We start from the raw sequence: 72,089 nt of genomic DNA, 5'->3' as shown, positions 1-72,089 counted from the left end.
ATGTGTATGCATGTAGCCTATTAATCTATGTTTTAGCCTATATTAATGCATATACAAAAATTCTGCGCACTGTGGGCGCACATTAACAACACATTGTGGTCACCTCTAGACATCCTTTTGCCACACCTGGGCTACCCCAGTTAACAATTCTTAAACTGCCACTGGTGTACACATGTGGTTGAGTGTGTGTGTGTGTGTGTGTGTGATGGGGGGGGGGTATAATGGCACCTGTGTTTGTAGACAAGAGTATGTGGTGTGTAAGTGTGAGTTTGTAGTCTAGGGTTTGTGTATGTGTGTGGGGGGCAATATTGTGTGTATGTGAAGTTTCTTGTGTGTGTGTGTGTGTGTGTGTGTGTGTGTGCGCGCGCGCATGTGTGTAGGGGGGTATTTAAAGTCAATGAAAAAAAGATTTACAATTTTTCTCGCATTGTAGATGAGGCTCGATGTGAGGACAAGTAACAGAGGAAGCTGTGGGTAGCAGGCTCTTGAAGATGCACTTAAAAATGCAACAAAAATGGCAAATCACTGAAATCAGTGTTTTGGAAATTTGGCATACCACCAAAAACTCTTCGTCGGCACCGTGACCAGCTGGCGAAGAGGCCAGACTATATTCATCTGGGGAAAATGGTTGTCTTCTCTGCAACCTTTGAAAATTATCTGGTGTGCCACCTCCAAAATAAGGAGAGAGCTCCCTTTTTTGCTAATATTGCTAAAAAAAATGATCCTGTTTTAATGTTATATACTTCTGTCACTAAGACGTGTGACAATTTTTTTAGTTTTTTTTTTTTTTACACGGTGACAGTGGTCGTGTGGCTCAGGTCCTGGGCTGTTCCGGTGGCATCTGGACACTGCTTGGCATCTCATCTCATCTCATCATCAGCCGCTTCTCCAGGGTCGGGTCGCAGTGGCAGCAAGCTAAATAGGGTACTCCAGACATCCCTCTCCCCAGCAACACTCTCCAGCACCTCCTGGGAGATCCCAAGATGTTCCCAGGCCAGCTTCGACATGTACTCCTTCCAGCAAGTTCTGGGTCTACCCCGCAGTCTCCTCCCAGTTGGACGTGCCTGGAAAACCTCCAAAGGAAGGTGCCCGGGAGGCATCCTAATCAGATGCCTGAACCACCTCAACTGGCTCCTTTTGGCGTGAAGTAGCAGCGGCTCTACTTTGAGGTCCCTCCAGATGTCTGAGCTCCTCACCCTAAGGCTGAGCCCAGACACCCTACGGAGGAAACTCATTTCAGCCACTTGTATCTGCAATCTCACCCTTTCGGTCACTACCCAAAGCGTCATGTTCTGATGAAGCAAAAAAAAAAAAGAACACCACAAGTTTCTGGCATCTATTCTTAACCCATTGGTAGGCAGTAATGAACATCACATTCAGAACACTACGGATTTTGTGGATAAGGTGAGGGACATCATTATGGAGGGGAATGAAACGATGGTCTCTCTTCACATGCGTCCCTGTTGATGAAGCAGTGGAGTTAGTCCATACGAAATTACAAAACGACCCCACCCTTAGGAATAGGACCACCCTTAACATTGACCGAGTGTGTCTGCTCCTGAAGCTGTGTCTTCAGTCCACGTACTTCCCAAGCATTGCACGAAATTGACGGTGGTTTAAGCCTTTTGCAGTAATTTTGTTCATGATCTGGACGACTAGGTTCATCACTTCTATACAATCAGGGGGGGAAGGTTTGGGCGCACAGAGTTTCTTGGTGCAAGATGGAGTGAAACGTTAGAAGCTTTCGATCTAACGACTTTTGTAGTAAAGTCACAAACCCCTTCTGCTTCCCTCTCATAATAGGTGCCCCATCTGTAGCCACTGACACCATGTGACTTCTGTTTATTTTTTTTAATATCTTTTAACAGTTCAAGACAGCCTCACAAATGTCTTCCCCCCGTGTTTGGCCTTCATCGGTATCAGATCAATGATTTCTTGCTGCGGTCCATCAGAGTTCACATACCTACATAGCAATGCAGTCTTCTCAATGTCATTCACGTCGCGTGTCTTGTCGCAGGCAATAGAATAAGCAGGAGCTGAGTTAATGTCATTAGTTTGCTGACAGGTGATGTCAGCAGAGCCATTCTTATGGCTCTGTCTTTGACTGTCTTTGCAGAGAGAGGCATATCTCTAATTTTCTGAATGTAACGGGGGCAGTCCTATGCTGTTCTATGCTGGTCAGCCTGCTGCACGCCCGTCACTCTCATCATTAGCTCTGCGTTGTGTTCTATTTTGGGTGGGGCCCCAGGTGTTGTGGGGGGCCCTCAGTCTCTCATCATCATCATCATCATCATCATCATGATCAAAGAAGGAGGGGGGACACACAGGACTCTATTTGGCCCACCTTGCCATTTATTTTGGTTTCAAACCCTTCGACAAACGTCCAGTCCTCCAGCTGGAGCGGTGTTTCTTACGGACGTGGGGGTCGAAGCTCAACCACTGCCCGGACTTCACTCGTGTGCGTTAGAAGTAGAAACCGTCCACGGGACTCCGATGTAAGAAAGGATAAACAAGTATTTTATCCCACAGCTTGCAGTATCTTCTTACAGGGATACTCAAGGTTACGTTCTCCTCAACCAGCAAAACTGTGCTACGGTAAGAAACACGTGTGGCTCGGCTCGATCGCTGCTTGAGACTTCTCCCACAAAACAAAAATGGCCTCTCCCGCGTTCCCTCTTCTGTATACCCACAAGACCTCTTTCTTAAAGCGACAGTACAAGTATATGGCGGTCGTTATAAAACATACATAAAGTAAATAATGACATAAAATAAAATTTAGTAAACACAAATACCAGCACACAGACAGGATTTGGTGATATTTCATACTCAAACAAAATAAAATAAAAACATTAATTTTAACCTGGTTACATTAACGATCTCGGATTTGTTTTTGAAGTCTGAAAAGAGCTGCTCTGATATTTTAATAAAGGATGTTTTCATGTATTCACCTTCTGTGAACGGCTTTCCATGTTTTACGGTCTCCTGAGCTGCGACGCAACTAGCAACAGTAGTGGACTTTGGAGATGTTATCCATTTCTTGAAAACACCTTTGCTCTGCTCTGCTTTCCGCAGCAGTTCAGAAACCACTTTCTTTCTGTGGTCCCCAGCGTGCTTCTGGAAATGTCTTTCAACATTACATTTTTTGTTGTTCGCTAACTTTTCGCCACAGATCAAGCATTCCGGCAAACCAGCAGTAGAGGCGGCGGGGAAGGCAAACGTATCTTTCCACGCACTATTAAATCCTCGGTTTTCTTTCGATATCTTTCTCTTTTTGGAGTTTGAATCCATAGCTAGGTGAATACATAGGCTACTCAAGCCACCTCTCATCACTTCGGCTAAAAGGCGCCAGGATGTAGATGTAACAAATAGCCCATTTAAATATTTTCTTTATTCAATCTGCATTTTTTACTAATGGCTAGTGTTAGGATAACTTAATTACCTTAAGATCAACAACATTGATGGAAAGAAAAAAAAATAGGCCTATATTTTTTGACAACGTTAGGGAGCCACAAGGGAGGCGTGTAAGAGCCGCATGCGGCTCGCGAGCTGCAGGTTGCCGACCCCCAGCTTAGACTGATGAAGTCACTTAGATGAGTGATGAAACGTTTCTCCCACTAAACATTGTGTCGAAACGAACTGGTTCAACTTTCTGGGATAGAAAAGCCTACATTTTACTTATATATTACTCAGTAATTACCACTAATCACAGTTAAATTACATCTATTTTACTCATATATTCCTTGCTAATTCCGTGTAATGAATGGCCAGTAATTTGAGTCATTACTGACCATCTCATAATATATATACAGTACAGTCTGTCAACAGGTTTCTGGTGAACAGGTCAGAATTGTTACAACACATTTAAAGCACTGCATTAAGTGACTTCATCAGTCTGATTTACTACTAGTTTTGTTTCTTCTTTTCAACAAAAATCACAGATGGCTGCTAACCAGGCATGTTTATTTCATTTTATAGCTGACATTCCGAATATTGCTTCCAGCATTTCACATCTGTAATCCTCCAGTTAAAAATCAACCCTGTTCTTATTTTTCTAGTGACATTTCACACTCTGAGAATATAACTCAGGAGGGCTGCTCACATGAGAAACATGAGACAGAGATTTTGGATTATAACTGTTGGCAGGTTCACAACAGTTCAGATGGCTTTGCCTCGTAAACAAATACATGGCTGAATTAAACTAATCCCCAAGTACAGCTGAGACCCCCAACACAATTGTGGTTGCAATTCATTGTGCAACCTTTAAGAAATCTGATCATTTAATGAAAAGGTTTTTATTGAGGTTTAACAGTGTTCATACATGAAGGTAGAAATTGTCCGCCATAATCCACCATTATTATGGTTTTAGACTTGATTTTACCAATTTAAAAGCAGAAAATGTAAAAGGCCTGTGTCGTTATTTTTTATGGTTTTTATGGTTGTGGGCAGCTCAGCGGGGTTTACCTGACTGTGGTTTGACCACCGTGCAGTATTTTTCTATAGCTGTGATCTGTTTTGGCTGCACAAGCTACACAAATACAACAATACTGACTTCCTCTTTCTGTCTTGTCTGTCTGTCTCCTGATAAAGGCCATGTGGGAGGAAACCAGATAGGAGAGCTGTAACTGCAGTATAACAAACACTCTCTATTGACACCACAGGGAACACTGACAGGTGCGAGCTGTGCACTGGATGTGATATTCACCTCCCGGGTAAAAAGACACAAATACAAACACACTGGGACAGACCCAAGCATGTGTGTTCTCACACACATACACAAACCCAGAAACCCAGCCCAGAAACCAAGCAAACTCACAGCTACACACTGTGAAAACACACACACACACACACACACACACACACACACACTGCATCGCAAGCATGGGCTTGGATCAAAAGATCTCTATTTACTGATGTTTTTCTTTCTCTATTGTTACTGAGGTTTAAAGGCGAACAGAGGAAGAGGAAGAGTAGAGCAAACTGTAGGAGAGAGAATAAGGAGGGAGGGAGGAGAGGAAGACAAGGGAGGCAGTGAAACACACACACACACACACACACAGATTTTCTTATATATCATGTCTGTAGAGAATTCACTTTTGAATTCCCTGCCATGTGTTTGTCTTGTGCTTGTGTGTTTTTGGAATTGTGACAATGTACTATTATTATTATTATTCTATTTATCATCACAATATTTTGTCACTTTAGCTTCTGATAGCACTTTGTGAACAGCACGAGAAACAACAAAAGACTGGAGCTTGAGATTGGAGACTTCCGCTTCAGGTGTGGGAAGATGGTGGCGTGAATTCACGTTTGCGGCGGCCTCACCCAGTACCGTCGATGCAGTATCTTTGTCCACGTCTGCGTCTAAATTTTTGTCTTCGTTTGTTGGCTGGGAGAGCTGGCGCTGGATCGGCTACAAGAGCTTGGTCTGCTGCGCTGTGGGCCCAGTGACCGCGGTCTTGCCCGGCGCTGCACCCAAGGAGGCAACATCAAGGGCAGTCTGACTGGATGTGGAAGCAGGGCAGGCTAAACTAACTGCTAGCCCATGCAGACCGGCAGTTCCAATAACACCGAGGGTGGCCTCACCTAGCGTTGACTGTGGTGTTTTTGATGTCATGTGGAGTGCGGGGAGGTGTGTCAGGGGTGTCTGGCTGGGAGAGCTGGCGCTGGATCGGCTGGGAGACCACGGCCCTGTCTGAAGCTGCACCCGAGGAGGAAACGCAGAGGGTGGTCTGACAGGACGTGTAATCGGAGCAGGCTAGGCTAACTGCTAGCCCATGCAGACCAGCGGTTCCGACAGTCATCCTGGCTGGCGTTTGTTCCCTTGTACAATTATTTTTTATTTTTTTGGTTTAGTTTGGATATATGTGTTAGCTTGAATATGTGTGTTCTTGTAGTTCCTGAATGTGTTTTTGTCTGTATGTTGCACTGCTGTGGGCGAGGGGAAGCAGCATTTCGTTTCATTTCACGTGTGCAAGTACATGAGGTGAAATGACAAAGTGTTCCTGATTCCTGACTCTGGAGGTGAGAGATTGGAGGGAAGGAGATGACGTTACATACTGCTTCATCGCTATAAAACCAGATTCAACAGCCAGAGAGTTACAACTACAGTGACGGTGAACCTACACGTCAGCAAACTCTTATGTTGAAACAGGAGCGTCAAAGAAACTCAACAATCAATATGCAAATTCTGTCTCTCCTCCCCTTTCTGTTTATCTCACACACACACACACAGTCGCTTACGATATTTCCGTCTGGATAAGAGCTATCTAAATAATCTAATTTGGATATCTGTATCTGCATCAGTTGTTGTGTGGCTCAGGGTAACCATTAAATGGAAGAGGACGTGGGGGACATTTACTCTTCGTCATTGACAGTGTTTCTCAGAAGTGTTTTTGAGCAGATGTTTCCTCGGAATAGTCAACCCCAGCTGAACTCCCCACCGTCTATCTAAAATACCTTTTTCAATCACTCTAGCCCTTCTCTTTTCTCCTATCTCCCTTCTTTCTATCCCTCCATCATCCATCTTTCCAGATTTTATCAATTTACCCGTCCTTGTCTAACCTTTCAGACACACTAATGGCCTCCCAGACACTAATGACATCTATCAAGCAATGGCCATTGTTCGGTGTGTGTGTGTGTGTGTGTGTGTGTGTAGCTGTGAGTTTGCTTGGTTTCTGGGCAACAGGGAATAGGCTAACGTTGACACTGAGCAGCTTATTTTAAAATCGCCACAGCAGCATTCGTGTCTGTTCTGTCGACAGTAACATTAGGTACCGGGCAGAATGCATTTACATGGCACTTAAGTAATCGGGGTATTTTTCCCACTGCGAGGTTGTCCATGTGCATTAACTTTCCTGGTACAAACTGAACAGTCGAGCTTGTAAATAAGACAATTTCCAGAGCTAAACATGGAAGTCCATGAATCTGCCAACCTGAAGCGCTGCGCAGTCTGTTCATAAACTCGGACAAGACAGTGAGTGGGATACTCTTAAAGTGACATCAGCTCTATACAGGGAACTGTATTGTAACGATCACACATAAATAGACTCGCTAGCCCTTGGCTCACGGGTCTGACCCTTTAGTCGACTGGTTAACATAGTTGCCCATGGTGTGGGAGACCCGGATTCGGCGGTTCCCAGCTGCCCCCCGAATTCGCTACATTGGTGTCAGAAGTGGGATGGTGAGACTGTGAGGCCATCGGAAGCGCGTGTGCCCGGAGAAGGAGGGGGGTAGTGTAATGATCACGGATGAATAGAGTTGCTAGCCCTTGGCTAACGGTTCGGACTGTTTAGTCCAGTGGTCACCAACCCTGCTCCTGGAGCGCTACCATCCTGCCGGTTTTCAAGGTCTTGGTAAGTAGAATCAGGTATGTTAAATTAGGGTTGGAGGGAAAACCAGCAGGACGGTAGCTCTCCAGGATCAGCGTTGATGACCACTGCTTTAGTCGACTGGTTAACGTAGTCGCCCGTGGTGTGGGAGACCCGAGTTTGCGTCCCAGCTGCAGCGGTTCCTGGCTGCCCCCCGAATTCGCTGCAGTATTGACTTAAAGCCACCTCAAAACATGACAGTGCAGATCTGAAAATAAGCACATATGGTAACGGGTGGAAGAGAAATCTGGTTATTGACCAACTGCGGGTAACATCAGGTTTTCAGAGTCTCAGTACGGCATAACACCTCTGTAATCCCAACAGGAGATAACCTGGTTACTGAAGTGCCGTGTACAATAGTCGGTGCTTGTGCTATTTGTTTTCTGTTGTCAGCCGTTAAGTCAACTCCACACTTCACGCATTAGCTTTTAATCCTTGAGATCCAGTTTATTCCTACTATGTGAAATACATATCAGGTTACTGACGCTGTAAAAAAAAAAAGGAAAAAAAAGGGTTCCCATGCTGTTTAGAAAAAAAAGGGCTATGATTTGGTGTCTGAATATCAGCTTTCAGGACATTTCTTGATGAAATTACACATCTGATCAAATTAATAAGGCTGATTAGTCACTGAATAATCGTGGTCTACACCACCTCAAAGAGGAGGAGTTGGTCATTTGCGGAGGTCCACACTATGGAAAAGACACCAATGGCCTTCATAGAATCTGGAAAAGTATCAGGAAAGTCGGAGTGTGTTGCAACTATTAAGGCTTCACCAGAAGCACTTAAAAAAAGAAGCTGGACGGCGGTAAAGTTCAATGTTATAAATCATATCCCTGCCATTCAGCGCGAGGGTGCAAGAAGAATTGACTGAAAATTACTTTGCACTTGTTCTTACGTATTGATATATAATAATAATAATAATTACATTTATATAGCACTTTTCTAGACACCCAAAGCACTTCACATTGAAGGGGGGTAACTGATTTCAACCAACATTGCAGTCCTTTACTATGCAGTATGAATATGATGCATATGACAGACAATTAAAATCAACATTCAGCATTCATTTCACATTAAAAAGTATCCTAAACAGATTGAATTATAATAAAAAAAATACATTGTACACCAGGGGTCCCCAATTACTTTTCATAGCGGGCCACTTTTAGGGCCACTTTTAAAACCACGGGCCACTCAACCTCCAGCAGCATGTTGTTCGTTAGTTTGTTTTGGTGTCGATACGTTGCAGGTATTATAATTTAAACAGAGATTTTTCATCTATTTTTCGATATATTACCAGTCTTACTTTTACTAAGAAATTAACTTTTTTTTTTTGGTAGGGAAATAAAAAAAAAACTTCCTTCTGGCATTTCTCCAAAAATTCTCGCGGACCATAAATCAACCTCTCACGGGCCGGACGTGGCCCGCGACCGCCTATTGGGGACCCCTGTTGTACACTATGCGATAACAACTATAAAATGTTAAAAGGAGGTCCCAGCAACTATGTCAGTCTGTTTGCATTGTCAGATTCTCTAAAAATACATCGTCACTACCTGTAATATGAGGAAGATCTCAGATATCATTGTGCTAATCATCTGACAAACTTGACTCTAAAAATAACATCTTTCATATGATTGAAAATAAAATCGATAATGTAAACATATTTGACATACCAAACAATATGCAATATGAATATTTAACTTCTATTGCTAGATAAATGTAAAATCAATTTAGAAAAACGGTGATAAAGATCATAGACTACTGGATTACATATGATGCTCTTTGCATTTGTTGTATCTGATCATGTTTCTGGCTGTTGACAGCCAGCAAATGGCAACATCTTCTTCTTCAATTTGATTCTTCAGTTTGGGGCGCTTTTGGCTTTTGAAATTTTGAAAAAATAACAATTTCTTTAAAATCTGTTTTTTTCTTTCTCAAAAAAGCTCTATCAAGTGGTTTGGAAGAAATATCTTAGCATAGCTTTGATCGTCCTACAAAATAAGTTTGATATTATGATGCTTTTTACAAAGCTGTAATAGCAAAACGTGATGGTAACGACAATTTTCACTTTTTGGAGAAAAAATTGGCCAAGTCTTAGACTTGCTAACCTAACTTGTTAGCTAGCATACAATGTACAATGTACAATGAATATACGTGAATAAAGTGAAATCTCTTTATTTCTGAACTAAAATACTCAGTAACTTGTTTGGTAATGACGCCTAATAAACATACTCTCAGATCAGGACATATAAACCTTCACATTACTTACATTTGTGGACATGAAAAAGGCACGTTTCTGCCATGACTGCTCATGCGCCTCTGGCACTTCTCATTTCCATGGCAAACACATTGTCGTTGTTTGAAAAAAACGTTATTGCTCTCTACAGTGTTCGGTGTGATGGTAAATACAGATGTGTGAGGGACGGCGATATTTAAAGCGACTTATTGTAAGTCGCTTTGGATAAAATTGCGCATATATAAACCATATGAACTTGAAATATGTCTTTTTGAATTATTATGAGAAAATGCAAAGTAAAGCTTTAATGAATTTAACCATTTTTATTACTTTATTATAGAGGGGAAGTTAAAATGTCTGGGTTGGGGATAAGCCCAAAACAGTGAAATTCTGGCACGTTTGAATTCTTAACATACTGAAGAAGTATTAAAATGTCATCATTGAGACACAAATCTTTTTTTTTCCATAGTTAACACAACCTAACTCTAACAAATACAAGCATTGTTTTTTTTCCTGCAAAAAATTTTTTTGTTTTGTTTTTTCTTGAAAATCTACCCTGGGGACAGAAAAACTCCCTTAATTGATGAATCACGTGTTATCATTACGAGTATCATGAATCTAGACTTCGTTTTGAAAATGTGTTGATGCATTTCGTACCAAGACGTGCTGCTTCAAGACACTTCAGTAGGAGAAAGCGTGCTTTAAATAATGTATACAGTGACATATTCACCCAACAGTTTCTATTCCGAAGACACATCAGGTAAGCTTGTTTTGGTTCGTTGGGTTGGATTGCATTCTTACTGCAAACTGCTCCCGAGTTTTGTCCTGCACCTGAGTGCGATTGCTGTGTTCACATATGCCCAACCAAACCATTCTTTGGGGGGAAACACTGCCAGTTTCGTAACAACTGCTCCAAACAACCCAGGCGTTGGTTTCCATCCAAACTTAGTTCGATTAAATGCTTGTCATGAATAGTGCAGTGCATAACAGTGGTGTTGATTGTATCCAACATAACATGACTGGTCCCCCCGGGGGGGGGGGGGCAAAATGTATGATGGAGTTTTTGATGTTTCAAGTAATTTTCGTGTTCACGTAAATTTATAATGAATTTAGCACTGAAAATCATGTTTCTAGACCCAGAATGCGAATTATACAATGACAATCGGGGGGTTCAACTTTTTCTCCAGGGTGTAAAAAGAACCCAGTACAGCACAGACGCATGCTTCACTGAAGTCTTACAATCCTTACAGTAGCTTGTTGTTTAAGATAATGTCTGTAGATGATGATAAATCAAATCCATTACACCATTTCATGGGGCATGTACCACACAACAACCTTTGTACTCTGGGGTCACAAACAACGTATTCTAGAGCAAAACTGCCAGTAAGTCAGACCCACCCACCCACCCACCCACCCACACACACACACACACACACACACACACACACACACACACACACACACACACACACAACAGCAGACCATCATTTCCACTCAAACACAGACCCACACAATGCTGTACCAGAACTTTCTTTACTATCAGTAGCCAACACTTCATTAAATAAACTCCTAGCACATTAGTTGAAAAACAGTAGGATATGATTGTTGTGCATCCCACCAGTTTCTGAAATTGCTATTTGCCTAAATATCTGGTGTGATGGCATACATCTTTAAGTGCATTCTCCTTTGTAACTCACCTCTTTGCTACCAGGTCCTGCCTGCTCACTGTCCTCTTGACCTCCTCCTGCCTACTGACTGTCAACCCTCTGCTTCCTTAATACAACAGCACATAAATGTAAAACTCACTATCACCCACACTGTCCTGCTCAGTATTAAGCCTGCATGACAACCACTGAAAATACAGGCCTTTAAGTCTTAATTCTTACAAGTTTCAACTTACCCTTTTTATAAGTACAAAAAAGTGCCGGATATCTCTTCTTCTTGCCCATGTTGACTCTGTGAATGAAATATAATCCGAGTTCAAAAAAGTAGTGATGCATTTGAACTAATACAATTAATCAGCCTTCAGTTCACATGGATTTTAATATTGTTCAATTACCCAACCGGGTAAAACTCCTGCATTCCTGAGAAGGCGTACCTATTATAAAAGCTAATATCAAACAGGCAAAAGAGTAACTAAACCATCACAGCCACACAAAAGACTGTTAAAAAATTAATAAACTATATATTGAAGTCAAAACGTATCTACAACTAATCCTCCATTGTCTCACTGCTCATGATTGAGCACCAGTGTTAACTAACATTAGATAATGTAACCGGTTATTTTCTTGCCCGGTGCGGGATTCATACGGGGTGTACTGCACCACAAGGCGACATCGCTAACCGCTCGGCTAAAGGGTCAGACCCGTTAGCTAGGGGCTAACGTGTCTTATTAGTAGTTTACAATAACATATGGCATTTTATATTGTTAACGAAACGCCAAGCCATAGACACAGCAAGCTTGCTATTTGGCCAACACTGGAAATGAAAAGGTGCGCTATCAGTAGATAAGGCAAACGTTAGCTTTAGCTAGCTAATGTAAATTAGTTAGACTGTAACTTTAGGTTAAAAACTACCGAACGTCAGCGTCCATCGGTGGACAGCCTAATTCAGAAACTCCGAAGATAAGAAAGTGAAGTGTATTGAACTAGCTAGATGATTAGCCACTTACATTCGTCTGCAGCGTCTCCACTGGCTTTGTAGATCAATGACTGTTATTGCTGATGTTTATTGAGCCACTGCAGACACCGTACTGAGGAACACCCAGTTATACAGGTTACCGGGTGAGGGCCCGCGAAGCCACTGCACTTCCACGTTCGAACGTTAGAGCGGGGGGAGCTAGAGGGGGATAGAAGCCGGCAAGTTTGAACACGGTTTAAATGCCTAACTATGTCGCTACGTTGGCTGCTGCGGACAAGAACCGATATTTGCGAAAAATTCGCAGTATCGGTGGCCAGTGTCCTTTCAATCGAACAGGGGAATGGGTTAGTAACCCCACTCATGCATTACACCCTGAAATGATAAAAGGCAAAAATTAAATCACACATCATGACCTAGAGCAGCCATGGGGAAAAGACATAGGAACTAGGCTACATTTTCAACAAATGTTTGCATTTTATTCAATTATTACTTTTTACTGGATTACACATGACTGCATACAATGATGCATGATATACTACTCAATAAGGATGACAACAATAATGTTATAACAATGTTTGCATTTTAACTGGGTAAGGGAGACCGGGGTAGTTACCCCTTGTTTCTAGGAAAGATAAAGAAAATTGAGCATGTGACCAAATATTCAGGGGGGAGGGACCATTTTATGATTTTTAAAAATACATATGGGTTTGAAGAATGTGATCCCATTCAGACAGGTTTAGCTAACTGTGGAATTCCATATAGCCACCGGCTCAACAACCTGCGCCACGCCAAACTGTTCCAGGGAGGGAGAGAGAGGGGACAGAGCGGGTCTTAGAAAATATGAGTGGAGGAGGGAAGGCAAGGGGAGGGGAAGAGGGAGATGAATCAACCTACCCCGTAACTGAGTTTCACATCTAGCTGCTACAGTGTAGCTGAAGGGAGTCTGGCGAGGGAGACTACAGTGTAGCTAACATTATGCGGGTTGTAGCCTAGCTAACTCGGCTACATCTCGTTCAATGTAGCTAGCCTATTACACTGACTAAATTCGTTTTCCCATCTGGGCCCACTGATCTATTGGCATTCTAACTTGACATTTTGGTGATTATAAAATGTAGAATAGACGCAACCTATTATTAGCTAGTTAAACTAGCTAACGTTACCAGTGATGAAGTGCAGACCGCAGACGTAAACATGTTTGCTGTCAGGATCCCAAAGTTGTCCATCCTTGTCTTTCCTTCTGATCGCCTGGAGCCATTTCAATCGTTTTTCTCCCTCCTTCTGCCTTTTAGGCAATACAAAAAAAAACGAATATTTGGGTTGTTTTTCTTGTTAACAGTACAGCAGCAACGTTTGAGCATCGTAGCTACGGCTAGGCTGCGTATCTAATACAGTGCGGCTTGGCGGCTTGGGTTTTCTATCCCCCTCTCCTGGCGTCCTGTTGTCAAGGTATCCGGAAGTGTTCCGGTGGTCTATAGTGCTGGATGCCAGCTACACGTATGTCGTCATATTGCATCCTCGTCGTGTTGGTTAATAAACCAGGTTATGAGTACTAACCCTGCGTCATTCATAAGAACACGAAACAGGCTTTATGCAACACACGCGACAATGGAGACGTAGCGGTTGACGTCACAAACCTTATCGCGGCCATACTGGCAGGAAAAAGTTCCGTGGAGCGCCAAGTCTGTCTGCTGTAGCTCAATCAGCCGATTTGTAGCAACACGGTATCATAAACATGGCAGACAGTTGCTGTGCCCCGTGGTGTAAAAATAAACGTACTAAAGGCAACGGGAAGTCGTTTTACCGCCTTCCTAGGCATGTTACGGGTGGTATTATAGCACCACCCAGTGGATGTTAATTGTAGTCAGTGTTACGTAAGGCACGTCAGTTCATCTCTGTATTGTTGATACTTACAGTTCGACACTAAAGCCCCTTAACTGTTAACTTGGAGTATGCCTCGTTTTTACACACCACTAGCTCAAACATGGTGTCAGAAGTGGACCTTTGATTCGGCGATTTGGTGGCTGAAGGGACATTGAGCCGTCTGTTTCATTCTGTTCCGTTCTTTACTTAACCCTACAGAATGGACGGTTAAAGCTTTACTTGCTTACTTATCAGTTTATTAACAGGAATCCTTAGGTCATACAGTTCAGTTATTTTCATCTCTAGCCAGCGTCACTCGCGGTCTGTGTCACACTCTCATTGCTCCCCGGAACCACAAACTAGGAATAACAATCCTATTTGTTACGTCTTTTCTTTTTTTTCTTTGAAGTAAAGTCCTTTAGTCAACACATCATTTACTCTAAGTGGTCCATACTATCAATAAACAAAAGAATTGTGTTATCAACACATCAATGAATAAATCAATCAACATATCACTCGTAAATAACTAAATTTATACTCTCTATTCTTATAATAATTATTAACAACAGTATCTCTTCAAATATCCATAACCAAACATTTTAAACTATATGAACGTTCCACTTCCACATCTCTTTCCTTCTTTTCTTTTCCCTTATTTTTTCCTTTCAGTCAAACCTTACACTATTCTCGGTCTTTGCAAGAGTCCCAAACCCATATTCTTATCACTGAGTAAAGTCTTTCAGGTAGCGAGGTCTGATAATCTGACGACCCAACCTTGTAGTGATAATGTGTTGGTCCCCTGCTTGACCCTGATCTACCCCTTCCACTCTTGGTGTGTGTCTCTCAGTCCCTATCTGTGTAGACATGGCAGATGTGCAGTGGTTGCATCTGAGATGATGACGATTCCTTCTCAGAACACCTCCTGACTCCAGCTCCACCTCATACAATCTGTGGCCGACTGCTTTTATCACCTTTGCCACTCTCCAGACCTTATGTGGTTCAAAAGGTTGAAGTCTCACACTGTCACCTTTTTTAAGAGGGTCCAAGTCCTTTGCTGTGCGGTTGTAGTACTTCTCCTGTCTCTGTCTGTTGTGCATCAGTCCTTGTCTGTTGTCCATTATCACCGGCTCCAACAGAGTGTCTGTGGTAGGAAGAAGGGTCCTTGTCCTCCTATTCAGTAGTCTCTGTGCTGGGCTCGTGTTAAGAACTTGGCTTGGTGTGTTGCGATGGTCCAGTACAGCCAAGTATGGACCCTGTCTTGCAGCCATAGCTTTCAGCATGGGTCGCTTGGCTGTTTTTACAGCTGACTCAGCTTTACCATTGCTCTGGGCGTATCCAGGTGAGGATGTCCTGTGTTCAAACTCCCACATTTGACTGAATCGCTGAAACTCCTGAGACACATATTGCGTTCCGTTGTCCGAAATGACAACATCTGGTATCCCCTGTCGTGCAAAGTGGGCCTTTAGCTTTCTGATCACTGTGCTACTCTTAGTGTTTAGTAGATAATCTATCTCCCAAAAGTTGGGGTAGTAGTCTCTGTTATTAAAGCAAAACAGGTCTGTCCCTACCTTGGCCCAAGGTCTGTATGCCATATCATGAGGGTGTAGTGTCTCTCTTTGTTGCTTAGGGTCTACTGACCTGCATATGTCACATTTAGAGATGAAAGTCTTTATGTGCTCATTCATTCCTTGCCAGTATACACTTTCCCTTGCGCTCCTGAGACATCCTTCTACTCCAAGATGGGAGGAGTGGATATGATGAGTGATATCAGCCCTGAGTGCATCAGGTATCACTGCTCTCTCTCCCCTGAATACTATGCCATCCTGAAAACTCAGTTCATCCTGGAATGAGTGGTAGTGCTGGATGTCTGCTGGGATGTCATTTTTGTTCTGTGGCCAGAACATATATATCATATATATCATACATATATATATCTCTGTTCAGGCTGGTTGACTCCAATGGCCCAGCCAAAAGCACCTTTGCCAAGGTAATCCCACTGCAAGATGGTACTGCGGACACCATTGCTGCAGCTCTGAAGACCTGGCTCCAGGAGAAGAATATCTCCATCAAGAAGGTGATGGCCTGAGGCAGTGATGGAGCTGCAGGGATGACTGGTAACATAATTCAAATTAATATATATATTACAAAAAATATTGTTTTATTCATAATGTTGACCAGGAATGTTTTTTTTTAATTATGGTTGTTTTGAAACAAAAAATGCCACAAACATTAATTTTTGTTGTACCGCTTAGGGCGCAAGAATGGAGTGGCGGTGCTCCTGCACAAGGAAAACCCTCTCATGATGGCGATCCACTGCATATGCCACCGACTGGCACTGGCTGTGGGGCAGGCAAGGGAGAGGGTTCCATACATAAAGAACCACTTCAAGCCAAATCTGGGTGAACTCTTCAGGTTCTTTACCTATTCGGCCTGCCGGATGGCCAGACTCCACCAAATACAGGTTTTTTTCTTTTTTATGTATCATTACTGTTATAGGGATAAATACAGTGGCTCTCTCGCACTTTGTTTTGTTTATTTGCTGAGATACATTTTCTGCAGTTTACTGAATGGCAAATATTGTGATTAAAAATGACAAATACTGTTCTCTTGCCCCTCCAATTAACATATATTTTGATATTTTATGTTAAGTGATATTACATGTCCAAGATGCCAACATGATTCTGAATCTGATTGGATATTGGACTGCAAGAAAATTAATGTTTTTCTCTTTCAGAAACTTGTGGATTTGGCCCAGAATACCCTGAAGGAAGCAAAAGATACCCGGTGGCTGAGTCATGATGAGGCATGCAAGTCGCTCTATAGGAACCTCCCTGCGGTGCTCATGACTCTCGACAATGACAAGAACGGTGCCACTGCCACCGGTCTCCTCATCTGGCTGCGCAAATACAACACCCTGGCCACTCTCTACCTGCTCTGTGATCTGCTGCCACACCTGTCTTCGCTGAGCAGGTGCTTTCAGCAGAGGAAGATCAACCTCCAGCAGATCGACAGAAATGTGAAGGCCAAGATGGCAGTGGTTCAATCAATGAGAGAGGGCATGCGACCTGGGAGCAGGCTGGCCAAGCTCCAGGAAGACCTGGCTGCGTGTCATTCCAGTTAGCATGGCTGACTGGGAGCGTGCTTTCAGTGCACTGAAGAGAGTTAAACCAGGCTGCCCATCAGCAGGACCACAGCCACACTTAATGCTCTGCTGGCCATAACCATCGACCCCCCCCCCCCCAGATAAATTTTAACTTTAGTGCGGCAGTGAAAGCTTGGGGCCAGCTTAGAAACAGACGCATCATTGTCTAATATGTGATTGCTCTGTCCTCTGTTCCTCTGTGTGTGTGTGTGTGTGTGTGTGTGTGTGTGTGTGTGTGTGTGTGTGTGTGTGTGTGTGTGTGTGTGTGTGTGTGTGTGTGTTTCACGTTCTAACAGCTATTTCAACACTACTTAAATACTTTATTTGTAACTTACCCTTGTGTTTGCTTTTTTTTATTGAAATTATGTTTTTAAGTTGCAGGAAATTACAGCAAATGACTTTCTTTATTGCAAATTTTTTTGCTTCCCGGACAGGGGGCACAGCCCCCTCCGGACCACCTCCTACTCGCGACTCAGCACCATCTTGTTTGAAAATCCTGGGGACACCCCTGTGTTGTTTTTCCTCTTTTTTGGGGGTGGGGTCAGACCCCCCCCCTAATGTGAACCGTGTCTAGACCCTTTGGAAAGGGTGGATCCCATCAGGCTGCTGTCAGTCAGTGGTCCTCACAGTATGATAAAACACAGGTGTGTGTCTGTGAGAATGGGTGTCGAGTCAGTGCACACTTCTTCAGGAAATCTTGAATTGAAGGGTATTTGATTTCCTAACTTTCACATTTGCCTCCTTTATTCTCACCCCGTGTCCTCGGTCATGACCACACACAGTCTGGACATTCAGACTAACAGCAGGCTGTATTGACGCAAATGATACTGAGTCACACTGGCATCTCTCTGTGTGTGTGTGTGTGTGTGTGTGTGTGTGTGTGTGTGTGTGTGTGTGATCCCAAAGGTTTGTGTAGTACATCATCACCCACATCCCAAAAATAATTCCTTCTTTGTTTGCTTGGTCTTAGTAGTAGTTTGGGGACACAATAATTGGCATTTTGCACAGTTGTGGGCCTGCCACGTGGCTCATGGGCCCGCCAAGCAGCAGCGTGTGTGATTTAGTGTGCGTCCCAAGAGGAGGTAGTGTGTATTTCTTATCTGCAGGCTAAGATGAAATAGGTTAACCATCCCTTGTGTACAGTGACTGTGTGTTGTGAGTGTGTTGTCATGTGACTATGCCAGGCAACTGGACTCACAATCTGAGCAACTTGTGAAGAACTTGTGATTAAATGAATGACTGCCCTTGGGGGACCCCCCCCCCCAAAGTGGAGTAATGCTCATCTGCACACATACACATGCATGCATACACACACACACACACACACACACACACACACACACACACACACACACGTTCTTTCTCTGTATAAACAAGTACTCGTTCGGGAGTGTACACAGATCATATCAGATAATCCAGTGTGCCCATTTAAATATTCCCTCCAAAACACACACACACACACACACACACACACACACACACACACACACACACACACACACACACACACACACACACTCAAACATGGAAACACACGTACAGTCGCACAAACCCTTGGGCTTCTCACAAAGCAGCCTGTTAAAAGGGAAAGGTTAGTGTGTGTGTGTCTATGTGTGTGTGTGTGTGTGTGTGTGTGTGTGTGTGTGTGTGTGTGTGTAGGCGATGGGAAGTATAAATGAATATCACAGTATGCTAGCAGCTGGCCAGAAAATAAAGATTGTGCCGTCAAGTTTAATTTCGCTTGACAAATTTACAAGTCGTTTCTAAACGTTGCGAGTCCGTTTTTGTGAAAGGAAATGAAATTATTAGAGGTCACTGAAACAACGGGCAAGCGATAAGGGTTTCCTTCTCATGTGCTGCGTGTGAATGGCCCGGTCAGTGATTATCATTTGGCTGCTTTATTCGTGACGGCAATCACAGAACCTTGCTCAAGTCCAGTTTAGATTAGCATTAGTTTGATGCACAAAACTTATTAAAAACACAACCTGATAAACACAAAAGCATCGTTTCATTAAACAGCCATGTGGGTTGTGTTGCACAGCTGCGGCTCATGAAGTCTATCACCATCCACATTTAAGCCAATGCTTTTCTTCAATATAACCTTGGTTTCATGTTCATATAATGTTTTCTGATCCCAGATAGCAAAATTGCTGTGGCCCGGACCCGGCCCACACCCGACACTTGCATCCGGCCCACATACCACGTGGAATGATGACGCTTGGGCATAGGGCTGCCAAGCGTTCCTTAAAATAAGGAATCGTTCCTTATTATAAATATATATATATATATAGATAGATAGATAGATAGATAGATAGATAGATAGATAGATAGATATAGATATAGATATGTGTGTGTATGTATAGTGTACGGCACATTATATTTGTTATGCCCACGCCGTCCCGTCCATCCAACCCCCGTCCCTGTCCCCTGTTCCTTATTTCCATTTCAAGGAGTTGGCAACCGTACTTGGGCGGTCCACTCCTGTTAGCCAGATCTGGGCCAGAACCAAGCCATAGCAATGCCGCATGTGCCACATATTTGCCAAAGGTGGCCCATATTTGTTTTGTGATATTTGGGCCATATTCACCATTTACCACACGGGCCACTTCAGGGTCACACCCAGATCACATGTTGCCGAGAGCGCCGCATCTTTGCCAAAAAAGGCCCACATGTGATTTGGCATATTTGGGCCATATTTGCTGTTATACATGTGGGCCACTTCAGGCTCACATCCATTTTGTCAGGGCCAGAAGAAGGCCATCAGTGCCGCACCATTGCCTAAAGTGGCCCACATCCGGATGCTATCTGGGATGCCACTCTTAACAGCATTCACACAAAAAAAGCGGCGTCACAATACTTGACGTCCATTTCAGCTGTAACTTCCTGGTGTTTAGGTCCCCTGTAAAGGTTGTCATGTACTGTGTTCATGAATCCCAAAGCTGTTCCCTGCTGGGTGCACTGTGCACTTATTATCAACAAGTGAACAATGAATCACATCATATCATATCATATCATATCATATCATCCAGCTACAACAGCCACTCAAAACACTTTACAATCAATGAATGTCTCACATTCACCCACACAGACACACACACACTCACACACCGACGACGGTGTCAGCCATGCGAAGCGTCAACCGGCTCATCGAGAGCAGTTAGGGGTTAGGTGTCTTCCTCAAGGACACCTCGCCATTTTTGCAAGGAGGAGCCGAAAATCAAACTGGCAACCTTCCAGTTACCAGACGACCTGCTGAGCCACTGTCAACCCCCCCCATATCATATGATATATCATATATATCATACAATATCATACATATACATGTATATCATATCATATATATTGTATCAGATCAGATCATATACATCATATACATATACATATACATTGTATCGTATCATATATCATATCATGCATATATCATGTATCGTGTCAATATATATATCACATCATGCATGCTATATCATATATCATATCATATATCATATCATGCATATATTATATATCGTGTTATATATATTATCACATCATGCATGCTATATCATATATTGTTTCATGTTATATATAATTCCATGTTACATTATGCTATATCATATCATATCATATATAATATCGTATATCATTTATCATATCATATATTCAGCTCAGCGTTTATGCAGATCATCTCTAAACCTATCTATACTGTTTCCAACCTCCCTCTGCCAAATCACAGCCCAGTTGTGTTAAAATAACGGGCGTTCATTTCATAGGCGAGGAGGTCTGCTGCTTATCTTGACGGAATTAAACTGCAAACCCCAAAGGAAAGACAAAATTAAAACCTGAATTGACCATAATAAAGATTACTCCATAAAATCCCCTCTTTCTGTCATGATGGGGATCATTTCATAGACGCAGGATGGGAGATTTAGTCTGGTGTCCGCTATATGAACGACCGTGTCTCCATCTTTAACTCCGTACTCACCTTATTCCACCTCCCTCCACCCACTTCTCCTGGTGGTGCACCTGGTCATGAACTCCTTGTATTTAGCTTGTGGACACAGACACAGGAGCCTGTCTGTCCTGGAGGACAAGGTCTGTTTGCAGGAGGGTTTGGTCGATAGCACAGTCTGACTTCTATATTTATGCACGCCACACAGAGTTTACTCAGCGTACGAGTCAGTCAGATGCCATAAACACATCATAAAGGTCAAGCATTGTGACTTCAGAATATAATGAACCAAACTAATGACATTTTAGATGGCAGCTGATAAAGTCTGTAACCTTTTGATTTGCAAAAAATGAACCGAGACGCTTTCGAAAAGACTTCCAGGTTAGAACGAGGTTACTTCTGCACCAGCAAGTCCCATAGTAGACCACTTCTGGTACTGACGTGGACAGTGGACAACCACACACTCAAACACACACACACACACACACACACACACGCACACACACACACACACACACACACACACGCACACACACTCTCTCTCTCTCTCTCTCTCTCTCTCTCTCTCTCTCTCTCTCTCTCTCTCTCTCTCTCTCTCTCTCTCTCTCTCTCTCTCTCTCTCTCTCACACACACACACACACACACACACACACACACACACTTTCTCTCTCTCTCTCTCTCTCTCTCTCTCTCTCTCTCTCTCTCTCTCTCTCTCTCTCTCTCACACACACACACACACACACACACACACACACACACACTTTCTCTCTCTCTCTCTCTCTCTCTCTCTCTCTCTCTCTCTCTCTCTCTCTCTCTCTCTCTCTCTCTCTCCTCTCTCTCTCTCTCTCTCTCTCACACACACACACACACACACAAACACGTATTGCGTGCTGACCTACTACCCATGCTTCCAGGAGGTGCCAAGCCTGCAGCAGGACAATCACATTTGTGTTTTGGTAGCCGGTCGGCCCAGAAATGAACTGAATTACTTTTTGTGTGTATCAATGAATCCATGCACACACAAACTCTCCATTACATCTTTAGTGGGAAAACTGAATGCAGGAGCTGCAGACATAATGTGTGTGTGTGTGTGTGTGTGTGTTTAATGTTTTTTTTTTTAATTGAACATGTTTATCCAGCATCCCTGCAACCCTGAGCAGGATAAGCAGTTTGGATAATGGATGGATGGATGTTTATCTCATTTGGCTAATAAAACCAGTTCTATCTCTAATTCTGGTGTTCACTTTTTTGGTGTTGCCATAAATGTGAGCATTGTGTGTGTGTGTGTGTGTGTGTGTGTGTGTGTGTGTGTGTGTGTGTGTGTGTGTGTGTGTGTGTGTGTGTGTGTGTGTGTGTGTGTGTGTGTGTGTGTGTGTGTACTGCTTGTTTGCCAGTGCGGTCAACAAGCAGCAATAAGGCAGGTGGCTTGTCCCAGGGTGCTAAGGGACATTACTCGTGGGTACTTGTCTCTGTGAAATTCCACACACCCTTGATGAATATGGAGTCTAAACGGCTGATGGAGACAAGTTATACGGACATGGACAAGACAGAAGGACATGTACTATACACATTAGCAACAAAAAAAAAAATCAGTTTCATGCACTCTGTAATAACACACACACGCATAGACACCCACACATCATGTAGATATCAACACCATCAACATCATCATTTGCCTTATCAGCCTCAGCAACATCACTATCGGGTCGCATTATAACTGTGGTAGATCTGGTTAAGTGGGCCCTCACACTCTGTGCAGAGTCCCTGGTACCATGTTGTTTATCACATCCATGAAATTCAGTTTTAGGACAGGGTTTATCTGAACTGTCACGTGTTCCCTTTGAAGCTGTCAGGTTCAATCCTCTCTCCCCAGACAGCATCTGGATGTGGGCCACTTCAGGCAACGATGCGGCACTGATGGCCTTCCTCTGGCCCTGACACAATGGACGTGAGCCTGAAGTGGCCCATGTGCATAATAGCAAATTTGGTCCAAAAATGGTAAATCACATGTGGGCCTTTCTTGGCAAAGATGCGGTGCTCTCGGCAACATGTAATCTGGGTGTGACCCTGAAGTGGCCCGTGTGGTAAATGGTGAATATGGCCCAAATATCACAAAACAAATATGGACCACCTTTGGCAAATATGTGGCATATGCGGCATTGCTATGGCTTGGTTCTGGCCCAGATCTGGCAAACGGGAGCGGGCCGCCCAAGTGCCATCATTCCACGCAGTATGTGGGCCGGATGAAAGTGTCGGGTGTGGGACGGGTCCGGGCCACAACAACTTCGCTATCTGCATATGTATATAAGTAAAAACTTAACAGGCTATGGTAACAAGTAAATGGACTGCTTTTCTAGTTTACCAACCGCTTTACAGTGTATGCCTCACAGTCACACACATTCATACACACATTCACATATCCATTCACACACACACACATTCATACACTGATGGTGGAGGCTGCCATGCAAGGTGCCAACCTGCTCATAAGGAGCAGTTAAGGGTTCAGTGTCTTGCTCAAGGACAGTTCGACACGCTCTCTGCAGGAGCTGGGGATCGAACCAGTGACCTTCCAATGACCCGCTCTACTTCCTCAGCCATGCCGCCCATTCAGTTGTGAAATGCGGTACTTTGGTTGGGTGATTTTTAAAGTGCCATGCTGACTGCAGAATTGGTATTTTAGTCTAAATTTTATTGGAAAAAAATGCTCTTTTTGTCTTAATTCAATTTTTTTTTTGCCGCAACTACACATTCACCATTTCCCCACTGAAAAAAAGAAAACACTCAACTCAAAGTTACCAGCCTGAGTACATCTGTGAAAAAGAAACAGCAGACAGATGAAAAACAAAACAAAACAAAACAAAACAAACGTTTACAATGGCAGGTGAGTCTTACTATATCTGTTACATGCATTGTCTTTGGGAATATGATTCCACTGTTTTCATGGTCAGATTTCAGTACTTTCAGAATCACAGTTCTTACACAAATCGTTATTCGCATAACGAATAAGTCAGGATTATATCGAATTGTGATGTCTCTGCAAGTCTTCTGTCCTTGGTATGAAGTTAAATGGTTCAGAAAAGATCTTAAATTTAACCTGACAGTCATAGTGCGACGAGGCAGCTGGGTCGTTATCACTGTTCCCAAAAGGCAAGAGGGCACCAGGGGTTATCCAGGCCCATCATTTAAGTAAAGCCCTCTGGGACTAAGTTGTGATTTAGGGTTTTACAGATAAAACAAACTTGGCCTCTGTGTAGTTTATGTACAGCAGAGGTTCCCAAACCTTTTTTTTGTTAGTGCCGTGACCCACACGTGTGGCAGTACATTTTGGCCTGGAACCCACCCAATATTTCGTGCAGTAAAATAAGTGTTAGAATCTCATTACCTGTCAAAAAGTGAGAACTTCTCTCTATTCGTTCATCATTGCAGTCACATGTTGGAACATAATTATTAAATCACTGACTCAGAAGCATGGAAATAATGACAATAAAAGTTTTCTTTTTTATCTAAATTAAAAAAAAATTGGTCACAAAAAAGAAATTACATTTGCTTTTTTTTGTGCCCCCAAACGAAATGTGCTTATCGTGAACATTCCATAGTTTGGAAATCCCTGATTTACAGTTTGAATGCATGGGATGGACAGAGAGAAAAAGACTTCTCCTATTTCGTTCCCTCATCCAGGACGCTAGAGGGCGCGGTGGGATTTCGAAACGTTGATTACGTCGCGTTTGTTGCCGGAAGTAAAACGCGTCAGGCGTGTGAGTTCATTTAGGTTTCCATGTGGTGCCGGTTTGAGTCAAGCGACAGTTTAAATCCACGGAATTACCGAAAAGTAGACATAAAAGCGTATCACAGCAGTCATGGGTAAAAAAGGAAAGAAAGAGAAGAAGGTGAAAGGAGCGGAAAAGACTGCTGCCAAAATGGAGAAGAAGGTTTCCAAGCGGTCGAAACGTGAAGAGGTAAACGGAACTGCTGTTATCATGTCCTCCTCCTAAACTGCTGTTATCCTGTCCTCCTCCTAAACTACCGTTATCATGTCCTCCTCCTAAACTGCTGTTATCCTGTCCTCTCCTAAACTACTGTTATCATGTCCTCCTCCTAAACTGCTGTTATCCTGTCCTCCTCCTGAACTACTGTTATCCTGTCCTCCTCCTGAACTACCGTTATCCTGTCCTCCTCCTGGACTACTGTTATCCTGTCCTCCTCCTAAACTACTGTTATCCTGTCCTCCTGCTGAACTACTGTTATCCTGTCCTCCTCCTCCTAAACTACTGTTATCCTGTCCTCCTCCTAAACTACCGTTATCCTGTCCTCCTCCTGAACTACCGTTATCCTGTCCTCCTGCTGAAGTACTGTTATCCTGTCCTCCTCCTCCTAAACTACTGTTATCCTGTCCTTCTCCCAAAGACTTTCGTGTATTTTTCCACTGGTGCTCTTTCACATAATACCACACCTGAATAAATACTTATATTACAGCATCTGCGTGCACTACCTATTATATATAATAATTTGATACTGTTTCACTATTTTGAATTTTGTTTTGTTATAATGTAGAAGAAATTGCTTTAGTTTAATAAGAATACTTTTTCTGTTTTGGTCAATAGAAATGGCTCATCAGAAGTTGTTTTCCTTAAATTTCTACTTGTGCGAAGATCAAAATAATTTTGGATCATGACAACCCTAATCCATATGGAGTTTGTATTCTCTGTGTAAGTGCTGCAAAGCTGTCGGTGTGAATGTAATGATGTGATGATCTCTTTAATACAGAAAATAATAATTTTCCATCCATCCATCCATTATCCAAACTGCTTATCCTGCTCTCAGGGTCGCGGGATGCTGGAGCTTATCCCAGCAGTCATTGGGCAGTGGGCGGGGAGACACCATGGACAGGGTGCCAGGCCATCGCAGGGCCAAATAATCATTTTCTGTGTTAAAAACGTCATCACATCATTTGCATCAACAATGCAAATGATGTAACTGAAATGCACACTGATGGTTCCTGAAAGCCTTTCTTCTTTTTCCAATGTCCCTCCTGTGTGTCTTTCCTGACCTTTACTTGCCTTCTCGCCATCCTGTTTGGGACCTTTCTTCTTTTATTTCTGCCCTTTACACCTCCCTTTCTTTGCGGTCCTCCTTCTCCCCCCCCCCTCACTCTTCAGGAGGATCTGGAAGCATTGATAGCAGAGTTTCAGAGTCTAGATGCCAAGAAGACCCAGGTGGTGGAGACCACTTGTCCCCCCCCATCAGCAAGGTAAAAACCTTTACATCCTTAAAAGACTGCTGGATGCACATCTTGCTGCTCTCATTCATGCATGTAAGGAATAATAGATTCTGTTTGTTTGGGAGGAGTAAGACTAACAAACTGGTAGTAAACTTTTTTTGCATTTCTTTTCAGCTCAGCTCATGTTGGTATGAGTGTAGGGTGGTAAAACCGATTGTCCTCATGTTAAATTTACAAAAAAACGTGAGACCCATCACATGGTCGCTTTCAGGTCCGGATGGAAAATGCACATTGCAATCAGCCCCCTCCAAATTGCCATATGTCATATGGGGGTATCAAAGACAGAGACCATGTGATGTAGGCAAAATGTGGGGTCCAGTGCGTTAGACCAATAAAATATGAGGCGAGTAGAAAAATGACACACCGATGTTAACCAACTAAACTTTCTGGATAGACTTGTGAGAAGCTGGCGTGATCTGCTGCAACACTGCCACCTTCAGTTTAACCCATACCAACCTCACTGTCCTCTACATCTACACCCCTTTACATCGTTTATACATGGACACCACCATCACTGTCCTCTACATCTACACCCGTTTATATCCTTTATACATGGACACCGCCATCACTGTTCTCTACATCTACACCCCTTTATATCTTTTATACATGGACACCGTCATCACTGTCCTCTACATCTACACCCCTTTATATCCTTTATACATGGACACCTCACTGTCCTCTACATCTACACCCCTTTATATCCTTTATACATGGACACCGCCCTTAACTGTCCTCTACATCTACTACTACTACTATTACTACTACTACTACTACTGCTGCTGCTTCTACTTTCGGCTGCTCCCCTTGGGGGTCGCCACAGCTGATCATCTGATTCCATCTCTTCCTGTCCTCTGCATCTTCCTCTGTCACACCAGCCACCTGCATGTCCTCCCTCACCACATCCATAAACCTCCTCTTTGGCCTTCTTCTTTTCCTCTTCCCTGGCAGCTCCATATTCAGCATCCTTCTCTCAGTATACCCAGCGTCTCTCCTCCACACACGTCCAAACCATCTCAATCTTGCCTCTCTTGCTTTGTCTCCAACCCATCCAACCTGAGCTGTCCCTCTAATATACTCGTTCCTAATCCTGTCCTTCTTCATCACTCCCAATTAAAATCTTCTGTCCTCCACATCTGTCTTCTACATCTACACCCCTTTATATCCATTTTATAAACTTGAGGAGACAGAAACAGGTTGTAAAGAAGTGCTTACTTCCTCTTTTTAAGTTTTTAACTGTTCTACACATAAATAGTTGTTTAGTTAAACTGTTCCTCTAGAGAACTGCTCAAGATTGATTTGAGGTTTTTTTAAACCAACATCTTGGATATGTAATATTAATACATGGATATGTTGGGATATGGTAAATTCTGGGATCCTTGAGCTACGATGCAAACTTTCTCTCTCAGAAACAGTCAGAAAAAAGTCCACTTACATGCCATCACCTACATCACTGACTTCCTATACATATAAGCTATAGTAGAACAATATAACAAGCAATAAAAAAATCATAATCGTGGGAATACAGCTTCCTGAGACCTTTAATAGAAACACTCACTGAAGGCTCTCAGAAGTGCAGCTTTTTTAGTCTGATGTGAATGTTGACTCTTTTAGCCTTCAAATAAATAATGTTAATTGATATCATATGTTTTTATTATGATTTATCCGGCACTGCTTTTACATGAAGCATGTCCCTTGCCAGTTAAATCCGATACGTCTTTTCCCGCTTCCCAGATTGAACGCCTCTCTCTCTGCCCACCCTGAGAAAGATGAACTCATCCTGTTTGGAGGAGAGTTTTTCAACGGGAAGAAGGTATTAACAACTTTACACGTGGACTTTGTCGACAACACTGTTCCCAAAATGTTGTCGGTGCGTCTTGGTAGCTCCGTAGACTAAGATGCATCATCGTAAGTTGTACGATGTAGTGTTAAAATCCAACTGGTGTCCGGGTGGCATAGCGGTCTATTCCGTTGTCTACCAACATGGCATCGCTGGGTCGAATCCCCGTGTTACCTCCGACTTGGTCAGGCGTCCCTACAGACACAATTGCCCGTGTCTGCAGGTGGGAAGTCGGACGTGGGTATTTGTCCTGGTCACTGCACTAGCGCCTCCTCTGGTCTGTCAGAGCGGTCCCCGGATCAGCAGAGAGGGGGGGGGGGGCAGCGACCGGGACAGCTCGGGGTAATTGGCCAGATATGGGGAGAAAAAGGGGGAAAATTGGGGGGGGGGGATCCAACTGGTGATTTTTGTCGCATGCCATTCTCTCATTTCCAAAAGTTGTGTTGTCACTCTATTATATAAAATCAGGTGAGGTGGAAATGTCATACATGTTATTCATTTACAATAGAGTCATTTGAGGTACCATTTGTTTAAAAAAAGCTTCTCTTTGCAGACATATCTATACAACGAGCTGTTTTTCTACAACATTAAGAAGAACAGCTGGACCAAGTCAGAGATCCCTAACCCTCCTCCACCACGCTGTGCACACCAGGTGAACGTTAACAGAAATTAGTCTTATTAGCTACATCGTATCAGTTGTCAAATGGCAAGTGCTATTAATGAGTGGATAGCCGTCAAGAGCATTGTTTAAGGTAATATGCTATTTTCTTTATATGCCAGTACTATGGTTGAACTACAGCAGATATGTTAATCTTCATTTAGACCACTATGGGGCAGACTACTCCAGCACAACTTTCAATACTCCCACAACTTTTCAGCAAAATCATCAGGGCCTTAATGGGGCCTGTGGCCCTTCCTTCCTAAAAACAGTGATATCATTCTTCCTCTGTTAAACCTTCATAACAAATGAAAATATGCCAAACTAGGGAGTTGTTATATACATAACAAATGCTTTGTTATATTTTCCTCCCTCTTTCTGCATCTCCTGTCCTCATGCCTCTCTTCCTCTCCCCTCCTCTTCCCTTCCTCCATACCCTCTTTAATTTCTACTCCTACCTCATCCTCATTTCTCCTCTTCCTTCCTCTCTCACACATTCTCCCTCCTTTCTTCCCCCCAGGCAGTTGTGGTTCCTCACGGTGGGGGCCAGCTGTGGGTGTTTGGAGGAGAGTTTGCCTCTCCAGACGGGGAACAGTTCTACCACTACAAGGACCTGTGGGTGCTGCATCTGGCTACACGTACCTGGGAGAACATCAAGTAGGTGTCCCAAAGTGTAAAGGATGGATGGATGGATGGATAGATAGATAGATAGATAGATAGATAGATAGATAGATAGATAGATAGATAGATAGATGGATGGATAGAAATAGCTACTTTTTGAGCAGTGGTGCTACAGTGGAAACCGATCACATCCATCCAGGCTAATATAACCAGTATTGGTAGTCGATATGAAAACTTGGATTACTGTCCGCAGCTAATTTCGCATCCAGCTGGGCCTATCAGCATATTTTTTTGTGCCCGCTTATGACTATATGATCAAGAACCTCTCATGGTTGTGATGATCCAAAAACTTTTGAAAAATGTTTGTTCTTGGTACCACTGCTCCCTCTCTTCATTCACTCTCTAGTTTGCTCGACCAACGCTGCTGTTTGTTGCTGCCCGATCTAAGTCAACCGTCGATGTGTACAGTCGCGCATGCGTCGCACATGTGCGACTGTAAGTGATTAGCCCAGCTTCATTATTTATGACAATAAAGATGGGGTTGGGTTGGGGTTAGACCAAAATGGTTGCATAGCAAACCTTTTCTTTTTGGAAAGTGCAAATTCATACTAGACTCGTTTGTGTGTGTGTGTGTGTGTGTGTGTGTGTGTGTGTGTGTGTGTGTGTGTGTCTTGTGACTATGACTGATTCATTGTACTTGTGTAACATGGGTGTTTATGGGATGCATTGTTGTCGGGAGCTGTGCTGAACTGTGTCTCTGTTTCTTGCTATATCTGGAATTATTGATTTATGCACACAAGTTTTGATATTGATTTTAATTCGAACATGTTAAAATAACAAAATAAAATATATAGGCAGGCATACAAGAACAGCTGGAAATAATAGTGAACATATTTTGCAAACTCTCTGTAGCAACACAAGAAATAACTGGCCCATGTTTGAAAAGGGCAGAGGATGAAGTAAAGAACCAACCACAAGTTGTGCGTACCACATTGCTGTAACTGTTTCTTGTAGTATGCTGCCTGGAGAATGCCACGTTTCAAGCCCCTGGAGGGTTTTTAGGCAATTCTTCACATTCTTTTTCAAATTATATGTTGTATCGTTTTTTAATTTTTTATATTTGTAAATAAAGAAACGAAACTAAATGAAAGCATTCGTGTAAGGGTCCACCTAGTGCATCCACAGGCTGACAGGCAAAACGTTTTTATTAGATATGTAAGTTTGAGCGCTGCATATTAAAAACTTTTTTCCCCATATTTCCATTCAGTCAACATGGGTGCTGCGCAAAAGTCTCGTAACGGCATAAAAAAAACAAATTTTTCTGTCCATGTGTGTGTCTGTCCGCTGCTAATCTCACATACTACTGGGCCTGTCGGCCTAATCATTTTTGTGCACAGTTAGTATGACTGTATGATCAGGAACCTCTCGTGGTTGAGGTGATTCAGAACCTTTGAAAAGCCTGTTTTAAGGGGAGCTTCACCTGGTGGAGATCTGCACTGTACTGAGTGTACCCATCTGTTTTTTTTTATTTTCTCTTTTCTTCTGTCTTTTCTAAACTGAGATGTTTACACTTATTAAATAAATATAATGTAATGAAACAGACAGCTTCTCTTTTTTTTTTTTGATTTTTTTTTTCTTCTTCACTTTTTTCTCACCAATTGTATTTTTTGGGCAATTACCCCACTCTTCAGAGCTGTCCCGTTCGTTGCTCTGATCCGGGAGGGCTGCAGACTACCACATGCCTCCTCCGATACGTGTGGAGTCACCAGCTGCTTCTTTTCACCTGACAGTGGGGAGTTTCACCAGGGGGACGTAGCACGTGGGAGGATCACGCTATTCCCCCCAGTTCCCCCTGCCCCCAAACAGGCATCGTGATCGACCAGAGGAGGCGCTAGTGCAGCGACCAGGACACATGCCTGACCAAGCCAGAGGCAACACGGGGATTCAACCGGCGATCCCCCTGTTGGCAGGCAACAGAATAGACCGCTATGCTACGCGGATGCCCCAAAAGTTGTAGGACCTTTCCTATGTGGGCAAAATCATATTGCAAGTTGTCTTCAATAATTTGCCATGTCAGTGAAACATGGACTGTGTGTGTATGTGTAATGCCAATTGTGGCTGTAGGGGAGTATCTTCGCTAAATTTTGTGTGCTGTGCATTTTTGTTTGCTTTTCATGTATTTTTTTATTTTTTATTTTTATTTTTATCTAAACCACTTCAGAGATCAGACATCTGGGATCACATTTGACATGTGTTGTGTTTTCCAGGGCTGCAGGTGGACCCTCCGGAAGGAGCGGCCACCGCATGGTGCTGAGTAAAAGACAGCTGCTGCTGTTTGGAGGCTTCCATGAGAGTGCCAGGTAAGAGGAGGGTTAACTGAATTATACGCTTTTGTCCATGTCCATCTCTTGATATCCAATCCATCCATTATCTAAGCCGCTTATCCCAATCGGGGTCACAGGATGCTGGAGCCTCTCCCAGCAGTCATTGGGCGGCAGGCGTGGGGGCCACCCTGGACAGGGCGCCACTTGCAGGGCCGACACACACACACATTCACATCTAGGGGCAATTTAGTATGGCCGGTTTTACCTGACCTACGTGTCTTTGGGCTGTAGGAGGAAACTGGAGCATGTGTTCTTAATTACAAAAACTCACCATTGGATGTCATTCCTGTCCATTCCTTATTCAATTATCAGATATTGAGAACTTGACAAACTGGTTTGTTTGTTAGTTTGTTTGTTTGGAAAAAAATGATACTATTTGCCTTATGTGTGTGTATAATTTCCCCAAAAAGTCGTCTTATTTTGAGTATTGTGACTGTTTACCATAATTTTTGGTGAGCAGGTCAAAGCTTCAGTGTCAAACTAAAATAAATCTTCAAGAGAATAAGTCAAGTCAATTTTATTTGTGTAGCCCAATATCACAAATTACAAATTTGACTCAGTGGGCTTTACAGCAACTCTACATCCTATCCTTAGACCCTCACATTGGATAAGGAAAAACTTCCCTTAACGAAGAAAAAATAGTCTCGTGGTTGTTCTTATTACTCACTACAGCTTAAATATGTGATACTACCAAAGCTCCAGCAGCTTTATGAAATTTAATTTTGTCCTTTTCGTCTAAGTTCCCTCATTCTCCTCTCCCCGCCCTTAGGGACTTCATCTACTACAACGATATATACTCTTTCTCTCTGGACTCCTTCTGTTGGTCTCGCCTCTCTCCGTCGGGCTCCGGCCCTTCACCTCGCTCCGCCTGCCAGATGACCTCTACACCTGACGGCTCCAGCGTCATCATCTATGGGGGATACTCTAAAGCGGTGTGTGTGTGTTTGTGTGTCTACGTACCGTTAATTGTGGTGTATATCTGTGGATGGATGTGCACGTATGGTTGTATCATGTGTCTGTTGTCCTTTCTGTGCTGCGGCGTTTCTGAAAAATCCTGTGTGTGAATGCGTTTGTATGTCTCTTTAGAAAGCCAAGAAAGACGTGGAGAAAGGGACCATTCATGCTGACATGTTCCTTCTGAAGAGAGAGGGGAAGGAGGACCAAGGTACAGCATTATTTTGTTGTCACACAGCAAAACAATATGGCTTCCTACTATAACGCTGAAGGCCTTTGGGCCAAAGATGGCTCTGTTTGCTCCAGCATGCAAAGAAACTGAGAACTAAGCAATCTGAAAACGGGTTTGGCTCAAAACTCTAGATGCTGCTCTGAAAGCACTCCTCCCCTGTCAATTTAAAGCTGATGATATCCTGAGGAAATTTGTACTTTGCTTAGTTGAAACTAACACACACTGATTTCTCTACAGTGGTCAATTTGTAAAAACATTCAAGGGGTCTGGTAGCAGTGGTGGGGGAATGACCACGGTGGTCATTTTGACCGTTTTGGATTTTCAAAGTTTAACAACTTTGTGGGAAAAAAAAGATACAGACCTGCCACTCCCTGAATATTCTTAAAATTACATATTTGCATTGAAAAGAGTTTTAGATCAATTGCACACAATAAAAGTTATGATAAGATTGACCTAAAATGAACATGAGCGGTCAAAATGACCGCATAATTTGCATGTCATGTCATTATTTATGACGCATGTTGGTCGCATCATTTCCTTCGCAACGTTCATTGCTCTGTCCTAGAAACACACTGGCATTCTCCAGTGCAGAGTAATAGTATAAACTTGATTTTTGATTATTTCCAACATGTCTGGTTGCAGACGCCGTTACAGACGCACCATGACTACCACCGACGTGTTGCAGTGTTACAGGCGTTGGACAGCGGCTATTTTAAATTGTTTGAAAAATAGTATTCAAGTTGTTAAAATGTTAATTTTGGTGTCAGTTATTTTCTTAACAGACATACTAACATATGTAATGCATTAATATCTCAATTGGGTATTTATCTTGACAGAAGATAGAGTTTAAAAACCGGCCGTCATTTTGACCGCCCATGGTCGTTTTAGGTAGGAGTGAAATCCCGGTTGTTCTGGTTGTTAAGAAAAACTACAGTCACCTTTTAAACTGTAGCCATGGACCTAACTATTCTTAAACACAAAGGACTTTCTTAAATGAAAAATATTTCTTTTGTATTCAAAAACTGTTTGAGAACTCAGAAAAAAAACATGTCTCTTGTCTTAGGGTTTAGTTTTGTCATTACTGGTGTACATACACTCACCGGCCACTTTATTAGGCACACCTGTCCAACTGCTCATTAACGCAAATTTCTAATCAGCCAATCACATGGCAGCAACTCAATGCATTTAGACATGTAGACATGGTCAAGACGATCTGCTGCAGTTCAAACCGAGCATCAGAATGGGGAAGAAAGGTGATTTAAGTGACTTTGAACGTGGCATGGTTGTTGGTGCCAGACGGGCTGGTCTGAGTATTTCAGAAACTGCTGATCTACTGGGATTTTCACGCACAACCATCTCTAGGGTTTACAGAGAATGGTCCGAAAAAGAGAAAATATCCAGTGAGCGGCAGTTCTGTGGGCGAAAATGCCTTGTTGATGCCAGAGGTCAGAGGAGAATGGCCAGACTGGTTCGAGCTGATAGAAAGGCAACAGTAACTCAAATAACCACTCATTACAACCGAGGTATGCAGAAGAGCATCTCTGAACGCACAACACGTCGAACCTTGAGGCCAATGGGCTACAGCAGCAGAAGACCACACCGGGTGCCACTCCTGTCAGCTAAGAACAGGAAACTGAGGCTACAATTCGCACAGGCTCACCAAAATTGGACAATAGAAGATTGGAAAAACGTTGCCTGGTCTGATGAGTCTCGATTTCTGCTGCGACATTCGGATGGTAAGGTCAGAATTTGGCATCAACAACATGAAAGCATGGATCCATCCTGCCTTGTATCAACGGTTCAGGCTGCTGGTGGTGGTGTAATGGTGTGGGGGATATTTTCTTGGCACACTTTGGGCCCCTTAGTACCAATTGAGCATCGTGCCAACGCCACAGACTACCTGAGTATTGTTGCTGACCATGTCCATCCCTTTATGACCACAGTGTTCCCATCTTCTGATGGCTACTTCCAGCAGGATAACGCGCCATGTCATAAAGCTCGAATCATCTCAGACTGGTTTCTTGAACATGGCAATGAGTTCACTGTACTCAAATGGCCTCCACAGTCACCAGATCTCAATCCAATAGAGCACCTTTGGGATGTGGTGGACCGGGAGATTCTCATCATGGATGTGCAGCCGACAAATCTGCAGCAACTGCGTGATGCTATCATGTCAATATGGACCAAACTCTCTGAGGAATGTTTCCAGTACCTTGTTGAATCTATGCCACGAAGGATTAAGGCAGTTCTGAAGGCAAAAGGGGGTCCAACCCGGTACTAGCAAGGTGTACCTAATAAAGTGGCCAGTGAGTGTATATCTGCTATGGGTAGCATTTAAAGATGGATGATAGATTTCATTACTGGTACTAAAGTTCTTGGTTTAGATATACTATCATAAAGAGCCATTAAAGAGAAACGATCATGGTTTTCAACATCATCTCTCTGTTTGTATGTTGTAGGGATAACACTCAGCCAAGATGCTGAGCAGTGTTCTGTGTGTTTCTGAAACACCACTGAAATTGTGTCACTGGCTGCATCCATGGATGTGAACGCTCACTTCCTGGTTTGCTGATAGGCTCCAATGTATAAGACAGTGTGAATTACAATACTACATTACAGTGGCATGGTGGCGTAGTGGTCAGCATGTTTGCCTCACAGCAAGAAGGTTCTGGGTTCAAGCCCCAGGGTAGTCTAACTTTGGGGGTCATCCCGGGTTGTTCTCTGTGTGGAGTTTGCATGTTCTCCCCGTATCTGCGTGGGTTTCCTCCAGGTGCTCCGGTTTCCTCCCACAGTTCAAAGATATGTAGGTCAGGTGAATCGGCCATACTAAATTGCCCCTAGATATGAATGTGTGTGTGTGTGTGTGTGATGGCCTGGCAGCCTGTCCAGGGTGTTTCCCTGCCTGCCACCCAAAGACTGCTGGGATAGGCTCCAGCATCCCCGTGACCCTGAGAGCAGGATAAGCGGTTCGGATAATGGATGGATGGATACTACATGACAGATATAGTTCATACATAATGTATAGCTAATATAGTAATGTAATTGCATTTTCTTACACAATGGAGCTTATCGACAAACCAGGACGTTTTACTCACTGGCAAACACAACTTTGGCAGTGATTCAGAGACACATACTGTGTCAGCTGTGAATATGTTGAATTTAATAGCTGAAGGTGAATGTTGAGCTTTCCTCTCCTGTCCCTCTTGTCTCCCAGAGAAGTGGTCTTGGTCCAGGGTTAATCCTTCAGGAAGCAAGCCCCCTCCTCGGTCCGGGTTCTCCCTCGCAGTGGGCCCAGGAGGCAGGGCTGTGCTGTTTGGTGGTGTCTGTGATGAGGAAGAGGAAGAGACTCTGGAGGGAGATTTCTTCAATGACCTGTACCTGTATGACATGACGAAGAACCGATGGTTCCCTGCTCAGTTCAGGGTAATTCTAAATGCTGCTGCTCAGTGGTTTTCAGGTTGATAGGCCAATAAGTGTTAGTTAACATGACATGGGGTACTACCTCACTTCCTCCCTTACTACCTCCGACACTTCCAAGTCATTTTTATGTATTTAGGGGCGGCATAAGTTGTTTTCTATGGTGCTGTGAAAACAGTATATCTGAACACTCGGAAATATCATCATGTTTCAAGAGTTATTCACTCATCAAAAACCAATTTAAATTATTTATCATGATTTGAGAGTATTTTTTATTTCCACCCCCCCTTTTCTCCCCAATTGTATCTGGCCAATTACCCCATTCTTCTGAGCCACCCCCTCTGTTGATCCGGGGAGGGCTGCAGACTACCACATGCCTCCTCCGATACATGTGGAGTCACCAGCTGCTTCTTTCCACCTGACAGTGAGGAGTTTCACCAGGGAGATGAGGCGCGTGGGAGGATCACGCTATCCCCCCCCAGTTCCCCCTCCCCACTGAACAGGCGCCCCGACTGACCAGAGGAGGCGCTAGTACAGCGACCAGGACACATACTCGCATCCGGCTTCCCACCCGCAGATACGGCCAATTGTGTCTGTAGGGACGCCCGACCAAGCCGGAGGTAACACGGGGATTCGAACCAGCGATCCCCGTGTTGGCAATGGAATAGACCGCTACGCTACCCAGACGCCTCCAAGTTGTTTCTTTTTAAAGAGAGCATTTTCAGAAGTAAAATGAGAAAGCTTTTTTCTTTTGAAGGAGAACAGTTTTCAGTGGTTTTGTTTCATAATTATACGATTACACTTCTTTTGGGGGTTTTCTTACATGAATTTGCTAAATTGTCTCAATTTTAACATGGCATTTCTGCAGTGAATGAAATCTTTGCCCAGTTTGTTTTTTTCCTTGGGAATTAAACTACTTTCTCTGGAGTTTTATCTCTGCAGGATGAAAGAGAACAGGTTAATACAATGACATACTTTACTACACTACAACTCCATATTTGAACCAATAACAGCGAAATGTACATGAGAAAGGGCGTAACGTTTTCTAAGCGGTCAGATTCCCTCTTTCCTATGCAGCGGCAGAGGAGACACTCCCTGCATATGTAGTGTTATCTGTTGTGGTAAATTAACCTCCTAATCCCTTTTGATTACTCCTGGTGTTTACCTTTCATTATGCCCTTTGTCTTTATCTTGTCTGCCAAGGGAACCAAGACTGAGAAGAAGCGACGTCGGCGAGAGAAGAGAGGTGGAACTGAGGGAGAAGAAGAGGAGGAAGAGGAGGCTACCGCTTCCCAAGGACCCATCGAGGTCATCAAGGAGATAGTGACAGAAGATGGAACAGTGATGACCATCAAGGAAGTGATCGCCGGGGTGCAGGCAAAGGACGAGGAGGAGGAGGAAGAAGAGGAAGAAGACGAAGGTGAGGCTTCTTTGGCCCTCACAGAATTCTGAATTTCACTTTAATGATGCCGACGAGTCTTAAGACGGGTGATTAATTTTCACTAAATCCTCTGTGGATCAGTGTCCATCACTCTTCTGATAACTTTGTACTCCGACGGTTGTCATTAAAGGATAATTCCGTATTTTTACAGCTTGGGTCATCTCTTCATAATTTTGACCTTCATGTATATTGATTATGATATCATTTTACTCAGCGGCGTTATTGTGGAGATCTAGGAAGCGGGACCACCACTGGACACAGCTTTACATTGCTGTCTTTACGGGGCAACTGAGCACGAGCAACAGACATGTTTCAAAAAGTCCAATTTAACCCAGTTATGTAAACTATGTATCTGGGAGTGAAAACAAAACTGCAAGTTGAAAGCTATTACCTAAAATGTCCATCGCACTGCTGAGCGACTTCCTGGTTCAACTTGCGGTAATGATCAGCCCATACTTTCTGTAGGTAATAGTAACCAGAAATTACCTGACCAGCACAACAGAGAAGTCTTAGATAATGGGAATTCATGGACACAGTCTAACTGAGACACTAAGTTTTTTTATTTTTGAAAGGACAAATTTAAGGATCTCATTGCGTTGCGCCATAAGATTTGCTGTTCTAAAGCTGTGTCCAACGGTGGTCCCGTATCCCAAATCTCCAAAATAATCCGGTGAGTAAAATGATGGTGCAACTGGTATGCATGATGGCAAATACTATGAAAATAAGACCAAAATTGTAAAAAAAAAACAACAATATTATCCTTTAACTTCAAATTCAAATCTTCATCGCCCCTCTGTGGTCCCACCCATCAGACTCTGTCTCAGCCCCCTTGGTGGAGCCCTGCCCGAGGTCCAGCGCCATGGCCACAGTGCGTCAGGGGAAGCTGTATCTGTACGGGGGGATGTTTGAGGTGGGAGACCGCCAGTTCACTCTGAACGACTTCTACTGCCTTGACCTCCATAAGATGGACCAGTGGGAAGTTCTGGTTGAGATGGATCCCAGTGAGTCCTTTGTTGTTTCCCACATCAGTTGGAATGGACACACACACACACACACACACACACACACACACACACACACACACACACACATACTACACATAACTAGTACAACATGAAACCTTGTCCGGTAGGGACTACACAACGAAGAAATTAGGTCAAAGTGCGTAGCTTTTAAGATTTGTGGTACATTAGAGATGAGGTGATAAGAAGAGGAAGGTTAGGTATGCAAGACAATGCCAGCAGGAGAGGAAAGGTTATAGCAGAAAAGGGTGTTGTGTGTTTTGATGGTCCTTTTCTCCCCCCACAGAAACACAGGAGTGGCTGGAAGAGTCAGAGTCAGAGGACGATGAGGAGGAAGAGGATGAGGCAAAAGGAGGCGATGAGGGCGAGGATGACGAGTCCGAAGAGGAAAGTGAGGATAATGATGAGGAAGGTAATGGATTGTTGATTTTCTTCATTGTCTGATTTTCTTATCCTGCCCTCACTATCGATTGGTTCTCTTTTATTCTCCACTCTTTTATTTGGTGATAATGGATGGGTGGGTGGTAGAAAAGAGAGTTTGGTGGGCGAGCAGGGACCTGAATGGGACTGCATAATGACAGATTGTCACTAATGTAGTATGTATGGTACATATTTAATGTTTTCTTTTTTTTAAGTATACTAAAATTATTCCAAGATTTCTTTCAAATTCATTTTTTGAGATACTTAAACTTTGTTTTTAATATTGCTACTTAGACGCTACCAACATGTTTGTGTCTTCACGAGCACACTTTCAGCACACATTTTAAGTTAATATCTTTTGTTTTTAAATCTCATATTAAAACTTTTGTTTTTGTGAAAGCCTTTACAAATGTTTGATATTTGTTTTTATTTATTCAAACTGTTTTTATTTTTACTCTTAACTTATTAGGTCTTATTCTTATTTTTGCCTTTTCTGGTTTTATTTCATTGTAAGGCACTTTGTAACATTGTTTTAGAAAAGTGCTATATAAATAAAGTTATTACTATTATTATTCATATTATGTTAAGCATTAAAGTATACCAGTGCTATACATTAGAGGACTGCATTGGGATTGGGATCCTGTGTGTCCTGTGGCCACAGCAAATCTTGCGGGAGTGAGGGTTTTAACTTTGCTGTGGTCGGGAGCAGGAAGTTAAAAAATAAACTGCGGGTCCCCTGATTTAGCTCGCGCTAACAAGAAAGATGGAGTCAACCAATGAAGTTGAAAAGAAGCTCAAAGTTGGTCATTACAATACAAAAACAAAGCAAGGAAGTCTGATATTTGGAAAATTTTCTCAGTTGTGACAAAGGTGGAAAAGAACTGGACTTAGCTGCGACAAATGTCCAAAAGTGTTGCTGTACACAAGTCTGGCACCTTTGGGTTGAGGTGACATACCTGCTCCATTCTCCCCAGTCAGAGTAAACTGTCTTTCAAACATAAAGCACTTCTCCCTGCACATATTAAACAAGATATAATCCAGAAATGTGTCGCACTTTGCTGTAGAGACATTCGGCCGTATGACTTCGTCGCCAGGAAAGGCTTTGTTGACGTAGTTCAAGACGTTGTAAATATAGCCGCTAAATATGGCAAATTCGATGTAAAAGATGTTTTGCCTCCCCCAACCACTGTACCCAGATGTGGAGGGGAGAGCTCAGGCACTGCAGGTGTCATGGCAACGGAGATAAAGCCCATCATCGAAATATATGTGCCATCACAACAGATATAGTATGGACTGAGGTTTTACCACAAAACATCATTCATATCCAGCACCATCCATTACACAAACAATGATTTCGGTCCTGTTTCAAGGGTGTTGTTTATGGCTCCCTTCGGAGATGGCGTGTCAAAACCAGGAGAGAACATCAGCAACCTGCTGTTTAGGAAACTCCGTGTTGTGTTTGTCACTGACCGTGGAGCCAACATAGTAGCTACCCTTATTTATTTTATTTCTTTATTTTATTTTTTATCAGCTGAATAAAAAAACTTTGCAAACCAGTCGATTCGTTTTTCAGTTACGTTTAACGGTGCAATATTTTTGATAGTACATCAACGTGTCATGTATAAATGCAGAGGAGGAGAACAGAATAGAGGAGCGCTACTCCTGATCAGTGTGTTAAGACACTGGGAAATGTAAAACAACCTCAGCAACACAAACAACATAGGTTCTAAGATAATAAGTCAAATAAATACAGTTTAATTTTGCCCTAGAATAGGTGTACAATGTAATTATGCATTAGTATTAATGTAATTATGCATTAGTATCAATGTAATTATGCACTAGTATCAATGTAATTATGCATTAGTATCAATGTAATTATGCACTAGTATCAATGTAATTATGCACTAGTATCAATTTAATTATTGCACTACTATCAATGTAATTATGCACTAGAATATAATTTCGCTCCATTATTACCGACACGTATACATCCCTTTATTAATAGTACACAGTAAAATAACGTGTTTTCCCTGCGGGACGGGAGAAGACACAAAATCAGTGGAATTCTACTGTGTGGGCCTGAATGGTCAGAATGTCTGCGGGAGCAGGTGGGAGTAGACAAGCACATTGTGGGAATGTAACATGCACATTGCGGATGCAGGCAGTAATGGTCAGAAATCCAGCAGGAACGAGTGGGAGCGGGATTAAGAAAGCAGTCCCACACAGGGCTCTACTATACATTTGTTGAGCTAACATCCAGAAAAGAAAATTCTTGCAGAATTCAGTCCTGAATCAATGCAAATGTACTATGATATTACTACACATAAACTGGACCTATTTGGTCCAAAGAGCACTGGTAGTTTATATCTGATAATATCAAAAGTAAGCCTTGAGTATCTCAAAAAAGGGAATTTGAAGGAAAATTGAAATAAAAATTTCTGCTGCTCCCGTTAGGGGTCACCTCAGCGGATCATTCGTTTCCATCTCTTCCTGTCCTCTGCATCTTCCTCTGTCACACCAGCCAATTGCATGTCCTCCCTCACCACATCCATAAACCTCCTCTTTGGCCTTCCTCTTACCAAATCAATGAAACCTTATTCATATAGCACATTTCATACATAGAAATGTAATGCTATTGACTTAGTAATGTGCAGGTAAGTTCATGAATCCAGTCTGTTTTCTTTGTGTGTGTAACTTTCAGCCTGTGTCTAAACGTCTGTGAAAGTGTCTGAAACCGTTGCTCTGCATACCAGTGGGGTTCCTTAACCCTTCCTCCCTGCATGTGTGGTTTCCAGATGACGATGAGCACCTGCCAGTGCAGGATGGGGAGACGCTGGCGGACTACCAGGCCCGCACAGAGAAGTACTGGATGGGTCTGGCCCGCGCTAATATGGGCCCCGATGCCAAAGACAAGAAGGTGGCTAAGGTCGGCCTTGCCATGGCTAAAGTTTTCTATGAAGACCAGTAGCAGGATCAGGATACTACCACAGCGTTCATGTGTGCCTCTATGAGTGTGATGTTGGAGAGAAACTTTGAGTGTGTGTGAGTCTGTGTGAGTGTGTGTCTGTAAAATATTTCTTGTTAGTGATGGACGATATTGCTTTTGCTTTGAGACAACCTCTTTGAGTTTGAAAATGTCCTTTGTGGAACTCATTACATCACACACACAACAGGATATTACAGTGTATAAAAAGTGATAGAATACAGAAAACTATGTGCTTGAATTCATTCAGTGATGAAAGTGGATTTTCTTACAAGGTTTAAAATAGCTGGAGTCGTAATACAAAACAAACTGTACTGTATTCCAGTTTACTAAAGGCAAATTACAAGGATTATTTTTATTCATGTCATACTGTTTCACTGAACTTTGCACATTTCTGTTTTCCCTTACTTTTCCTTCACTTAACAACACTCAACAATTTGCTTTTTTTGTGATGGACAAAGTAAATCGGTTCAGATAATCGAAACCATTTGAAATTTATTTCAGCTCAGGCAAGTTCCTGAACCAAATGTCACATAACATTGGTTTTTGTAAGTAGTTATGCTGGTATGGTTCCTAAAATTATTCGTCCCCTTGCAGTAGCTTTCTTTCACAATGCAGTCGATTCGGTGCGGTGGGTGAAGAAGAATGGTGACAGCTCTTAGGCAGATATTTATTCTGAGGGGTTTAAGGTTCCTATTGTAAGTGAATAATTTACTGAGTCGTCTTTCGTACACGCAGATTTTAAGGTTATGTGAGGGGAAACAATATCGCACTCTGCTAAAATTCATGTGGTTGATTGACCTAAAGGGCCTCTTAATGTCGATACTTTAAAGTTGGAGTCAAAACTGAAACATTAATCATTTCTAAAATCACTTGTTACTGTAATCCTTGTCAATTTTGTACAGTCTTTCTACTGAAAAAATATAAAAAGTAGAATTCAGTTTTTTCTATTGTATTTTCTATTTCCCCTTAGTTCAGCTTCTCTCAACGATCTTATTTTCTGATGCTCGTGATGTCATCACACATTCATTTGCATACAGCCAATCAGATCAAATTATAAAGACTGCGTAACCTCACCCACCCTTACTGGCAGCCCTTGTTTGTAGTTGTCACTCAAAGGTCAGCTCATGAATATTAATGATGGTGAGACTACGCCCTCAGTTCTTGAGATAATCGAGAACAGTTATGAATAAAGATATAAAAAAACACAACTGCATTGTTATTTATACAAAAACAAATGTTGCGGAACATGTTATTACGCCATCTTCAGAGTTTTCAAGCATGAAAAGTTAAATCGGACTCTTGATTTTGGTCCCGCTTCAAGTATTTTTGAATAAAGCAAAGTGATCTGGAAGTATCACACGGTGTCCTCATCACTAGGAGGATTAGAAGGGAGAATAACTTGCAAACAGCTAATAAAACATCTTGAAAGGGGGGGGGGACTCTTTAGGTTGTCGTCACAGGATCCAATTCAGATTTTTTATCCTCTGCTTGCAGTTTGTAGGCATGTGCAAAGTCAAAGGCTGATTTTTCAGACAACTTATTTTCCCTTAACTGAGTTTTTGCTCACTAAACCCTTCTCTGCGGTAAGGCAGCAATCCATTTAAGAAAACGTGTGTGTGTGTGTGTGTGTGTGTGTGTGTGTGTGTGTGTGTGTGTGTGTGTGTGTGTGTGTGTGTTGTGTGCGCGCGTGCATGCGCACGCCCCCTACAGGTCACCGGCAGTAACGCATTTTCTTTGTCTTGAGTTTCACTCACCCACAAGAGATGAGAAAGAAAGGAATGAGAGAGAGAGAGAGAGAGAGAGGGGGGGGGGGAGCTGAGTGAGGGACGGCAGGAATCGTGACAAAGTAGATGAGCGGGATTGTAAGTGCACGACAGGGAGGAGGTGTTGGACGGAGGAGTAGAGAAGTTGGGAAGGACGGGATGCACAGAACAGGGAAAAGAGGAGGAGAGGAAAATCAGAGGTAGTGATGGGAGGTAGAAAAAGGAGGAGGGGGACCAGTAATGTGTCAGGGAAGACATCAGTCCTTATGTGAGCTCCAGCCTATCCCTCAATGACCTATTTTATCCTCCATCAGTTTACGGAGCGAGGGATGAGGAAAGGGGTGATGAATAATAGATGGAGTAGAGATGGATGAGCATGAGGCTGCCTTTCTCTCATTTCTTCCTCCTCCATGCCCCCCCCCCCCCACACACACATTTTATTTTAACTTCAGGACAAAAAAGGATTTTATAAATAACTAAAGAGAGAGACTTTTTTTGGGTGCACCGCTGACGTCGGTACGTGTAGCGCGTAATCGTCAGAGCCGTGTCAGTGTGCATGACCGTGTACAGACTTGTAGAATGCTGCTACGTCAGTACGAGTCAGATGTACAAGTCCAGCTCATTCTGGACAAAATGTGCTTTCTTTAATGAAATTATACTTTGGTCTCAGCATAAAAATAGCTTCAGTATGTAGGAGTGCTGTCCCAAAATCACTTCTCTTTTTTTTGCAGCCAGTTATTGTAAATGAAGACGAATGAGGCGCTGTGGGTTGTGAACAAGTTGCACAAGTCTTTTCTGACCCCATTCGACCCCAGAGGTGAAATCAGGCAATCTTTCTCTTGGCAAGGATTGCAAGACCCATTTTCTTGGGCCAGATTCACCAATGAAGAAAGTAGAGAATCACGACCCTATTGGTTCCAGCAGTACTACTGGACTCACAGTAGTGCTACGTTTCACCTAATTATGAAACAGTTAATAGGGTAGTTCAGATTTGTCTATATTTTCACTCTCCACTCATGCCGTACGTAGGTAGGTTTCATTGTCCATCCTTTTCTTCATACTGGACACACAGACCCAACTGTTATCTACAGTTCAATGCAATTAACGGGGCAAAAATCCACAATCCTGGGCATCTGGGTGGTGTAGCGGTCTATTCCATTGCCTACCAACACGAGGATCGCCAGTTCAAATCCCCATGTTACCTGCGGCTTGGTCGGGCGTCCCTACTGACGCAATTGGCTGTGTCTGCGGGTGGGAAGCCGGATGAGGGTGTGTCCTGGTTGTTGCACTAGCGCCTCCTCTGGTCGGTCAGCGTGAAACTCTTCACTGTCAGGTGAAAAGAAGCGGCTGGCTACTCCACATGTAGCAGAGGAGGCATGTGGTAGTCTGCAGCCCTCCCCGGATCGGCAGAGGGGGTGGAGCAGCAACTGGGACAGGCTTGGAAAAGTGGTGCAATTAGACCGGTACAATGGGGGAGAAAAAGGGGGGGAAATCCATCCATTGCATCCATTATCCAAACCGCTTATCCTGCTCTCAGGGCTGTGGAGATGCTGGAGCTTATCCCAGCAGTCATTGGGCGGCAGGCGGGGAGACACCCTGGACAGGCCGCCAGGCCATCACAGGGCCCACACACACACTTTCACACCTAGGGACAATTTAGTATGGCCAATTCACCTGGCCTTAAATGTCTTTGGACTTTGGGAGGAAACCAGAGCCCCTGGAGGAAACCCAGGCAGACATGGGGTGAGCATGCAAACTCCACACAGGCGACCTGGGATGACCCCCAAGGTTAGACTACCCCGGGGCTCAATCCCAGGACCTTCTTGCTGTGAGGCATCCACGCTAACCACTGCGCCAACTTGCCGCCCGGGGGGGGGGGGGGGGCAGGCTGAAGCAGTCTATCACCCTAAATTTGCGTGGTCACTTTAAAAATTCACGTGTTTTCATTACTACATTATTGATATTCATGATATACATGAATTGAGCTGGCCGCAGAATGTCATGTTCACCAGGGCCGGTGTGACCGCAGCCTTCGTGTGTGCTCTGCTGGTGCGTCGGGGCTGCTGTCAGGTCATATCTTGACCTTGCAAACCTTGAAAATGACCCATGGAAGAGGCTAAGACAGACTGCTGTAGCGTCATGTTAGCTTCGGCCGAACCGTGCAGGGCTTTCTTCTTGCGCTGAACGAGGATTGTGGATTTGTCCTTCAGTAGCTGCCTTGAACTGTAGATGGCAAGATGGAGCCGTGTGTCCGGCACAAAGAAGACGATGGATGACTGTGGAAAAACCAAACCCACCCATGGGCTGCACGAGCGGGGAGCGTAAAATAGAGCCAGACTTCAAAGAAATGTGAACGAGTCCTTTAAAAGAAAGCCAATTATTGGTACTTGGAAATATTCGTCACGCCGGAGGGCAAACAAACCCATTAAGCTGCTGGTTAAACAGCCCCCAGGGAAAAAAGTGGGATGAGTAATGCTAAACTGAGCTGTGGTATCTTCAGCTTCGTCATTCTTGTCATTTTTCCTCTCTCACTTTGTTTTAGGCACACAAAAAAAAGAGTAATTTTCTGAATCTACCCAGTATCAGAAAGGTGTTTGAAATGCACGGTAATTAAAATAATAAATAGATAGATAGATAGATAAATAATGGTTGCTCAAGTTAAAATTTTTCACTTCACTGGTATGAATTCAACCAATGTCTTAAACCAGACATTTTTGTGGGGGGGGGGGCTTTTTCTCCCCAATTATACTTGGCCAATTACCCCACTCTTCCAAGCCATCCCGGTCGCTGCTCCACCCCCCTCTGCCGATCCAGGGAGGGCTGCAGACTACCACATGCCTCCCCCAATACATGTGGAGTTGCCAGCCGCTTCTTTTCACCTGGCAGTGAGGAGTTTCGCCAGGGGGACGTAGCGCGTGGGAGGATCACGCTATTCCCCCCAGTTCCCCCCTCCCCCTGAACAGGTGCCCCAACCGACCAGAGGAGGCGATAGTGCAGTGACCAGGACACACACCCACATTCGGCTTCCCACCCGCAGACACGGCCAATTGTGTCTGAAGGGACGCCCTACCAAGCCGGAGGCAACACGGGGATTCGAACGACCGATCCCCGTGTTGGTAAGCAACGGAATAGACCGCTACGCTACACCGGACGCCCTTAAATCAGACATTTCTGGTTAATTTAGGAATTATCACATAATGATGACTCTTAGTTGTGTTTCTCCTCACACATCTGGTTTAATAGCCTTGTAAATTGTTCCGGTTTACATCACAGCATAAAGGACCTGTAATTAGGTAGACACGCCCACACACACACGCACACACACACACGCCCACACACACACACACACGCCCACACACACACACACACACACACACGCCCACACACACACACACGCACACACACGCACACACACACACACACACACACACACACGCCCACACACACACACACGCACACACACGCACACACACACACACATACGCACACACACGCACACACACACACACCATTCTTCTGACCCCTCTAAGCCCTAACCCGTTTGTAGTGATGGTCTGGGAAAGTTACACTCATCCTTCTCTACCGCCCCCATCCCTCCCTCCCTCGCAGTCACTCCTCCTTCTCTTTCACGCTCCCTCTTCCCCTTCTCCTATTTCTCTCTTTCTTTCTCTCCGACAGCTCTACCTCTCTCTCTCCGTCTGTCTTGCTGTCTCTTTTACTACCAGTGTGTTTAGAGGCCTAAACCTTAATCCTCAGACACACGGTGATTTTATTACTGTAATCTGGGCTAGAACTGGCTTAGCCCTCCCAGACACTGGTAGACAACAGGGACAAGGACAACGCTGTCAACACGAAGGCATGGGAGAGGAGGGGGGAGGACGGTAGGGGAGAGGAGAGGAGAGGGGAGGACGGTAGGGGAGAGGAGAGGATGGTAGGGGAGAGGATGGTAGGGGAGAGGAGGGAGGAGGAGGGGAGAGGAGAGGAGAGGAGAGGGGATAGGAGAGGAGATGATGGGAGGGGAGAGGAGAGGAGAGGAGAGGAGAGGAGAGAGAAGGAGAGGAGAGGATGGTAGGGGAGAGGAGAGGATGGTAGGGGAGAGGAGGGGAGGGGAGAGGAGCGGAGGGCAGCAGGAGCCTCAGATTCCAAACATCAGAGTGTCTTTTTGTTTGTAAAGTATTTATTTTCGGCGCTGATCTTCAGTTAAGTGGCCTTCATTGACACTGTGTGTTTCGACAGTAGTCTGAAAGAAAACCATTAAAAGATTATGGCCACTAAGGAAGCGTAGCAGGAAGCATAGCAGTGTATTCCATTGCCTACCAACACAGGGATCACTGATTCAAATCCCCGTATTACCTCCAGCTTGGTCAGGCGTCCCTACAGACACAATTGACTGTGTCTGCAGGTGGGAGGCCGGATGTGGGTATGTGTCCTGGTTGCTGCGCTAGCACCTCCTCTGTTCAGTTGGAGCACCTGTTCATGGGGGGTGGGGGTGGGGGTGGGGGGGATAGTGTGATCCTCCCACACGCTACGTCCCCCTGGTGAAACCCCTCACTGTCAGGTGAAAAGAAGCGGCTGGTGACTCCACATGTATCTGAGGAGGCATGTGGTAGTCTGCAGCCCTCCCTGGATCAGCAGAGGGGGTGGAGCAGCGACCGGGACGGCTTAGAAGAGTGGGGTGATTGGCCGGATACAGTTGGGGGCTAAAAAGAGGGAGAAAAAAAGATCATGCCAGTTCAAAAGGCGCAATCTGCGATTTGTTTGGGAATATAAAAAAAAAATTCATTATGTTTATGTACATAAAGAATTTGAGTTGGGGGCATTTTGTGTCATTCTCATGTAATTGTAATTGAAAATATGGGCCAGTTTTTTTACATTCAATACGGATACAAAAAAAATATTAGAAACTCATTTAGTTGTTATTTAGTGTTAGTCCTTGAATTAAGAGACCTGTCAGTCAGTTTTGGGAATGATGGCAGGTTCCAATCCTGAGTTTTGAGGTTTGGACGTGGGGCGTGTTTTGGTACATTTGAATTACAGATTATATCTTTAAAGCCGAAATCTGCGACTTTTCTCCATTAATCCCAGATAGCAAAATTGCTGTGGCCCGGACCCGTCCCACACCCGACACTTTCATCCGGCCCACATATCGCATGGAATGATGGCACTTGGGCGGTCCGCTCCTGTTTGCCAGATCTGGGCCAGAACCAAGCCATTGCAATGCCGCATGTGCCACATATTTGCCAAAGGTGGCCCATATTTGTTTTGTGATATTTGGGCCATATTCACCATTTACCACACGGGCCCTTTCAGGGTCACATCCAGATTACATGTTGCCGAGAGCACCGCATCTTTGCCAAAAAAGGCCCACATTTGATTTGGCATATTTGGGCCATATTTGCTATTATACATGTGGGCCACTTCAGGCTTACATCCATTTTGTCAGGGCCAGAAGAAGGCCATCAGTACCACATCATTGCCTGAAGTGGCCCACATGCTATCTGGGATGAATTGTTTTTCTATCCATGTTGACCATGAAGTCAGGTTATGCTAACTAGCTGAAGACACACTCCTGTTTCAGCACACTGGTGACATGGTTTGTTCTGCCGTCGGTTCAGTGGTAAACGTATGTGTTCAGAACCACTACAGCAGGAAAAAGATTGAACCGTGATGCCGATGTGGCCATGCTACTGTTGGACAGACAATCAATATCAGAGTGTTAATGATATAGTTTGATGAATACATTGATAATATGTTTCATATAATACATTAGCTTTGGTCTGAGGATGCCATTTTTACAAGGGTGGGAACTGTTTACTGCTGAGCTGACAGCACACCAGCCACAGTGGCTGCTACACCTGGTTTGTAGTTTGAGAAAATCAGTTGCAACAGGTCTATTTCTCTCTGCCTCCTACATCCAACTATAGGTCAAACAGGTGGGAAAACCTAAGTAATGTACAGAAGTTGTAGATTTCAGCTTTGAATTTTGGGCGGCACGGTGGCCCAGTGGTTAGTACTGTCGCCTCACAGTGACAAGGTCTAGGGTTCAAACCCTGGTGTTGTCCAATCTTGGGGGTCATCCCAGGTTGTCATGTGGAGTTTGCATGTTCTCCCCATGTCTGCGTGGGTTTTCTGTGGGTGCTCTGGTTTCCCCCACCATCAAAAAGATATACATGTTAGGGTTAGTACTCCTGTCTGTGCCCCTGAGCAAGGCAATGAGAAGTAGAACTGGAGTTGGTCCCCGGGTGCTGCATGGCGGCTGCCCACTGCGCCTAGCTACAATGCTAGGATGGGTTAAATGCAGAGAAGGAATTGCCCCACGGGGATTAATAAAAGTAGTTAAAAACTGTAAATGTTGGCAGCAAGTGAGAAATCCTCGGCAGCAGATCTTTGGCCCTTGAGCACTTTAGCCTTAGTTAAAGCTACGACAAGGATTTTTGGATTATAAAAAAAAATGTTTTTAACTTTGTGTGACTACAGACAAAAGCGGTAGTTTCAAGTAGGAAAGGCTTCATTTTGCACAGGCATTGCCTGTTGACACAAAGCTCTAAATTGCACTCAGGTAGCTGGTGCATTTGTTTAGAAGAGAGAGGTGAGAGGTGTAGGGGTGATTTGGAAAAGCAGTTGTTTGCAAGATACACAGGGATGAGGTAACACATCTCTAACTGTGGCAGCTCAGTGAAAGTTTTTTTTTTATTATCATTATTTTATTAAGCGGTTTAAAACTACTAGCGTCCAGGTGGCGCAGTGATCTATTCCGTTGCCTACCAACACGGGGATCGCTGGTTCGAATCAGCGTGTTACCTCCGGCTTGGTCAGGCGTCCCTACAGGCACAATTGGCCTTTCGCAAAGTCCCGCCCCCCTTAGTTACTGTTGCTATGCCCATCAAGCTTTTCAGAACCATCCAGGAAGTAGCCGGAAAACCCCAAAACATGAAGGGAGAAATCAGCGCATTCCCAGAGGAAATAAGTGCTGTATTTAGGAGTAATTCATCCTTAATATCATCCCGTGAAAGGCAGAAGGGGCTACAGTATGCAGGAGGGACACATTCAGAATATTAAAAGTACAACTGACTTGTGTGGACTCCGGGCTGCCAGGTGCGACTGTAATGAGGGTAAAGCTTACAGGTCGCAATCAAAGAATGAGAAACCCCATCAACTAATTCTGAGACACACTGTGGACCAATTGTGCTCTTGCACTGTAGGGTAAGTTAAGTATTTCAGCTATTATTGGTATATTTTTAATAATCCATTGTCAACATCCCCGCATTATAGTGTTGATTTTGGCCAAGGTTCCCCATGCCGTTCTTTTATCCAGGCTTTTTCGGGGGTTATGTATGGGCCCCTGGGGGTCGCAGGGCGGCCAGGGACATGCCCCGGGGCCGGGGGAACCGCCTCTTTTCTTTCTTTTTTTTACCCCTTGGGACCAGAACCGATATTTTCAACAAAATAAGGCAAACGAGATGCCCCCGCGGGCGGGATGACTTTTCCGAATGGCCGGTCCCCACCTGGAGCTCACAGAGGGGGAGAAACGGTTAAAATAGAACGGATATGGAGAGGTCAGACTGGCCAGAGACCACCCCAGCTGACCCTCCCCGCGGGTCTTTATGCTCTGAAATGAAAGGTGGAACCTGGCTAACCTGTGACTAGCATAACAAAGTTATGTCAGTGGGCTAGCTATCATTAGCTACCAATAAGTTAGGTATCTCTGGCCACAGACTAAGCTGGTTACGTTCATCAGGTACATTAATAATGTTATTTTGTTAGTCAGTAACACGTTTATATGTTGTTAATGGTAATAATCATTGTGTGGGTTAAAGTAAAAGTAATAATACGTTAGCTATATTAGCTATCAATAATAGCTAGTAACAAGCGGCGCTTGGAGCAGACAGGTATTTTTGTTGATTTTGGATGGATTAAGCTGGCCATGGGGTCTGCTATACTGCCAAATCCATTGCCAACATTGCGCTTCTTGTGTTCTGGGTTTTGGGAAGGGAAAGAAAATTACACCCCCTCCAAACTGTTCAGATATCTAGTATCCGATTTGCAGATCCCATAGGCACACCGTTTCAGCATTTTGCTGTCTGTTTGAAAGCTTGACGGACCTCCCTCACATAGAAACCGTTGCTAAGGTAGGATTGGACAAGCACCGTTCTGGGGCGGTACTTTGCGAAAGGTCAATTGGCCGTGTCTGTGGGTGGGAAGCCGGATGTGGGTGTCTATCCTGGTCACTGCAGTAGCGCCTCCTCTGGTCAGCCTGTTCGGGGGGGAGGGGAACTGGGGGGAATAGCGTGATCCTCCCACGCGCTATGTCCCCCTGGTGAAACCCTTCACTGTCAGGTGAAAAGAAGTGGCTGGCGACTCCACATGTATCGGAGGAGGCATGTGGTAGTCTGCAGCCCTCCCCAGTTCGGCAGAGGGGGTGGAGCAGTGACCGGGCGGCTCGGAAGAGTGGGGTAATTGGCCGGATACAGTTGGGGAGAAAGGGGGTGGGGGGGAGGTTTAAAGGTACAATCCGCAATTGATGCATACAGCTCCTTCCACCCCACTTCTGTTGTTGTTTTGGTTAGACATCATAAACCTTGTTCGCTTTGTTACTTGCGACTGAGAAATCCAGCCAGCGCCACATCACTTTCAATTCCTTTTTGAGGCTTTCAATTGTCTCATTCTTTATGGATACATAATGCTGACCCGATGGCATGAAATGTCATGTATCTTGTCAGCAGATCTTGTGTTGTCACAGTACTTCACACAGCTGTGGCAGTACATACTATTACAGATCCCAGAAAGCATCCGGATGTGGGCCACTTCAGGTAATGATGTGGCACTGATGGCCTTCTTCTGGCCCTGACAAAATGGATGTGAGCCTGAAGTGGCCCACTTGTATAATAGCAAATATGGCCCAAATATGACATGTCCAATCTGGCCTGGGATCGCCTTGGGAACCCCCAGGAGGAGCTGGGGGGCGTTGCTGGGGAGAGGGACGTCTGGAGTGCCCTACTTAGCTTGCTGCTACCGCGATGTGACCCGACCCCAGAGAAGTGGCTGATGATGAGTGAATGAATGATGAAATGTTGGCCTTTCTTGGCAAAGATGTGGTGCTCTCGGCAACATGTAATCTAAATGTGACCCTGAAGTGGCCCATGTGGTAAATGGTGAATATGGCCCAAATATCACAAAACAAATATGGGCCAGCTTTGGCAAATATGTGGCACATGAAGCATTGCTATGGCTTGGTTCTGGCCCAGATCTGGCAAACAGGAGCGGACTGCTCAAGGGCCATCATTCCACATGGTATGTGGGCCAGATGCAAGTGTCGGATGTGGGACGGGTCTGGGCCAGAGCAATTTTGCTATCTGGGATTGTACCTTTAAAAGACAAAAGAACCACCAAACCGATTTCTCCTCCTCATATCTAATGGTGATTTACAAGATACACTCCATTTTGCATTCTTTGTGGGGTTTTCTGAAACATCACAATGCTAACCAACAACAGCGAAAATATTAGTTTAGCACTAAAGTTATTCTGGGGAACGGTTACTTAAGCAATCTTGACTATCTAGTATAATCTTGGACTTAAAGTTGCTATTCTGAAGATTGTCATTTTTGTTTACCTCACTGACTTTTATGTTAAAATTGTTAATTGTATTTGTGTTTAAATGCTGCAAAAAATATTTCCCATTCGAAATGAGACAGAGCAGCTATGCTGGTGGACAGAAAGGACTACACGAATATATACTGTATTGAACATTTAAGATAATTTAAGGCTTTTCAACAACTGCCATCACCACACCCATGGACGCACTCGGCAGAAAGTCACCAGTTAACAGGGTCACTAATTAAACCGAAACAACCGCAAGAAAGCAGTCACATTGTTACTGCTGTCAAACTCTCCAGCTCAGACAGGCTTGCTCGGGGTTTAGTCCAACCAGATTTCAGCTCATTTGTAAACAGCATCTCAGAGCCAATCGAGGACTCTGCTATTTCATCTCATCAGCAGTCACTCGGGGTCAAGTATGACCGTCCTCCCTTTGCTGGGTCCCTCTGGGTCCTCAGGTGGGTGTAGTAGAGGCTGATCCTGGAGCCGCATAATGGGAGTACGCCTGCACGTGACAGCTTTTTACATGGCTGATGCACGTGCAGCCACCACACGGTCCTTGGCAGGGGGTGGTCAGAGTCCAATGACATGGAGAACCAAGACGATTGGGGACCACCCTCTGTTGCAGCCTTCATCCGCCTTCACTGCCATTGTGACCTGGAGACTTCTTCCACCAGTTCCACCGTTCAGGTCTTTGTTGGATCGTGCGTCATCTGGAACCTCCCCCTTGACCTGTCCGCCTTGGGTGACCCTACCAGGAGTCAAAGACCTGGAGACTTCTTCCACCAGTTCTACCGTTGAGGTCTTTGTTGGATCGTGCGTCATCTGGAACCTCCCCCTTGACCTGTCCACCTTGGGTGACCCTACCAGGAGTCAAACTCCAGACGGCATAGCTCTGGGGATCATTGGTACACACAAGCTTCTCCACCACGACAAGGTGGTGATCCAGGAGAAGAATATCAAATGTTATATTTCATATAGATTATATATATGGAAGTAGAAATTTCCCCAATCGTTATATCGTTCGGCCATTTTGGATTGTTTATTAGGCCGAAACCCACCGTCCTCCCTTTTCCTTTAATTTTTTATGGGGAATACTACGTGTTTATAGCTATAGCGTTATAAAGTTCATTCTTCAATGAGCCCTGTGCTGGTCTGGCATCCTGTCCAGAGTGTCTCCCCGCCTGCCACCCAATGACTGCTGGCATAGGCTCCAGCATCCCCGCGACCCTGGGTAAGGATAAGCGCTTTGGATAATGGATGGATATAGATTATATTCTATAATATAGAATATTTCACCTATACCCAGGCTGGTCCCGTCTACAGTAGTTAACCCTTTACTGGTTGTATTTGAGACCTTTTTGACCAGAATTGATTGTCGTTATTGGGTGAAAAAAATATGATATATCTCCCACGATTAGTCGACTAGTCGAATACTTTTTAGGGGTAGTTGATGACTACTAAAATGCCCCAGTCCTGGATGCCCTAACATACACATACGCACACACACACACACACACACACACACACACACACACACACACACACACACACACACACACAAGCGCGCAACCAAAAACATAATCTGCTCCAGGCTAGATGCAAAAAGATAACTGAAAGTTATTATCTAGCCGCGTATCTCACACAATATGGCTCCATACCGACCGGATTAGACTGATATTGTTTGATATTGTTAAAAATCCTTTCCCGTGTTCCCAAGTTTAAGAAAGCTAAAAATGGATAGAGAGGTCGACAAAGGCACAATGACAACTGGTTAATGACAAGAGCTACATGTTAATAATTATAATAACTTTTAATAATAACTTTATTTATATAGCACTTTTCTAAAACAATGTTACAAAGTGCTTTACAAAGAAATAAAACCAGACAGGGTAAAAGAGTAAGCCCAAATAAGTAAAACTAAAAACAGTATAAAGAAATAAAAACAAATATCAAACATTTGTAGAAGCTTTCATAAAAAGAAAAGTTTTAAGATGAGATTTAAAAGAAGCTAGAGACTTGGTTTGTCTTAGTTCAATAGGAAGAGAGGTCCATAGTGTGGGGGCTCTAACAGCAAAACCCGACCACCCTTTGTAACAAACCGAGACCTGGGAATAACCAGCAGGGCTCCATCTGCAGACCTTAATGGTCGAGGGGGCGTATACCAGGTCAATAAATCACAAATGTATGTAGGAGCGAGACCATTTAAAGCCTTAAAAGTGAGCAGTAAAATTTTAAGATCAATTTGAAATATAACATGGAGCCAGTGCAGGGAGGCAGGAGTGATATGGTCATGCCTCTTTGTCCCAGTAATGAGCCGAGCAGCGGCGTTTTGTACCAGCTGCAGATGGTGGAGGGGGCCCTTGCTGATACCAGAATAAAGTGCATTACAATGGTCAAGCCGAGAATACATAAAAGTACATACAAGCTTTTACAGATGGGCAATTGATAAAAATTATCCAATTTTGGAGATTAGCTTGAGCTGGAGAAAGCATGACTGAACAACATGTTTGATTTGATTATCAAAACCGAGGTTAGCATCGAATATTACCCCAAGATTCCTAGCAGCCCACTTAAGACTACCTGACAGACCACCAAGATTAGTAACAAAATTTTCGGGACCGAACAGAATGACCTCAGCTTATTCATCATTAAATTTGAGAAGATTTTTGGACATCCAGGATTTAATGTCAGAGAGGCAAGTTGTGAGATTTTCTAGGGCGCTAGGATCTGTGGGTTTTAGTGGCATGTATAACTGGGTGTCGTCAGCATAAAAATTATACAGCGCATCGTGATCAGCTAGGAGGAAAGGCAAGTTTCTTTTTCTTTTTTACATATTTGTATTAGAGAAATAATATCAACAGGATCAGTTAATTGTCTTTCAGAAATTCTCATCCCTACTTGGAAGTTAGCAAGAGCGAGATACATTTCTGCCCCCCTCACTTCTGCTTAAGTGCCTTGTGAATCCACAAACCAATTGACGGTAAGTAGGGACCAATGGAGACGCCGGCTTGCAAGGAACTCTCCTGATTGGCTGATAAGGAGCAGTTACGGAACATTTTCAGTCTCTGTTTACCTCACCTAGGACGGCCACAGAGATTTTTTCCCCACTGTATCGACTTACCTCATAGCTGTCCGGATGTAGGAAGAGTTTGACCAAATGCTATAAAAATATTCTAAATTGCTTATAGCCACTTTAAACCTAATTAAACACTGGACGGCTTTGTGTTTTAACTAGCGCTAGCTTCTATTGCTTGTTATTTAGCACTTGACATGCAAGTACCTTCTTCTTCATTTCCTTTTGTGGCAGGCTCAACACATTTCCTGTCTGTGTGCCATTGCATATAAGAGGAGCAACACAGAAGAGCAATTACAGAGCACTAACACACTAATAAATCATAGTCACAGCAGGCACGTGCACAGACATTTTGGGGGGCAAATGCTCAGGCAAAAAAAAAAAGAAAAGAAAAGGGCACACCATAATTATTCATAAAAATAGTTAGCATGTTAACAAGTGAGCATGTAAACAGTGAACAAATCATATATTTGCACATTTTCTTGTGGCGGGTGACAGGTCGACTAACATTTCTGATATCCATGTATGACTGCATAGACTATTAACCACGTAATGCATGCTTGTTTGTTTCAGTTGCCTGACAAAGGAACTAGCCAGCAGGAGTTCCCTCCTTTAATTGATGATACTATTTTACGCCAGAGTAGCTTGGTTGTTGTTAAGTTTAATGGTGGGCTGTTGCCGGAGCGAGGGTGGCTGTATTGAGATGTTTTAATAGTGGTTTAATTCCACAACAGTGACAAACAATGCCGAGGCTTAGGCCGAACACGATCATTACCTGGCTGTCACCGGTGAGGGCGAGTAAGGGAGACGTGGACGCTGCTCCGCAGGGCGCTGGATGTGCGTGGGCTAATTGTGGTGGCCGTGACAAGGGAAGTCGGAGAGTTAGAACACAAACGCAGGTGTCGGGGCCCTACAACATGCTTTTAATTAAGAATTGATGTCATGGGTCAAATTTAAAACCTGAAATAGAAAATCAGAGAAAGAAATAGAAAAAAAAATGTCTTGCAGAAAGAGCACATCTAGTCGGAGGCCAAAAGGGCAGGTGCTGAAGCAGCGCCTGGGGTCTGTCTATCTTCACATGCCTGAGTCACAGTATTAACAATGATGCAAATAATAACAACAGTGTCCATATCTACTATAACCTCTCATAGTCATCATCACCAGTATTGCATCATGTTACAATAAATAAAATAGTAATAGCCACAGCAGCTAAACATATTGTAATGTATGTGTGTGTGTGTGTGTGTGTGTGTGTCTCTTTAAGAGCTGGAGCATGCTATTGAAGGGGAGGGGGGATTGGCTGCATTGGAACAGTCCTCTCTAATGAGCAGATCCCTGAGAGAGAGAGAGAGCGAGAGAGAGAGCGAGAGAGAGAGAGAGAGAGAGAGAGAGAGAGAGAGAGACAGAGAGAGAGAGAGAGAGAGAGAGAGAGAGAGACATACACATACACATACACACATATATACACACACACACACACACACACACACACACACACTACATAGTGTGTGTGTGTGTGTGTGTGTGTTAGAGAGATCCAGCCATACAGGCAGACAGACCGTAAGACTTAGATGCCAGGCAGGCAGGGAGGCAGCTTGCACGTCAGCCAGTGATCCATATGGAAAGGTGGAGATGAGCAGGGGATGCTGAAGAGGACAGGACGGAGCATAACGGGATCATATAGATGGATGTTATTTCATCAGCCAACCTCAACACAGCCCACGCAGAGGATAAACCACTTACGGACGCAGTGGATTAAAGACCTACAGCGAGACTGAGAGAGAGAGAGCGAGAGAGAGGGGGAAGAGAGGACGAGGGGAATTAATCAATTCAGTTGTTTATTTTCATTCTCTGTGTGTGCGCACTTGCTGTCGGAGAGTGTGTGCCTGCATATGGTGAGTGTGCATAAGGCAGGAGACTGCATTGCTGTTCTCCTTCTCCAACACCACAGGACAGACAGATAAAAAAAAAAAAAACACCCCCCAACAACAAACAGATTGCCTTGTGGGTTTTTTTCTCATTTTTTTTCTTTCTCTCCCTCTCTCTCTGCATCCTTGTGTGTGACCAGGGCAGCATGGCTTGCATGTCGGTGTGCTCTCCATCGTGAGGAGGACGGTGTGGTGAGCCACACAGCCCTCGGTCTTCTCACTGAACCACGAGGAATGAACTCGACAAACCCAACTGAGATCGCCAGTTTTGTAAATGATCCCGCATGTTGACATGCAGCTTTGTGCGCCGAGCTCAAGCTGAGGCCTCGCGGGTCGCTCGCTGGGGAGCCTGAGGCTGGTTCCTACGCTGGAGGCTCGGAGGTCTTGAGGTCTCCGCCGCCGGGGAGACAGCTGGCTCTGCACCCAGGGGAGGTGTAGGCATCATCGGGTGTAGGAGGCAGTGGGAAGCGTGGGCCGGAGTGGAAAGAGGGGAAAGGGTAGGAGGGAGAAGTTCAGCGGGTGTTGCAGACTGCGTAAGCAGAGCGATGGCAGGCCGATCCAGACACTTGAAGGTATAAACTGTGTCCTGCTGAGAGAGGATAATGGCCCGTCTGGGCTCGCTCGCCTCCCTTTTCACCCGCATCCGCCACAGACAAGCCTGGGTGTGCTAGCCAAACGCCACACAGTCACGCACACACGCGGCAAAAAGCCCACCGAGAGGATGGTGTGACCGGTGTCAAGCTACACCGGCCCCTTCCCACCACACCGGGAGACCCCCGACACTCCTGAGGGGGGCCTCGCGTTGTTGTCGCCGTTGTTGTTCACCTTGTTGCGCCTTCGACTCCTCCGGATCAACCGAGAAGGACAAGAGGCCGCGTCGTTTGTTTTGTTTGGGAGTTTTCTCCCTTTTCTCTCTCCCCCCCTCCCCCACCCCCGACCCCCTCAACCTTAATACCTGCTCTTTTACCAGAGACTTCGACACCCGCCTCCACCTTAAAACTCACCCACAGATCCATGGGTCGATTTTAGCAGCAAAATCCCCCCCCCCTTTTTCTTTCTTTGTTTACTTTTTCTTTTCTTTTTTTTTTCTTTTCGAGGCTTCGAGGGAATTGCCAAGACCTATTTCATGCATGTCCACTGGCGGCAGGTTCAACTTTGACGATGGGGGGTCATACTGCGGCGGGTGGGAGGAGGGCAAGGCGCACGGCCATGGGATCTGCACGGGACCCAAGGGCCAGGGCGAGTACTGCGGCTCCTGGGCCCACGGCTTCGAGCTGCTGGGAGTCTACACGTGGCCCAGCGGCAACACCTACCAGGGCACCTGGGCTCAGGGCAAGAGACACGGCGTGGGCGTGGAGAACAAGGGCCGCTGGGTGTACAAGGGCGAGTGGACCCACGGTTTTAAGGGACGCTACGGCGTGCGGGAGAGCACGGGGACGAGCGGGAAGTATGAGGGCACGTGGAACAACGGCCTGCAGGACGGATACGGCACGGAGACCTATTCGGATGGAGGTAAGAGGAGGGGCTGGAAAGTACACAGGACGCAAGCATGCACACGCTTCAAGCTGACACACAAGCAGTTATAGGCAGCATGTTCGGTTGAGTGTTCATGCGTGCTTAAGTGTGTACTTGCATGTGTGTGTGTGTGTGTGTGTGTGTATGTGTGTGTGTGTCTATGACCAGTATTGCACCTATCTAGTGGTGATATTTGAAAGAGATTGACACCTGTCATCTGTGACTGAGGAGACCTGTTAGTGGAGAATGATTGACAGGTGAATAGGTCGGTTGCAGTGCTGAAAGTTGCAGGAGGAGTCTATCCAGGGGTCCTCTCGGGTGATTCCTTCCACCGCCGCACCCTATCCACACACACACACACACACAAACACACACAGGTATAAACACAGATGCGTACACAGAAGTTGAAAGGTTGCTTCAGGACAGGGTCTGCAGTTTAATCGCTCTATCTCCCGTTCTCTCTTCCTCGGTCTGTCACGGTACCTGTCTGTCGTCGTCTGTTTCTTCCTCTCTGACTCGCCTTCTTTCTGTCTGTCTTTCCTAATCAAAACCTCTAGTGTCTCTCTCTCTCTCTCTCTCTCTCTCTCTCTCTCTCTCTCTCTCTCTCTCTGCCTCCTCACCTCATCTGCAGAAAGGCTTGCAGGAGGTGCTGTGGCTCACAAGGAAAACAGGGATTTTAAGGGATGCTGTTGGTGGAAGAGGAGAGCGGAGCCCGTGCAAGGAGCCCCGAGCAACACAGCAGTCTTGACTCTCGGTGTTTTGATGAGTCGATCTGCCAGAATGAGAAACGTCCATGTCCGTCCATCTGTAGTGCTGCAAAACTCATCAGACTGCAGTCTTAGAGATTTGCAGATCCCTACGTTTCTTTAAAACAGGTCCAAGTTCTTCTCAGTTTTGAAAAGGCCGTGGCATTTCCCATTTTACTATTATAAGGACACCTAGACCAATTTAAGTGTTTTTCTGTAAAATAAGTACTACAAGGGTGTCTGGGTGGCGTGGCGGTCTATTCTGTTGCCTACCAACATGGGGATCGCTGGTTCGAATCCCCGTGTTACCTCCGGCTCGGTCAGGCATCCCTACAGACACAATTGGCCGTGTCTGCGGGTGGGAAGCCGGATATGGGTATCTGTCCTGGTTGCTACACTATCGCCTTCTCTGGTCGGTTGGGGCGCCTGTTTGGGGGGGGGGGACTGGAGGGAATAGCATGATCCTCCCACGCGCTACGTCCCCCTGGTGAAACTCCTCACTGTCAGGTGAAAAGAAGTGGCTGGCAACTCCACATGTATCGGAGGAGGCATGTGGTAGTCTGCAGCCCTCCCCAGATCGGCAGAGGGGATTAATTGGCCAAGTACAACTGGGGAGAAAAAGGTGGGAAAACAATTAAAAAAAAACCAAAACAAAATTGTTATTTTATTCACTATCACTGCATGGGGTAAAATTAGCATTAAGATGAATACACTACTACCAGCATCTGGAGTGAGCTCACTGCTGCAGCACTGTGAGGGAAATTAATGGGTATTATTCACACATTTTCCTTCCAGCTATAATGGTACCAGTTACAAAGGGCACTGCTAAGGAAATATGTGCTCTCATCTGTGTGCTTACAAGTAAAATGCTGCATATACGACTCGGAAATAACTCAGCAAAAAGTCATAAAAGAGCATTTGGAGCTGATGCTCAGCGCTTTCACTCTGAGATCAACTTCAGTCCCTCAGACTTTTATTACACAGCTTCACATACTCCAATACACAGCAAAAAATATGGATACACACACGGGAGCATGCCCACAGTCATATACACACGTATATAGACACATCCACTCAAACAGCCACACCTATCATGGCTTTGTGTGCAGGTGGAGCCAAAGAACTGACAGTGGCAAACACGTAGCTGAAGCCATGTTACATAACTCTGCAACAAGCATGCCCTTACAAAACATAGATCTCCGGATGTACAAACACACACACACACACACACACACACACACACACACACACACACTAGTTGGAGCAGCCCCGTAGTCTGCCCAGAGCAAACCAACTGGAGGATAAATTGGGACAAAGGGGAGAAGTCAGTGTGATGGATAAATTGACAGATGGGAGGAAAAGAGGGATACACCAACTGAAGGATGTACAGATGGATGAATGGATGGATTGGATGATGGACAAAAGCAATGCTGGGTGGATGTACCATGGCCGGCTATCTATCCGTCCATCCATGAATAGTTAGATGGATGGATGGATTATATATGATGACTAGATAGTTATGTATGATGTATGATGGCTAGAAAGACAGTTTTGCATGTAGATGTATGTATGCATGCATGGATGGATGGATTTTATATGATTGGATAAATAGTTTTGTATGATGCATAGACGGATGGATTATGTATGATGGCCAGAAAGACAGTTTTGCATGTAGATGCATGTATATGTATATATGCATGGATGGATGGATGGATGGATGGATGGATGGATGGATGGATGGATAAATTTGTATGATTAAATAAATAGTTTTGTATGATGCATAGATGATGGATGGAAGGATGGATGGATTTGTATGATTAGATAAATAGTTTTGTATGATGCATAGATGATAGATGGATGGATGGATTTGTATGATTAGATAAATAGTTTTGTATGATGCATAGATGATAGATGGAGTTGTATGATTAGATAAATAGTTTTGTATGATGCATAGATGATAGATGATGGATGGATGGATGATGGATTATATATGATGGCTAGAAAGACAGTTTTGCATGTAGATGTATGTGTGTATGAGTGGATGGATGGATGGATTTTTATGATTAGATAAATAGTTTTGTATGAGGCATAGATGATGGATTATATATGATGGCTAGAAAGACAGGTTTGCATGTAGATGTATGTGTGTATGAGTGGATGGATGGATGGATTTGTATGATTAGATAAATAGTTTTGTATGATGCATAGATGATGGATGGATGGATGGATTATATATGATGGCTAGAAAGACAGTTTTGCATGTAAATGTGTGTATGTATGTATATATGGATGGATGGATTGATTTTGTATGATTAGATAAATAGTTTTGTATAATTGCATAGATGGATGTACGGGGGTGTTAGCAAGTAGTACTTGCTAAGCAAATACTTAGCAAGTAACACTGCCCTGTTACTTGCTCTTAGCTCTTATTGTATTCACTCATTTAAAAAAAATCTCTTTCTTGTGCTTTTACTTTAGCACTGGTTTTGCTCTTAGATGCTCGTTTAAAGAGAAGATGCTTGTCTAGAGAGAAGATGCACTTATGACCTCTGATGACTAGTAGTTCTCCTGATTTCCTATGTTAAATGCACTTATTGTAAGTCGCACTTGAATAAAAGCGTCGGCTAAATAACTGTATTGTAATGTAATGTAAATGTATGGATGATGGATGGATGGATGGATGGGTGGAGGATAAAGATATGAGAGAATGGGTGGGTAGTTAGAGAATTGAGAGACAAGTGGATTATGGTTTAGTGGGATTATTATGATCCATATTGGTAATAACCAGACAGTGTGAGTATGCTAAAGCAAAGAATATGCTATATAAGATGGCTTATATGAGATGGAGCACTGAAAGAGAGGAAAGAGAAATTGGTCGTGAAAAAAAAATGGCACAAAAGACACTTTTAAGATGATGTAGTATCTATGTAGAGTATCTGAAACCGTATATTCTTCATGTTGCATAGGTTAGCCTAATCATGTGTGCTTTTTAAGGTGCCCAAGTGGTGTGACTCCTATATGAGGACATACAACTTCATCTATGACGATGACTTTCATAGAGACAGTGTTTGATTACACCATCTGAAGAAAAAGTGCAAACTGAAAAATAATTGGTAATACTGCAGACTAGAGCAAAACAGACTAATACAATCCAACAGATGAGTACTTATGTGTCTGCCACCATCATAATCTGTCTGTAGAATAAACTCCCTAATTTTCAATCACTCTCTCGCTCTTTAACACACACTCTCTCTCTCTCTCTTTCTTTCTCTAAGAAAGTGTGCTTATCACACTGAACATTTTTAGTCCAGGGTTATTCTTAGCCTCATATAGTACCTTCTTTCACACAGTATATCTGTGGTTATTTAGCCTCTTTTCACACTGAACAGTCTAATCCAGTGCTAAACTCTTAGAAAGTTTAACCAAGGCCAACCATGAATACTTGATATACACATGTACACACATACATTATATACATTATACACATTATATCATATATACTATATATATTTTATAATCTACATCATATACATTATCTATTATCATTGCATAAATAGTATAAGGGGGTGGGACTAGAAAAGTTCTCAGTTTCTTCTTACCCCTTTTGAACATGATCGGTATTATTTGAGTTGCTTATTTGTTGCTTATATGTTGCCGATGATTTTGTTTGTTTGTTTATTTGTTTTTATTGCTTATATTTTTATGTTCAGTAAAATTGATTGACTGACATACATACACAAATACTATATGTATCAGCCATTCATCCATCCATACAGACATACATATACACCGTGCATCCATCCATCTGTCGATACATACTTATACTGTACATATTACATAAACGTATACATACTGTACTTAGATAGATACATACATACATACATACATACATACATACATACATACATACATACATACATACATACATACATACATACATACATACATACATACATACATACATACGTAGCAGAAAATCAGAACTCATTCATCTAAAGCATATGAAGTAGAGAGGGGTTGTGTACAGAGAGATACAACTATCACACAGTGAGCACACACACGACAAATTCACGACCTGAAGCCACATTTCAAGGAAACACGCCTCTCCCCTTTATCTTATTGCATCTGTTTGTTTCCTTCCACCGCTCTGTTTGCCTGCCTCCCTCTCTCCCTCCCTCGCTTTTTCACCTCTCCTCTTTACTCTCTCTCTCCCTCTCTTCCTCCCTCGCTCCAATGGATTTCTGCAGAACCGCTCTGTACAGTAGGGTTCCCATAGCAACGCTCACCGACATGCTGCAGGTCAGCATGTCACGAGGGACTCAGTGTTTCTCGCTGCTATTGGCCGCCCGGCGTGTTCTACTGAGCTCTGATTGGCTCACTGGCTGGCCGGGCTAATTGTGTTTAGTGCGATGAACCGCTAAGCTGACTGATTACCACCCACGGAGGGAGAGCGAGAGAGGGAGAGCGAGAGAGATACGGAGACAGAGAGAGATAGTGCAATGAATTTGGAGTGAGGGATGAAGTTCTCTGTGTTCTGTAGGAGGAAGGAGAGATCGTTACTGCTTCTGTGCACAGGAAGAGCAGCAACAGATGTTGTATCTGTAGTTGTATCTGCCTGGCTAATCGCCATTTCCTGTCAATCACACATGAGCTTGTGGTGTACTTGTAACTGTGTGCCACCCTAGATGAAGGCTCAGCTTTACTTGTAAAGTAAAATGAAGAGTGTAAGAGCTTTACTTTTTTCCACCGCCCCTGTTGAAGCACCTTCCATCAAACATCCATCCATCCATCCATCCATTATCCAAACCACTTGTCCAGCTTAGGGTCGCGGGGTGCTGCAGCCTATCCCAGCAGTCATTGGGCGGCAGGCGGGGGGGACACCCTAGACAGGCCGCCAGGCCATCACATGCATGGCTAAATTTGGCCCGTGACAGCTTCAGAAGGTTGAGAATTAAAATTTAGCATCCTCGAATTCCCTCCATCCTACCCATTGGCGGTTCATTGCCTCTTCAGCACCGAAGTCAGTCAGCTATCAATATGTACACTGTGTATTCAGATGTGTATTCAATTGTTTGTCGCAATGTTTTTGTGTAGTCTATCACGGTCATCATCGTTTTGATGGACTAATAGGGCGGCTGTGAGGCAAAGCAAATTTCAGAGGACAGTAAAGTTGTATCATGTCTTATTAAACCCAGTAACCATTCATCTCTGCCCACACATTATAGACAACCTGAAGGCCTGTTCCACTGAAAAACACAATTTTCCAGCATTTTAGGTTGTTAGGGCGAATCTAGAGTTCATATTAGGGAAATTAAAAATCAAATTTATTAGATGTTGAACAATCAACATTTCCACAACCAGAAGTAGATCGATGATGTTTTCCAAATCGGCGGAATCAGTTCCGTTTTTTTGAGGTCACAGATTTTGATATAAACGATCGGTTTCATTTGTTTTGTCCCACCTGTCGTTTTTTCTGCCGAGCTTGAAAGTCTCCCTGCTTCCACATCTTCCACTCCATCACTACTCGCTAGTCTCTGATACGGGTAGCGTGTTGTTTAACAACATCCAATTTGCCAGCCCTTGCTATTTCATAAACAGTAAAACAGAACAAAAAGTGACTTTGACTTGCTGTCAGACTTGTTAATCTCTGATCTGCTGTGGAAAAAAAATAGAACTGCACTCACTTCTCAGGAGCGCGGGTGGATGGGATGAAATTGCTGGTGGGTAAAATCCTTTTTCTTTTTCTTTTTTTTGCTTACATCATCAAAAGTATGTTTGATAGATTTATCTAACGTTGAAGATGTTTACCAAGTACATTTTGAATAAATTAAAGTGAATGGAATGGGTCTTGAATAAATTAGCTGCTGTTGCCCATTTTTGTACATCTTAATTCCTACTGAGATTTGATGGGCAATTCTTACTGTGGGTCAGAACTCAAACTGGGTCATGGTTCAGTTCCTTTTGGATCGCCTTATGAAAAGACTACTAATATGTTTTAATGTGCATACGTCTGTATTTTAGGATGTGACTTAACCAAAAAAAAACTGCATTTGACAGAATGACGTGTGAGGCGAAGCCTTCCAATGGTGTGACTCTGTTCCACAATCTTTGTGCTGTATACAGAAGACTTCCGTGCAGACTTACCGTTTTTGAGATTGTTCATCTTGGTCTTTGGAAGGAAATAACCAGCAAGCCAAAACTATCTGAGATGAAACCAGGGCAAATAAGATCAGTCTAAAGCCAAATCAAAGGGGAGCAGCATGGGGTATTGGTTAAGGAGATCTAAGGAAGCCGGGACAAATCCCCTGCGACTGCAACAGTCTGCCCCACTTGCGTGCCCTTCTACACAACACTGGATCCATTCAAGCTCTAACAGATGCCGTTCAGTAGCTGACCCTTTGCTTGACCTTCCTTGGGATTTAGCCATGTGACGAGACAAACTTCCTGGTGGCCCAGTGGTTAGCATTGTTGCCTCACAGCAAGAAGGTCCTGAGTTCGAACCCCAGACCGTCCCAGGTCCTTTCTGTGTGGAGTTTGCATGTTCTCCTCGTGCCTGGATGGGTTTACTCCGGAGACTCAGGTATCCTCCCACCATCAAAAAAAAAAAAAAAGACATGCATGTTGGGATTGATACTCCTGCTTGCGCCCCTGGCCAAGGCAGTAGGAAGGAATCACTGGAGTTGGTCCCTGGGTGCTTCATAGCGGCTGCCCACTGCTCCTAGCTACACAGCTAGGATGGGTAAAATGCGGAGTAAATTTCATTGTATGTATGTATAAATGACAGATAAAGTGTATTCTATTCTATATCAGTAGAGTATCCCAAAATATGCCCCTAGGCTTTTTTTCATTGTAGTTTTGACACATGTTCCTGTAGATTGGTTCACTTGTTTTAAGTTGTTTGTCTGATTTCAAGGCCCAATGTCTGTGCCCGGTATGGTCCGATATACCTTAAGCAGGTACGCGAAAACAGAGGCTTCGAGGCAATGCTGATGTCCCGCATTATTGTGTTCTGAAATGTTTCACCTGAAGTTCTCAATGTGACACAACAGGCGAGCCGCAGTCTCAAGCATTGTAGCAAGGGGCGCTATAGCATTCAACAACAGCGTGAATCTATCCTCTTTGATTTTTGCTCTCCTCGGCCTTCTGTCTTTCACACTGTCATAGCGCCTCCTTTAGGACTTGGGTTTATTGCTTCCACAGGGATATGTGGACACACATTGAGTATGTAAAACCAAGCCTTGGATTTTAATTGTTATTTGCATTTGTGTCCTTATGTAGACTGTGTTTCAGGCCTACAGTTTTGTTCTACACAGGTATGTCATGGTTGTCCGCCCACTCAAAATCTCTTCCCAGTTGGCTTGTTGCCATTTTCTTAGGTAAATTTTCATAGGGAAGCGATCACCATTTTCACAATATCTCTTTATGTGTTGTAGGCAGAGCATCCAATTAGCAGCCATAATACTGAGAAGTCCTCTGTGTGTCTCTGAACCATCACTGAAAAATTCACAAATGGGGGCATCCGGGTAGCGTAGCGGTCTATTCTGTTGCCTGTCAACACAGCGATCCTGGTTCAAATCCCTGTGTTGCCTCAGCTTGGTCGGGCATCCCCACAGACACAATTGGCTGTGTCTGCGGGTGGGAAGCCTCTGGTCAGTCGGGGCACCTGTTCGGGGAGGGGGAACGTGGGGGAATAGCATGATCCTCCCACGTGCTACGCCCCCCTGGTGAAACTCCTCACTGTCAGGTGAAAAGAAGCGGCTGGTGACTATTGGAGGAGGCATGTGGTAATCTGCAGCCCTCCCCAGGTCGGCAGAGGGAGTGGAGCAGTGACCAGGAAGGCTCAGAAGAGTGGGGTAATTGGCCGGATACAATTGGAGAGAAAAAGGGGGTAAAAAATCCAAAAAAAGAAAAATCCACAAACATGAAAACTTACTTCCTGGTTCCCTGATAAAATGCGTTGCAAAAGAAAGTGCATATCAACACTAAGAAAATGTGAATTACTATGCTACATTATACAGCTGTATGTGGTATTGTTATCTGCACTTTCTTATACAATGCAGCCTATTGGCAAACCAGGAAGTACCAGGAAGTTTCACAGTCACATCATTGTTGGACACAATTGTGGTGCCATTTGAGACACAGGGGACTGCTCATTATTATGACTGCTAATGGAGTGTTGTCCCAACAACATATGCATTGAGATAGATAATGTGGAAACAGATGTCGAAAAAAAATGTGGATGGCGGCCCGAATTCACATTTGCAGTGACCTCACCCGGTACCGGTGTGGAAAGATCGAGGCACGAACTTACGTTTATGGTGGCTTCGCCCAGTACCGTCCATGCAGTGTCTTTGTCCACGTCTGCGTCTAAGTTTGTGTCTTCGTTTGATGGCTGGGAGAGCTGGCACTGGATCGGCTGGGAGAGCTTGGTCTGCTGCATCCTGTGGGCCCAGGGACCACGGCCCTGCCTGGAGCTGCGCCCGAAGAGGTAACACCGAGAGCGGTCTGACAGGACGTGGAACCGGGGCAGGCTAAGCTAACTTCTAGCCCATGCAGACCGGCAGTTCCGATAACACCATGGCGGTCTGGCGGCGGCCTCGTCTAGCCTTGACTGTGTTTTCATGCCACCGTGTGGAGTGCGGAGAGGTGTGTCGAGGGTGTCTGGCTGGGCGAGCTGGCGTTGGATCAGCTGGGGGAGCCTGGTCTGTGCGTCCAGTGGGCCCAGGGACCATGGCCCTGCCGGAGCTGCACCCAAGGAGGAAACACCAAGGGGCGGTCTGACAGGACGCGGAAGCAAGGCAGGCTAAGCTAACTGCTAGCCCATGCAGACCGGCAGTTCCGACAGTCATCCTGTGTTCCTTCTCTCGGACAGTGATTTTTTTGTAGTTTGATATATGTGTTCTTGTGTTGTTTGGATATGTGTTTTTGTCTTGGTGTTGCACTGCTGTGGGCTGGGGGAAACTATATTTCGTTATATATAAGTGACAAATAAAGTGTTCCTGGTTCCTGAAACCTGGGATTGTTTCCTTTTAAGAGTCTCTGGAAAGTCCACTGCATGTGCAGGGAGTCTGATTTGGTGAAGTCCTGTGCTTAGAGAGGGAACAGGCCTTGTCCAAGGGCACAGAGAGTCCATGGAGACTGATGTGCATATGGGCTATTGCGAGGAGTTTGGCCTTTGACTGTCCAGTTACAGGACAGTCCCTCCACTGCTGAGAGTCCTTGCTGCTGTAGGTTAAATGCACGGCTACAAAACATTTATTTATACACGTTTGACGGAGGGCATATCAAAGCAACGGTGCAAAGTCCAGTCAGACAGTCGTTTCAGCACATCAACAGCTGAAATCATCAACCCATAAAGAAAACATCCTGTTTATCGTCAGTACTGAGGATCCGGGTCATACAGCTTGATGACAAGGGGGGGGGGATACAAAAAAAAGCCAACAAAATAAAAGCATCTTTGGCTCTCGCTTGTCATCATAGCTGTCACTTGCAGCCATTTTGAGGTGGACGTTACCAGATAATGAGAAGTCACTTTTCAAACACCCAGGGCGATGCAATGCCACCATATTATGTTGATTCTTCCCCATGATTTTTTTTTTATCAGATAGATAATCCCCAAATGTAAATCTGAAAGACTGAGGTGGGGGGAAAAAAAGGCCTGAGCAAAATCTCTTAACCGGATAACGTTCCCCCACAGTGATTTAAGCGAGCGTAGGCTTTTAACTGACTTGCATCACTTTCAGTGTTGATTTTGCCACAGTTGAGCCTGTCTGTCTCAATGCTCATCAGCTTTTTTTTTCTTCCTGTATTTCCCTCTGCATGTCTGTGTTTGTATGTCTTTAAATCCATTTCGTGTCCTTTCTCTGGGTTGTTTTACCCTTCAATTCGTCCTAGCAAATCTCTCTTTGTCTCCGTGCTCCACCACCCACTGCGTGTCATACCTCAAAACACAGGACAGTATTAAACAGGATGTTTTTTGTGACACTAACCCCCCATTTTGTATCTGAAGAACAGCATGTGAAGGCTGCATGGAGAACAGAGCTTCTGATTTGAGTTGCCGTATATGCCGTACGGTGCACCAGCCTCTTCATCTGAAAATGACCATCATACTCATGTATAAGTCCAAATAAAATCAACACATAACCTGTTGGGTGGCGGGCCACGGTTCAGAAATGACCTTGAAAGTAATCACATACTCCATAAAGCTTTACTAGTTTTGTTTAGAGACTGGAACTAATACACCCCTCCCACCACCACCTCCACCACCATGCTGTAGTACACATCAGGCATTAGCTTATGTAATCGGTGTATTTGGTTGCGGTGGGGAAGATTAGCGGCCCTATCCGAAACATAAAATCTCTCAACATCTGACTTGGATGGTTTTTGTGTATCAGTTCTGATGCAGTACTGACCAGACATGCCAGTGTGCTATATGTTGAGGGCCAGAGCCCCCTGAGATGGTAAATACGGCTGGGTAGAATAGTCAAATCTTCTTCTTTCAGCTTATTCCCTGTTGTCCTGGTCGCTGCACTAGGGGGACGCGCTACGCCCCCCTGCCGAAACTCCTCACTGTCAGGTGAAAAGAAGCGGCTGGCGACTCCACATGTATCTGAGGAGGCATGTGGTAGTCTGCAGCCCTCCCTGGATCGGCAGAGGGGGTGGAGCAGCAACCGGGATGGCTCGGAAGAGTGGGGTAATTGGCCAAGTACAATTGGGGAGGGAAAAATAATAATAATGGAGTCAAGACTTTGGGTCGGGCTTATAGTAGGTCAGATTAAAGCTTTTTTTTCCCATTTGCCCAAGTCATGTGTTTTTCCTACAGAGATTTCTACTGAAATAAAACTCTTGAAGTCATTTAAAATGCAAATCTAGAAGTTTTAATGCACGTCAGAGGACATTTCCATAAATGAGTGTAACATTAGCCCCCTCTCACATACATATACACACGAGCACATACCCTCCTGAAGGGATTTTAATAATTCATAGGATAATCAAAGCCAACACCCACACCGCCTCTCTTACTCTGTTGTTTCCCCACCACTG

The 72,089-nt window shown here is 44.2% G+C and overlaps 2 protein-coding genes across 3 annotated transcripts in view; both read left to right on the top strand.

The window, feature by feature from the left end:
* The first annotated feature begins 24,920 nt into the window (after positions 1 to 24,920).
* On the top strand, positions 24,921 to 43,770 carry klhdc4 (kelch domain containing 4). Its single transcript, XM_056282023.1, has 13 exons — positions 24,921 to 25,130; positions 26,331 to 26,422; positions 28,184 to 28,262; positions 28,843 to 28,941; positions 29,468 to 29,604; positions 31,836 to 31,928; positions 32,722 to 32,884; positions 33,039 to 33,117; positions 36,353 to 36,561; positions 37,759 to 37,975; positions 38,809 to 38,997; positions 39,305 to 39,430; positions 42,234 to 43,770. The coding sequence occupies exons 1-13, from the start codon at positions 25,032 to 25,034 to the stop codon at positions 42,404 to 42,406; spliced, it is 1,755 nt and encodes a 584-aa protein (XP_056137998.1). The 5' UTR covers positions 24,921 to 25,031; the 3' UTR covers positions 42,407 to 43,770.
* A 16,145-nt stretch (positions 43,771 to 59,915) lies between these two features.
* The window catches only part of jph3b (junctophilin 3b), a 69,433-nt gene continuing 57,259 nt past the window's right edge, over positions 59,916 to 72,089 (top strand). For both annotated transcript variants that reach the window (XM_056282061.1, XM_056282059.1), the window contains exon 1: positions 59,916 to 60,297. In XM_056282061.1, coding sequence (XP_056138036.1) covers positions 59,916 to 60,297 — 382 coding nt within the window. The remainder of the gene's footprint in view (positions 60,298 to 72,089) is intronic.

The sequence above is a fragment of the Lampris incognitus genome, chromosome 6, assembly GCF_029633865.1.
Source record: "Lampris incognitus isolate fLamInc1 chromosome 6, fLamInc1.hap2, whole genome shotgun sequence".
Taxonomy (NCBI): Eukaryota; Metazoa; Chordata; class Actinopteri; order Lampriformes; family Lampridae; genus Lampris; species Lampris incognitus.
This window is presented reverse-complemented; position numbering and strand designations above follow the sequence as displayed.

Bases quoted from the DNA above. Each gene is read 5' to 3' on its own strand.
- klhdc4 (XM_056282023.1), top strand. From the start codon at position 25,032: ATGGGTAAAAAAGGAAAGAAAGAGAAGAAGGTGAAAGGAGCGGAAAAG. The intron at 31,929-32,721 runs GTAAGAGGAGGG...CCCCGCCCTTAG, and splicing joins GGCTTCCATGAGAGTGCCAG to GGACTTCATCTACTACAACG. The intron at 38,998-39,304 runs GTGAGTCCTTTG...CTCCCCCCACAG, and splicing joins TCTGGTTGAGATGGATCCCA to AAACACAGGAGTGGCTGGAA.